This window comes from Lactuca sativa, chromosome 5, assembly GCF_002870075.4.
Source record: "Lactuca sativa cultivar Salinas chromosome 5, Lsat_Salinas_v11, whole genome shotgun sequence".
NCBI classification, from domain to species: domain Eukaryota; kingdom Viridiplantae; phylum Streptophyta; class Magnoliopsida; order Asterales; family Asteraceae; genus Lactuca; species Lactuca sativa.
Window position 1 is genome coordinate 81,580,977 of NC_056627.2, and position 72,089 is coordinate 81,653,065.

Genomic DNA, 72,089 nt, shown 5'->3' on the forward strand with positions numbered 1-72,089 from the left:
TCACGGCTATTCCCGAGGTACCATTGATCAGACCTTATTTATCAAACATGTCATTCTGGATCAAATTCTTGTTCAAATATATGTGGACAACATTATATTCGGGTCGACAAGCAAACACCTTTTCAAAGAATTTGAAGACGTGATGAAGAAGCGATTCGAGATGAGTTCGCTTGGGGACATGACCACATTTTTGGGGCTTCACGTCAAACAATCTTCAACCGGAATCCTTATTCACCAAGCAAAGTATGTGGATGATATGCTGGAGAAGTTCGGGTTCCAAGACGCGAAACCTGCTCTTACACCCATGGCGGAGAGACCATTACTGGCTCTTGATCTTGAAGGAGACTCTATAGATCAGACGTACTATCGATCAATGATCGGATCGCTCATGTATCTGACTGCTAGTCGCCCAGATTTAATGTTTGCGGTCTGTCAATGCGCACACTAACAGGCTAATCCTAAACTCTCTCATCTTATTGTTGTTAAACGGATTTTTTGGTACCTCACAAGTTGCCCAAAATTGGGTCTTTGGTATCCGAAAAATATTGAATTTGACCTTTATGCTTTTGGAGACAGCAACTATGGTGGGTGAGAGCTTGATAGAAAATCAACTTCATGAGGATGCCAATTTCTGGGAGATAGTCTGGTCTCATGGAAGTGCAAGAAGCAACATACCGTCTCAACCTCAACAGAAGAAGCGGAGTATGTCGTTGCGTCTGCTTGTTGTTCTCAAGTTATATGGATCCAACATCAACTGTTGGACTATGGTTTGAATTTTCAAGAAACCCATATATTTTGTGATAATGAGGCTGCGATTCAAATAAGCTAAAAATCTGGTCCAACATTCAAAGACCAATCGCATCGATATCAAAGTCCATTTTATCCGAGATTGTTATGAGCGCTCGCTCATTCGGCTAGAACAGGTCCCCACTGCTAATAATGTGGCGGACATGTTTACCAAACCATTCAACAAAGCTCGATTCGATGTGCTGGTCAATTTTTTGAAAATGATTTGCTTCGAGGATTAATTTTGTTTAGGATAATTTAAATTTGCGCATTTTAATTTCATTCTCACCCATGCACAAATTTAGGGGGAGAAATAAAAAAAATTAATTAAAAATATTTAAAAAAAATTAGAAAAACAAAAAAAATTTAAAAAATATATGTCTATGTAATGATGTGTTGGGAAGTGATATTTGTTGGATTAGTGTCTAAGTCCATAACTATTTTGGTATGTACTTGACCCGATGGTGCATGGTCCTTTTGGGTTGCCTTCACCAAAGCAACTTGATATGATGAATTATGGAGAGAAAGGATTAATTATGATTTATTAATATATTATGAGAATAATATATTAAAGGAGAAATCATATTGTTTAATTAATATTAGTCAAGAATTAATAAGAATTAAGTTTGTGACTAAAAGAGATTAATTAAACTTAAGGGACTGGAATTGTAATTATAAGATAATTGCAATTGGGCTATGGATTACCTTATTTTATAAGGTTGGACGAATTCTATGGGGATACCCATTAGAAATCGTCCAAGGCCTTAAGGAAAGGAATCCATGGACTGCTTAGGGCTTAAGTAGTCAGATTAGGGTTTCCTAGTTTAAATCCCTAATAGCCTACATGTATATATAGGACCCTTAAGCCCCAAAAATGTGGACAAGCTTCCTTCTAGGGTTTTGGGCGATTTTGGGAAGCCTCCTTCGCTTCTCCTTTTCATCCTCTTGCTCTTGGTGTTTGTGAACCATTAGAAGAGTGACATTTGTGACTCTAAGCTTTCTAAAGTCATTACAAGAAGGAATTGTGATTGTTATTGCTACATAACAATCAAGGTAATATCTTAAACCCATTATTATGTTAATATCGATTATCATATGCTAGAATTAGGGTTTATAGTATTGGATGAATTGCATGTACAATAGAGAAACCTAGATCCAAGCATTAGGGTTTGTATGAGCACATAGGATGTTCTTATGACTAAAATCCATCAATATTAACAAGTGATTACGGGCAATCTGAGTCCGTGTAAAGTACCAAAGCTAAATTGTCTAGGCTCCATGTTCGATGCGCTGGTAGGCATGAAGGATTTAAATGGAATTGACTAGGTAAAGATGAACTTAAGAAATCAAATGACTTGACAAATCTTGACGTAGATAGATCCGTTTAGCCTGCCAATACGACGCTCGGATAGGTTGAGCAGGGAGATATACATGAGAATCCACCACTCACACTAAAGAACCCGTATCTAGAACTGTGGTTTAACTTTTCCTCGATGTACGGATTCTGTCTTTAATTCCTGTATTGATAGGGCGACTGGGGATTTCCGATAAAGTAGGTCTGTAGAAAATTATTTTCATTCTTTCTTACTGTTAGTCATATGTTTCCTGCTCTACGTGATTGGAAGAGATCCGACATGGACTGCAACATATGTAAATCTATTTCTCAGCATATTATATCTATGAAATTCTTCTTATCTGTTAGCTATATGTTGTCTCCTTTGTGGGATTAACAATCCGACCAGGTACACAACATATGCAACCTTCAACTTCTCAACATATGCAACCTTCAACTTCTCAATCTCTCTATGAATAATAGTCTGCTCACCTAAAGTAAGGAGTATCTCGGAAGTTCTTGATTATTAGGGTATATCAGGAAGCGGGAAACACGTTCTAGTACATTTAAAATTGAACAATTCAAGATTGTCTGTAGAACTCGCTGTTCAATTTAGGTGGACAACAATATCCTTAGTTGTCGTCAGATGAATGGTCCTTAGGAAATTTTATCTAGGAATATAGGATCATCTTGTCTTGTCACTTATAGCATGTCCAAAATTTGTCACAATTTTTCGTGTTTAAGTGGACCACAATACTGGTGATCGACCAAATCTATTCATGAAAGGAGAGGTACTGATAAATGGCAAATGATTGTCTAACAACTATGATCCCAAAATCACGAAAAATATTAATCTTAGTTAAAGACTTAATTTTAGGTTTGAATTAAAATTTTAGCATTTAAAATTTTATTTCAATTTTTATTTTATTTTTTAATTCTTTTAGGATTTATAAATCTTAGGAAATTTTATTTCATTTTATTTTTCTGAATTAATCCTCAAAGAGTGTTATTTTTAATAAAAATGTTGGGTATTGGAGCATTTTTAGATTAAAATTGTTACAACACATTAAGATTTGGAAATCGGGTTTGGGATCCGGGTTTGGACCAAAATTTTGAACCGGGTATTTAATGAACAAAATGAAATCATTTTCGGTTCCCATTCTCTCTCAAGAAAACCGAAAACATCTCTTTCCTCTCTAAAATCTCGAAAAACTTGCTGTGTTCTTTTGTTCAATCGACTTCAAATCCTCAAAGGTAGTGTTATTCCTATCACTGCTATGTATTTTTCCTTCAAAATCGACCGTAAAATCAATGGGAAATCGAGAATATATGATATGTCGGCGTTTTCGGTCCGGACGGCTTTCGGTTCAAGCCAAGTCGTTTTCGGTCAAGCCGGCTCAGACGGCTTTCGGTCCAGCCAAGAATTGCTCTTCTTGGCTTTCGGTCTAGCTTATTTTCGGTGTGATATCAGGCTTTCGGTCTTGACTTGTGTGTTGGTCCTTAGGTTTTTGGTTTGACTTTCTTGACCGAGAACCTAATCTTTGAGTTATAAAATTAATTAAATTGGCCAAACTAAAGGAATTAAATTGAGAAATAAAATCAATGCATTTTAATCAAATGATTTCTCATCTGGTCTGTTTTATGCAGATAAAATGGCAAGTTTCAAGATTGCAGAAAGTCACAATGTTTCCATTTTGCTTGATGATCCTCCCATGGCACACATTGAATTCAAGTCAATGATGTTCACGTTGCGTGAATGCTACATTGTCTCAGCACTGACATGGAACCCCATAATCTACTTGGATTTAATCAATGAGTTCTGGAGTTCAGCTAACATCAGAAATGAAAGCAACGGAGCGCAGACAATCGAAGCAACTGTCAAAGGATGTAAAATTGTCATCACTGAGCAGTTTATCAGAGACACATTGAAGACTGATGACAAGTCTACTTATCCTACCGACATTGATCTGCGAGTTGTTGATGAGTACCTTGAAAAAATGGGATATGAAGGCGTTTTCCCACTGACCCTCAAGAAGCTGCTACCTCCATATTGGAGATTTCTGGCACATGTGTTTGTTAATTGTATTTCAGGGCGTAAGGGTGGAGCAGATGAGATATCTTCAAGGAATACTCAAGCTATTATTGCATTGGCAGCAGGAATTGACTTCAACTTCTCAAGATTTATCTTAGAAGAAATGGTCACTAATCGCAAAAAGAAGGAGAAGGACCAATTCCTGCTTTACCCTCGGTTCATCCAAATCTTTCTCAACTGCCTTTTTCCATACATTGCCAAGATAGGAGAGACTCTTGATATGAAGGATTTTGGACCAAACACAATCAGTCTGATGAAGCAAAATCGAAAAGGGAAAATAATGTTCCAAGGAAAGTACCCTTTAGAGAAATTTGGAAAATTTGCTGAGCTGACCGACTCTTCTGGATCCCATGGGTCACCTGAGCAGACTTCAACTGATCATGGATCATCAGATCATACAAAGATAAATGATGATGTAATCGACGTTTAAGACCATGAGGAAGAAGTTGCTGCTACTCTAACTGACATTGTGGCTGAGGAGCATATTTTTACAAATGTGACAGTTCAAAGTGATTTTGATGGAGGCTCCACAGAAGAATTCATAGAAACAGAGGAAGGAGAAGAGATTGAAAGAGTTGATCTGTCTGACTATGACAGAGATGATATTGCTGAACAATTTGTTGGACCCGAATACACCTTGTCAAATGAAGATCTTGATGACATCCTCAATGATATCAATGATGGTGCCAATCCAACACCGGAGATAAGGACAAATGTTGTCACACCCCAAAACCAAGAACGGCAGAAATGTTCTGGGGCGGAGAACGTCATGTATAGTATCAACAACAATGCAAAGTAGTAAACAAGCAACAACATCATCCATTGCATTAATAAAATAATTATTATACAATTGTATTCTGTCAAATTTTGATAAACACTAAAGCATAAATCAAAATGAAAGATAAGTCTTGAATAAGCTTCATCTTCCTTTCTCCTTGCATCGGTACCTGTCTATGATGACCTGAGGATACAAGTAATTTTGAAAGCGAGTATCAGCTATAAAGCTGGTGAGATCATAAGTATTAATGTGTCTTAATTTGTGAAAACTTATAATTTCTAAGACTTGACATTGCTTTGAAAGAAAGCTAGTTTAAGTATGAAAATGTTTGTAACTCAACTAAAAATGTTTGAAAATCCCTAGAAATCCCTATGATTCCTATTAGTAACAAAAGGAGTCTTCTACCAAGACTTAACTGTTCTGTATGTAGTCTTCTACCAAGACCCAACTGTTCTGAATGTAGTCTTCTACCAAGACCCAACTGTTCTGAATGTAGTCTTCTACCAAGACCCAACTGTGTTACTATTATTATCATTATAAGAAATTGTATCCTTTAGTACTAGGATACCTAAATATAATTCACCTCCTTGGCCATGTGAATGAGTCACAAAATAAAGGTAATAATATAACTAAACTGAATATTACCCTTTGGTACTAGGGTAACTATCATTGTTAACTTTAAGCCATCCGTAGATGTACTCTTACCTCTGTTGCTAACAGCTGGGTATAGGAATAGTCAATCCCTTAATTGCGTACCTGTAATGGTACCAACCGTTTGACATCCGTGGATGTACTTTTACCTCTGTAGCTAACAGAGATTCTAGGAATGGTCAATCCCTCAATATGTATCCTTTGGTACTAGGATAATAATCCATTCTATCTCGTCGATTATGTGGTTTTATCACAAGGTAAAGATAAGAACACGGATTTGATAACAGAGTCGATACATATAAAATGTAATAGGACTCCTACTGATATATCTATGCACAAGTACTCCTATAAGTATAATAATATAAATATTATAGTAGAGTACGGTAAGGTTCTACGTGTGCTAGCTAGAATGTGTGTTCTCCCTATCTAGCAAGTATAGTAATGTAAACGTTCTAGTATGGATGTATATGTTCTCGTCCTAGTATAATTGTACATGTAATGTATAGCAATGTTCTAGAAAGTATTGACTCATGAATGAACTGACTCATTGTATGATATCGCGTTCTAGTAAAGGTTCTAGTATCTTCCTGAACTACCCCTATGGTAGCTTACTAGTAATCTAAGTGGTACGTATGGACGTGGATGTATACCCTTACTACCCAAGGGCATAGAATGAACTGGAAAGACCCTTTATGACTATATATGTACACATGATATATAACAAATCTTTAAACGACCTTCGGACGAATACCCAATGTCCCACCAGACCACATCTCAAGGCGCGAAAAGGAAATAGGGTGGATAGTCTTCCTAAGTCTTTTAAACATTCCTTATATAACTATACATATAGAGGCATGCAATTTATAATAAAATAAAAACATAAGTAAGTTTTGTAAAACATTTGAAATAGGAATATTATTTTAAGGGAAGATCGACTTGATGTCAATCCATAAAGCGATTTGAAGGAATAAGTATAATAAAACAGTTTTGAGTATAAAGAACATTTGTTTGATGAAACAGTATAAGTACAAAGAACATTTGTTTGAAAACACAGTTGTAAATGAGTTTGAAATATGATGACAGAGTAAGAAGTACAGTGTAATAAGTAGTTGAAAACATATAAAATGTTTATAAAAATCTTTTGAAGGAAAACTATTTGGTAAAACGGCTAATGAGTAGCCAAATCTTTTGAATGCTGTATATTAATCACATGTGATTGATGTAATAAGTAATATAATCCAACTTACTAATCACATGTGATTGACATAATAAATAGCATGATTCTACTTGTATCCCCCCCATAAAACATTTGAAATAGTTTAAAACATTAGTTAAGGGGTATGAACTCACCTGTAGTATGTGACTGGAAATGAACGGGCTGTTATCGTACGGAAGGATCGGACAAGTGCTTGGTGTCAAGTGATGACTTAGGCACACACAATGATCCTAATTACATATGAAGACATATGTATATAAATAATTAGTGATTATAACACTAATTATACAAGTAATAACATTTAAGCGCGAGGACAACACTTTTGGTCAAGTGCTAGGAGGCAAATGGGTTGCAATAAAGGAGTGCAATGCCCCTAATGGAAGTTTAAGGTCAAAAGACCATAATCATTAGAGTTTACGGCCCAGGGGAGTAGGCTCCTGGCCGTAAACTCTCAAACAAGGCTTGGAATGGTACTTTGAATTACTACAACTCTAGTGGGAATTGTTTCAAGGCCTATACAAGTGTTTGGGCACCACATTGACTCCTTTGGGGAGTTTACGGCCCAAAGACCCTTTTCCCTTGGAGTTTACGGCCGTAAACTCCCTTGGGAGGGTTCTTATTGTCCTTTCAAGTGTCTAACAATTCTAGGAACAAGTCTAGGCTTCAACCATTTGGTTAGGGAAGGTTTAAGGCACTAAATGGGACCATTTGATGGAGTTTACGGCCATAGAACTCTTTGGGCCGTAAACTCCCTCACACATGAGGTCCTAAGAATTTTAACTAGTCCATATCTCCTCTAAGTACTTGCCCTAAAAGTTTCTTGGCCTAAGGAAGTGTTTAGGGTGTCCTTTGACCCCATTAAAGGAGTTTACGGCCCAAGAAATACTCTTGGCCGTAAACTCTCCAACACTTTAGCTTTTCATGATTTTCCTTGGTCCTAAACCCATTAAGGTGCTTGCTAAAAATGAAGACTAAGCCCTAGGAAGAGTTTGAAGGGGTTTTGGCCCTAAACCTTGGAGTTTACGGCCTAAGGAGCATCTTGGCCGTAAACTCCCTTCCAAAGTGGGTTTCTAATTGTTTTGTTAGTCTAGAACACTTGCTTAAGGCTTCTAGGTTCTTGTTCTAAGGCTAAAGGATCACTAGGCACTCATTTGTGCCCTTTATTTGGAGTTTACGGCCCAAGAGGTGGTTCCTTGGCCGTAAACTCCTCAAACTACATGGTTTTGATTTGTTTCTAGCCTCCAATGATCATACACTAGGTCCTTAGTTAGTTGCCTAACACGGAAATGGGACTATGTGGCCTTTAGGCTTGATTTTGGAGTTTACTCCCCAAGAACGTTCTTGGGCGGTAAACTCCCGGATCTTGTGTTTTGGACATGTAAACAACGTTATAAAGCATATAACAAGTATTAAAACACATTTAGGGAAGTAGACTCACAATCTGGGATGAAAACCCGAAGATCCGTGAGAGAGTATTTGGCTTTTCTCTAAATGGAAATCAAATAATGAACCAATTTGGTTCAGAATTCTATTTATAGTCCAGAGATTTTTGGCAGAAAATATTTCTATTCTCGCAATGGATTCTAATGACTTATAGTAATGGATTTACAGTGTTGCACAAAATCCTAGTGCAACCACTCTCCTAATAACTCCTTAGGGGTAAAACCCTAAAACTGCCAAACTTATTCCAAAAGTTTGTATTCTCACTGAAACTGCTCTACTTCTATTGGATTGATGTGGTTTGATTTGAATGGAAAATTTCGGGTTGTCACATCATCCCCCTGTTAAAGGGAATTTCGTCCCGAAATTAGAATTTAGGCAAGGAAGTATGCACGAATGATAGAGACGTGAGAAGGAAACTTCCTAATCGATTGATTCTAGCGCACTTAAGTGAAATCGGGCTCTCGGTTGGTATCCCAACGAACCTTCACTAATTGGCGACGGCGTTGATTCGTCCACTTGACCTCTCGGTCGAGGGTCACTACGGTTCTAATACGAAGGCGAGGATCTCGACGAGTGGACTTGCAAGAGTCCTAACGGAAAGGTATGGTTTCATGATCGAGTTGCGAAGAGTAGAAAGTACGCTACTAAGTTCGCGGAGTAGGTCTAGTTTGAGCGAGGCACAGGACAGATTCTGATAAGAATCTCAGAGGTCCTGTCAAATATGGATTTAGCTTTTCACGCTTTACGAAGCGTATTAAGCCATTCTCAGAGTGAGTTATCCTAAAGAACTTGGTCACTCACTCGGAATCTCAAAGGTTCCTTTTCTTGTGTAACTTCCCAGTCAAAGGCCACCCCTCGCTGGGTCTAAGTCGTACTAGTATCTGAAGCTTGCGAGGAGTTCTTAATGAACTAAGGCGGTAGGTCGGTAAGACCTAACATTTGGCGAAAGCTGTCGGCTTCTCTGGTGTCGATGAATACTCAATGTTTTTGGCAAACTGAAAGAGTACCCAAAATTTCTCACATTACTAACAGTGTGTCCTAGAAATTTGACTCTTCAATTTCAAAACTCAAGCCTATAGAACTTCGCTAAAAGTTCCACTGTAGGAAATGTTTTCATCGGTTCTCTTCTTACTACGAGGGTAGATAAGTAAGTCATTTCATGGAGAGACGACGAATCGATCCTAAGTAAGAAAGACGTAACCCTATTCATTTAGCTCATGAAAACCATGGGTGTACTGGTCCTATCCGAAAGGTATCACTACGGACTCGAGGCGTCCGCATCGAATTCGGAAGATAGTCTCCCAGACATCTTTCCCTAACACATCGAACGGGTGATATTCGGATCTTAGGTCCATTTCTGGAAGTAGTTCTTTCCTTACGTGTGCTCAACCATTTTGTCTATGTGAGGCAGAGATAACGATTTCTATAAAAATCTTGACGGATTCCTCGATAACCGAGGCACATACGATGCGATCCATCGATCTCTGGAAGAATCTGACCGGGGTTCTCTAGGGTGAGAAACCTAGTCGTCTAATTCTATTTCTGTGTGGTTCGCCAAGTTGTTCGTATTGTTCTTGCATCTCCGTGGGTGTTTAAACTATAGGGTGATCTGTTTTCGGGAGTTGTACTGGGTTCTAAGTTTATTCACATGACGATGTGATTACTCGTATACTTAGGCAGTTTCTTCGTCCTGAAGTCCATTTTAGAATTCATACAGGGCTTCATGATCACAATTTCGTGTATACGAGTCGTATATAATTAAGATTGAAAAGATCGTCGAATAACTGATTCTTCCTTACCCTCACATCCCAAGGAGGAAATGAGTTAAGGCGGAATCATCAATTCTAAACCTGTAGAACCTTGATTATATAACACTCTTATGTATACCTTCCTCAGTGATAGATCATCCGCATGAATCCCTGTATTGAACTTTGACGTACTGCACGAGTGGCACTTCGGGGATTTCTTCGGAAAGAAATTAACTAAGAGGTACTCCGGGAATGAGTACTTCGGGGATTTCTTCGGAAAGAAATTAACTAAGAGGTACTCCGGGAATGAGTACTTCGGCGTTCTGTTATGACGGCTTCGTTGGAAAAGTGATCTAGAAGATAGGGACGTACGTATGAAGCTGTTTTCGTGAGGATCAAATTTTAAATCGAGTCGTATGATAATGTCGGAATCATACAGAAACTTTTAAAGACATTAGAATAAACATAAGGCGGTTACAGACAAAACACAACTATGCAACCATGAACAGAGTTACAGTACTTTAGATTTACCACCAGACTATTGCTGCGAATAAGATATACTACAAAAGACAAGTATACGCAGCACGAGAATTCCTATACAGATAGGATCTCGCAAAAGGTAAGACTCCAGTTGCACTAGTTCTAGATAGTTTATAAGTCTGTCACAACGAAACGCCTTAAATATATTAACGTGGTTCCTGAGCAGGCTCTCCTGCAGCTGTGATCCTGAGAATCTTCCCATCTGCGCCATAATTCTGCGTTATCGGGCAATCTTTCTTGAAGTGACCTGTCTCACCACATTGGTAACATGACTGGCTAGTACTAGCTTTGGTGACGGGATTTCGGTGCTTAGCTAGTGTTATGTGGACACGAGTGCCTTCCTCGTTACTCCACCTCGAAAATTGCTTCTTGAATTGTTCTGCGCTATAACTCAACTTGTGCGCAGGGTTCGTCTCGATGAAAGGGACTTGAGTGACAGGTCGTTTCGGTGCTCCACAGTCACGAGCATGATGCCCTATATTCAGGCAATTGCAACATTGCATCTCATGGCAAGTCCCATGATGATGGAAACCACACTTCTCACACTTCGGGAGTTTTCCCTCATATGACCTGCGCGGTATGGGAGCGGCAGGGGTTTCCACTTGATGTTGTGGTATAGCCAGCTTTTGGGCTCTCTTGCGTTCCTTTCGGGCTCGACGCTTTCGTTTCTTGTTCTCTGCTTTCTGACTTTGCGAGCCCGGAACTGTTACTGCTGGGTGACTTCCTGGATGGATATCACCATTGGGAACTTCATTCCCGTCAGCAGCATTGACCGTGTTGATAGCGCTACGGTGCGTCATGACCGCGGTTACTGCAGCCACTACGGCAGCTGTAAATACCGTTTGAAAGGTAGCGGCGTCCATCGGAAAAGTAGAGGTCTCGTTGCTTGGCTGGTTGTTTCCGGATGACGACATGATTCTGTAACACGAAAGAGTAAAGATTTGTGAGCGATTCTGGTTGACCCTGATGTACTTAGATTGTTCATGAAAAGAGTAAGAGTATGATCTCGAAAGTTCAACCTACATCCCTATGATGCAGTCCTGGTTAAAGAATGAATGTATGTTCGTAGAATGATCTCAAGACGTTTGTCGTTCGAGCTGAGGTATCGTGGGTTGGTGAATAACAAGATCCAACCATTGAAAGAGACTTGGAAGTGTCTCTTGGAATAACTCATCACAGTCCAATGACTTGACTAAGGTATGATTCAGGTAGGCTCCAATGAAAGTAAGATAAAAGTACTTGAATGAAGAATGACACAAAAGTTAGCCGGCTGTCAATACCTTGGATATTCACGATGTAAAGATTCAAGAAAATGACCTTGTAAAGGTCTTACATCATATCCACAGAAGATAGTTCCCGACAGCATAAAGACCTAACTAAAGTACTTACGGAACAAGATAATTTCATAGAAAATGCCACATCTGGCATAGACAGAGAAAAAAAAAACATGATTTCCTTTTATAAGGGAAAATAAAGTAAAGCGTCTATTACGGCGACGGTCATCCCTCTGGTGAACTCTTAGTTCAACCAATTGACGTTCCACGTCAAGTAGGTGTCTTTCGCACACCATCTGGCGTACTTGGAGCTCTTAGCCTTTGGCTCGTGATTCAGCCAGCGTTTGCAACAGGATTTCATGGTTTCTCTCTGATCTCTCGTGAGCATCCTCTAGATGAATGGTGTGGAGGGTATGCATCCTAGCATAGGCGACTTCTTCTGAAATCTGATGTAGGGCCGTCCTGCCGTGAATCTCATTTCTGGCCTCTCTACGGACCAAGATTGGCAAGACTATATCTGCTAAGCCCTCGTTGCTGAAGTCGTAGAAACTTCGGTCGCCGTCAAATAGCATAAACTGATCTTGTCATTGGCTACTTGTTTCTAAGCATTCCACTCACTCAGGGTCAGGCCATTAAAAGCCGGAAGAGGGTTAGGAATTGAAACGGGAGCTACTCGGGGTAGATTCTCAACCTCTGGCTCGGGGTTAGTATCATACGAAAGGTCTTCGTCATGGTGATCATCCAAGGGGATAGAATGATCATTCTCTGGTTCTTCTCCAAACCAACCAATTATGACTTCATTCGGAAGATACTGGTTGTCAAGGGGATGGAGTCCAGTTATGATTCCTATGCGAGAATTTAGGGTAAGAAGATAATTATTAGACGAACCATCTACATAATTATTTTAGAAAACCTTCATTAGTTACATCGCTATTTGTGAAGTGCATACCAGCTATGTGTAATCTAAACAGGATAGACCTTCGAATAAGTGACCTTAACTCCTTATTCACACAGAATAGGGGTAAGGCAAAATTATCACAGATTCTGAGTCTATGACATCCTAATTACATGTAGCCTCAGTGTATCCACTTAGCAACTATTAACTTAGTAATGAAGATCCCTTTTTAATTCTCAAGTATATAGTACTTATAGTAATACCAAAATACACCTATAGTATTTTAAATTCATTGTTATGTTCTATTGTTCTCATTGTGGTAGGGTTGGTAAGATTTTAGCATTGTTGCAACCACACACTTAAACTTAGGCACATGCTAGTCAACCCTCGGATAATATAGGTGATCAGGCTATATCTTCCCAGTTTTGACCATATGTCTCTAAGCCCACTTGTGTTGCCCAACAATCGAAATTCTTTTGTACTGTCCTAATGACATTGATTTTAGTATGAATGCAACACGTATACTTACTTAAATATTTTACTATTTAAAGTATAAACTCTTGGTCAGAGTATTTTTAATCCCTTATGTATTTATAGTTAGTATATCTTTTATGGGTTGATATACTTAATTCACTGTAAACAATGCTCTGATACCAATCTGTCACACCCCAAAACCAAGAACGGCGGAAACGTTCTGGGGCGGAGGACGTCATGTATAGTATCAACAACAATGCAAAGTAGTAAACAAGCAACAACATCATCCATTGCATTAATAAAATAATTATTATACAATTGTATTCTGTCAAATTTTGATAAACACTAAAGCATAAATCAAAATGAAAGATAAGTCTTGAATAAGCTTCATCTTCCTTTCTCCTTGCATCGGTACCTGTCTATGATGACCTGATGATACAAGTAATTTTGAAAGCGAGTATCAGCTATAAAGCTGGTGAGATCATAAGTATTAATGTGTCTTAATTTGTGAAAACTTATAATTTCTAAGACTTGACATTGCTTTGAAAGAAAGCTAGTTTAAGTATGAAAATGTTTGTAACTCAACTAAAAATGTTTGAAAATCCCTAGAAATCCCTATGATTCCTATTAGTAACAAAAAGGAGTCTTCTACCAAGACTTAACTGTTCTGTATGTAGTCTTCTACCAAGACCCAACTGTTCTGAATGTAGTCTTCTACCAAGACCCAACTATTCTGAATGTAGTCTTCTACCAAGACCCAACTGTTCTGAATGTAGTCTTCTACCAAGACCCAACTGTGTTACTATTATTATCATTATAAGAAGTTGTATCCTTTAGTACTAGGATACCTAAATATAATTCACCTCCTTGGCCATGTGAATGAGTCACAAAATAAAGGTAATAATATAACTAAACTGAATATTACCCTTTGGTACTAGGGTAACTATCATTGTTAACTTTAAGCCATCCGTAGATGTACTCTTACCTTTGTTGCTAACAGCTGGGTATAGGAATAGTCAATCCCTTAATTGCGTACCTGTAATGGTACCAACCGTTTGACATCCGTGGATGTACTTTTACCTCTGTAGCTAACAGAGATTCTAGGAATGGTCAATCCCTCAATACGTATCCTTTGGTACTAGGATAATAATCCATTCTATCTCGTCGATTATGTGATTTTATCACAAGGTACAGATAAGAACACGGATTTGATAACAGAGTCGATACATATAAAATGTAATAGGACTCCTACTGATATATCTATGCACAAGTACTCCTATAAGTATAATAATATAAATATTATAGTAGAGTATGGTAAGGTTCTACGTGTGCTAGCTAGAATGTGTGTTCTCCCTATCTAGCAAGTATAGTAATGTAAACGTTCTAGTATGGATGTATATGTTCTCGTCCTAGTATAATTGTACATGTAATGTATAGCAATGTTCTAGAAAGTATTGACTCATGAATGAACTGACTCATTGTATGATATCGCGTTCTAGTAAAGGTTCTAGTATCTTCCTGAACTACCCCTATGGTAGCTTATTAGTAATCTAAGTGGTACGTATGGACGTGGATGTATACCCTTACTACCCAAGGGCATAGAATGAACTGGAAAGACCCTTTATGACTATATATGTACACATGATATATAACAAATCTTTAAACGACCTTCGGACGAATACCCAATGTCCCACCAGACCACATCTCAAGGCGCGAAAAGGAAATAGGGTGGATAGTCTTCCTAAGTCTTTTAAACATTCCTTATATAACTATACATATAGAGGCATGCAATTTATAATAAAATAAAAACATAAGTAAGTTTTGTAAAACATTTGAAACAGGAATATTATTTTAAGGGAAGATCGACTTGATGTCAATCCATAAAGCGATTTGAAGGAATAAGTATAATAAACCAGTTTTGAGTATAAAGAACATTTGTTTGATGAAACAGTATAAGTACAAAGAACATTTGTTTGAAAACACAGTTGTAAATGAGTTTGAAATATGATGACAGAGTAAGAAGTACAGTGTAATAAGTAGTTGAAAACATATAAAATGTTTATAAAAATCTTTTGAAGGAAAACTATTTGGTAAAACGGCTAATGAGTAGCCAAATCTTTTGAATGCTGTATATTAATCACATGTGATTGATGTAATAAGTAATATAATCCAACTTACTAATCACATGTGATTGACATAATAAATAGCATGATTCTACTTGTATCCCCCCCCCATAAAACATTTGAAATAGTTTAAAACATTAGTTAAGGGGTATGAACTCACCTGTAGTATGTGACTGGAAATGAACGGGCTGTTATCGTACGGAAGGATCGGACAAGTGCTTGGTGTCAAGTGATGACTTAGGCACACACAATGATCCTAATTACATATGAAGACATATGTATATAAATAATTAGTGATTATAACACTAATTATACAAGTAATAACATTTAAGCGCGAGGACAACACTTTTGGTCAAGTGCTAGGAGGCAAATGGGTTGCAATAAAGGAGTGCAATGCCCCTAATGGAAGTTTAAGGTCAAAAGACCATAATCATTAGAGTTTACAGCCCAGGGGAGTAGGCTCCTGGCCGTAAACTCTCAAACAAGGCTTGGAATGGTACTTTGAATTACTACAACTCTAGTGGGAATTGTTTCAAGGCCTATACAAGTGTTTGGGCACCACATTGACTCCTTTGGGGAGTTTACGGCCCAAAGACCCTTTTCCCTTGGAGTTTACGGCCGTAAACTCCCTTGGGAGGGTTCTTATTGTCCTTTCAAGTGTCTAACAATTCTAGGAACAAGTCTAGGCTTCAACCATTTGGTTAGGGAAGGTTTAAGGCACTAAATGGGACCATTTGATGGAGTTTACGGCCATAGAACTCTTTGGGCCGTAAACTCCCTCACACATGAGGTCCTAAGAATTTTAACTAGTCCATATCTCCTCTAAGTACTTGCCCTAAAAGTTTCTTGGCCTAAGGAAGTGTTTAGGGTGTCCTTTGACCCCATTAAAGGAGTTTACGGCCCAAGAAATACTCTTGGCCGTAAACTCTCCAACACTTTAGCTTTTCATGATTTTCCTTGGTCCTAAACCCATTAAGGTGCTTGCTAAAAATGAAGACTAAGCCCTAGGAAGAGTTTGAAGGGGTTTTGGCCCTAAACCTTGGAGTTTACGGCCTAAGGAGCATCTTGGCCGTAAACTCCCTTCCAAAGTGGGTTTCTAATTGTTTTGTTAGTCTAGAACACTTGCTTAAGGCTTCTAGGTTCTTGTTCTAAGGCTAAAGGATCACTAGGCACTCATTTGTGCCCTTTATTTGGAGTTTACGGCCCAAGAGGTGGTTCCTTGGCCGTAAACTCCTCAAACTACATGGTTTTGATTTGTTTCTAGCCTCCAATGATCATACACTAGGTCCTTAGTTAGTTGCCTAACACGGAAATGGGACTATGTGGCCTTTAGGCTTGATTTTGGAGTTTACTCCCCAAGAACGTTCTTGGGCGGTAAACTCCCGGATCTTGTGTTTTGGACATGTAAACAACGTTATAAAGCATATAACAAGTATTAAAACACATTTAGGGAAGTAGACTCACAATCTGGGATGAAAACCCGAAGATCCGTGAGAGAGTATTTGGCTTTTCTCTAAATGGAAATCAAATAATGAACCAATTTGGTTCAGATTTCTATTTATAGTCCAGAGATTTTTGGCAGAAAATATTTCTATTCTCGGAATGGATTCTAATGACTTAGAGTAATGGATTTACAGTGTTGCACAAAATCCTAGTGCAACCACTCTCCTAATAACTCCTTAGGGGTAAAACCCTAAAACTGCCAAACTTATTCCAAAAGTTTGTATTCTCACTGAAACTGCTCTACTTCTATTGGATTGATGTGGTTTGATTTGAATGGAAAATTTCGGGTTGTCACAAATGTTGACAACCAAGAAATTTAGTTTCTTGTTCCTGTTCAAGCGGATGATTCTTCAATTCAAATGGACACCTCTTCAGGGATTCCTCCCCTTGAAAAGGTTATTCCTACAGCTGAGCCAAATGTGAGTGAAGTACAGACAGACCTGACCTCCCAGCCCCCGATGAAAAGACGAAGAACCGATCCAAGGGTGGGAGTTATTTTTCCTAACCTAATTTAAACCACAAAGACTCCTCCATTAATAACTACTGCCCCTTCTTCATCTGTGCCCATTCAGGAAGGCCCCAACTTGATTCATGAAATATGTGGCTCATCTGCTGCTTGAGTTCGTCTCCTCCAAGGCCTTATCATGACGTTGCCTTTGAGAAACTAGCTATTCATTTGGCCCAGTCATTAAGTCCAACTCACTCTTCACGCGGAAAAGGAATATCCATAGAGGAAGGTATATCTGGAGATGATGACGCCTCAGTGCCTGAACTGAGAAAGGAGATCAGTGTGCTAAACCAGAAAAATATCGAGCTTGATATCAAGGTTGTAGACCTTCTAACTGAGAATTCCAAGCTCAATATTCAAGTTGTTGATCTTCTTGAAGATAAAGCTCAGAAAACGAAGCAGATCACCAATCTTCAAATGCATTTTGGTTTGTTGACCGCCAGTTATTATGAATTGAAAAAGAAGTTGGAAGAAGAATTTGGTGACAAATTCAAATCATCTGTCATTGAGCCCATAATTTGTCTTCCAAATCAAGACCCTTCCATTATTCCAACTCTTACAAGTTCAAACAGAGTTGTCGATCGTTTTGACAATGAACTAGTGCAGGCTCCAAATGTCGTGGCTTTGAAACGTGCTAGACAAGCCAAGTCTACTGAGAAGGGTCAACTTATGTTAAAGAAGAACTTGAATCAATATGCTCCCGTGAATCAACCAAAGATCACCGTTACGGACCTTGGAGAAAATCGCTTTAGAACCAACTTATGGTGATAGGTCTGGGATCATTTCATGGGGTTACCATGACCCTTTGAAAATGTGGATCGTAAGAAGGAAGAGTGGAAATACTTAATTGTATAAAGATGCTCACGACTTAAATTCTTGGACCAAGGTTGATCTTACGGAATTGTTTAAAGCCCCATTTTCAAATCCAACAAATGAATCCAAGGCAACACAATTCAGGTTGTTTTTAGAAGGTCAAGTGGAAAAGGGCTTTCCCTCAATGAAGACAACATCATCTATCATCAAGATTTACCCCAATGTCATTGATCCCAAACCAATCAACCTCTTCGATCTGTGATGTGGACCGCGACAAATCAAGTAAAGCAGATCCCTATCCTTCAGAACCATCCAGATGGATCTCTTTAATCTATGGAATACTGGGTGTTTGATGAAACCACAGCTGCCGCTGTCATCAAACTCAAGCATGGGTGTATTCATCTTTATGACAAGAGGGATCTACTATAGTTTGGAAGGAGGGACATCCATGAGCTTTCTATTCATCAGATCAAGGTGGTTGAGGATATTTTTGAGCCTGCTGCTAAGGATTACACTTTAATGGTGGCATTCATTATTGAGAAGGAGATATGGATTGGAGCAATGGGACAATCAGATGTGCTGGTGGTCGATAAAGACTGATTCATGCTAGCCCCAAACCAAGGGGGAGATTGAAGGGCCAATATATTTGGTTTGGGCTAGGCATTAATGCATGGATGGTTTAGGGTTGTTTTTAATGTGTTTTTGACATTTCTTGTGTTTATTTATGTTCTAGGTCTAGGAAGGTTTTCGGTCAGGCTTTGACCGAAAACCTGTTTTCGGTCTGTTGTGTGTTGCTATAAAATGTTGTCAGGTTGTCAGAAGCTAGTTTAGTCGTTCTAGCTGGTTTTCGGTCTGTCCAAGTTGTATCCGACATTTCATGATTGAATTGCATGCAAGCTTGGTTGTTTAATATTCTTCTTCTTCATTTCTATTGCAATTGATAAATCATTAGAGAGATCCCACAGATTTGGGACCTAACAAAGTTTGTATAAACAATGTTCGTTATTATAATGAGAAACAAAGTTCATTGCTATAATGAGAAACAAAGTTCATTGCTATAATGAAAAACAAAGTTCATTGCTATAATGAGAAAAAAAGTTCATTGCTATAATGAGAAACAAAGTTCATTGCTATAATGAAAAAAAAATTCATTGTTATAATTAATAAACAAGTTTGTATATGTATGAGCAAACAACGAGTTCTCAACCAAGCCTAGGACTGATGCCCTATCAAGATCTATGGTTATCATTCCATAGATTATATGGTATCATGCACTCCAACAATCGGGCGAGTGAGGAGTTGTGAATTCCTAATAGCGCTATCCATAATGACCATTGGCTCAATGAGTTAATGGTTGGAGTAAAGTATAAGGAAAGGGACCTAAGACGACAAGTTCTCATGTTTCGTGTTGCATAGACATACATTGCAGAATATAGCAAATTATAGCAGAATAAAGCAATCAAGTTTAATACAATTCAATTTAAATACAATGAATAAAAAATAGCTTTTCGGACATACTTTTCCACGAAAAAACATAAAAACCGAAAATAGGGGGAGTCGTGAATACTCAATATGCATTGAGATAATGCAAATAGTATCTTGAACTACGCTCCACTCGTACCACTATCGTTTTCCTACAATGTTATTACACGCTAGTGAGTCTCTAATTATAATCTAATACTAGTATATTTACTACTATAATAGAATTATGCCAATAATGTGTCAAAATTTAATATTGTTAAGTTAGAAACATTCTTCTGAAATGGTGAAATTTTATAACTCATGTGTTTAAGATAATTTTGGATATCATTTTTCATATTTTTGTAATATTAATTGAGAGTACTTCAATATATTTAAAGGTGTTTTAAACTCCTAAAAATCCAAAAATATTATCAAACAGTTTCAAAAATTCATCAAATTTTGCAATTTTGTTCCAAATACAGTAGACGTCTTCTTGAAATTTTCTCTTGAAGTTTTGATGTGATTAACTATTTTTCCAGGTTTTTATTCCTTCATAACAATATAAATTCGTGAAAAATAGAATCCTGATGATAAAAATTCCCAAACTTTTTATAATACTACTATTAGACATACTTAAGCTGGAAAAAATATAAAAATGGATTTCCAAACTGTTTAACCAAATTTTATGATTTTTGAGCATTTATTCTAATAAAAAATAAAATAAATAGAAAACAGTTTCCAAAATTGCCCAAACATTTTGAAATTACTGTTATTAAACATTCTTAGGCTAATAAAAATGGATTTCTAAACTGTTTAACATAATTTTATGTTTTTTGTGCATTTATTCTAATAAAAATTGAAATAAATAGAAAACAATTTCCAAAATTTCCCAAAATTTTTGTAACACTGTTATTACATATATAGAAGCTGTGAAAAATATAAAAGATATTTTTCAATTATTGTTGCTATTTTTCTTTGTTTAATCCTCTTAAATAATCATTAATTGAAGAATAATGAATAAACAGTAAATATAAATTACCAAAATTTTTGTAAAGTTCATTTACAGTGTAAATAATCTGGGAAAACCCCAAAGGTGATTTTATCTACTGGAATCCGATTTTGTGGATTTAAGTGTATTTAACCTTAGAAAATAAGAGAAAAATAGTATACTCACAAGAAAAATCTTCAAAATTTTTATTTAGAGTTCTAATATATTTTAAGGTCTCCTGGTAAATTTTCATGAATTTTGGATGAGTACAAATATTTTTCCCATTATTAGTCCATTATAAATACAAAAATCGGGGAAAAATAGGAATGCATTATGAAAAATTCTAAAAATATTTTTCTGAGTCTTACACATAGGGTAGGAGCTGTGAAAATTATTAGAGACCCTTTTCAAATTGTCTAAAGTGGTTTCATGATTTATTGGGGCTAAAGAAAAAGAAAATTCAAAAACCATGCTAAAACGTAACAAAAATCGATGAAACTTAATGAGAAGTCATTATTTAGCATAAGGGTCATCCAAGAATTTACCTAGAATTGAGGGAGTGTGAGAGAGAAAGTGAAGTATGGAGAAATGGAGTGTGGAGGGGAATTGGTTGAGTGTGTTGGGAAGAGGAGAGAGAGGAGAGAGAGAGGAATCCAACTTTTGAATGGAGAGAGGGTCTCCCTCTTTTAAATTTTATAAAATATAACTTTATTTTATAAAAATATCAAGTTTTTATAAAATATGCACTTTATCATAATTTTCATTCACAAAACCTTGATTTTTTGGCTTAAAAAAATAAAGTTAAATAGTAATGACTTAAATTTTATTTCTCTTTGGTTATTTTTTACTAATTTGAGTTATTTTAAATTGATATTATAAAGTCCATACCAAATTTTATGGATTTTTAGGTGTTAGAGTTTATAAATTTGAGTTTTTAGGGTCTTGAGATTTAATAAATATTTAGATATCAAAATGAATTGAATTATTTGAGATTTCAATTTATGTTAGAGTTTCATAACTCTTGTCTAGTTAAAAATAATGTTTGTAATTTATTTTTATTGATTTATTGGCATTTTATGTAGTGGTTTCGAGATTCAAGCGAAATCGAGGAATCGAGTATACTAGTCCTAGTCTTCAACTTTGACTTTAGTTTCTATAAGACTTTGATCTAATTTCTACTTTTAAGTCAAGTGCATAATGTGTGTATATGATTCATGAAAAGGTTTTCGAGTCAAAGAGTGAACCGAATATGGATAGTCTCTATAGTTAAATAGTTGCAGAACTCACATAACCATGTGAAATCTAAGTACACTATCCTTCGATTCTACTTGTTTCCAAGTTTCTAGTAGGTTATAACTTAGCTTCTAGTTACTAAGTCTAGTATGTGCCGTGCCTATACGTGCAACTAAGTTTAGTCAAATCTAGAACCGACTCAAATTTTGACAGTTTTCACAATCTCCCCCGGTTGAAATAATTTCTCCCCGAAAATCAGTTCGTGACGTATTTTATTAGAAATTAGCCAAACATAATTGTATAGTTGGAGAGGTGGCGACTTGAAGTGTTCTCTGATTAGTTTGGGTTTATTTCCTCAAAGGAATAGCCCAATTCTATAGCTATAGTCAAATTAGTGTTTCCTTAATTCAAGTTCTTTCGTCTAGATTATGGAAAATTTGGGTCATGGAATCATGATCCAACCATAGCGACCTAGTTGAAAAAGATCATCTAGTTAGATATTATCTGAATTAAGAGAGCCATATAAGTTTTGCTTAAGCACCAACAACACTGAGTGTTAAATCCGCATTGATGCTTAAGTTGCGTTCTAAATCGGCACTAAGTGATAATTTGTCGCCTAATAAAGAAGAGATTTGGAACAATTTGTTCACTTCCGAGTTGGCTACTAAATTTGGAAAATATATATTTCGAAATAAGAAGGGGTAGCACAAATGAAAGGGAAACGATCAAGGGTATGTTCCTAAAACTACGTACTAAGGGTAGGCAACGAAGTTTTGATACATTTTAAATGTAAAGGCTATTTAAGTGTCGTCTACCAAATAAATTATGAAATGATTGAGGATCTCCGAGGCTATAATTACTACTACGGTTACTATTACAATAATAGAGCTATATTCGAAGAGTATATATAATTAGAGAGTCATTGTTTCTAATTGTGTAGATAACGTTTTAATTGTTTAGAAGTGATAAAAATCTTACTGTTATCAAAATGTGTAATAATTCCAAGAGAATGTAGATACATGAGTGATGATCAAACAAAATAGTAAAATAATTACTTAACGTTAAAGGTTTAAGCCGTCATTAAGGGAATTCGTATAGAAATGTTGGTATTACACTTTTTGAAAAAATTGTTCAATTATTTAAGTCAGGACAAATTCAAGATTACTAGGAGCTAGAATACTTATGAAAACAAGTTTGAGAGTTTAGAAACTAATTGGAAATTTAAAAGTATAATGTTATTTTAAGAAGTGAGTAAGAATATCGATCATCGAAAATAGTGCATTTTCAATTCAGTGATTGTACCAAAAACAATCATTTGAAGGATAGATAGTCGTGATATTAAAAAAAAACATTTATCTTTTAAAAAAGAAGAAACATAAGAAAATTTATCCTTCACGTACATTTTCCGGATTTTGAAAAATGATAAGAACAAGGGTATTTATCTTGTGCATTAATTGTAAGGAAAGAAATACAATGAAAATTGCATTTTAAATCAAGTTTTCGAATTTAAAACGAAAGAACAAATGTAAATAAGGATCAGTTTTTTATAGTAGATTTGAAAATAAAAATAAGATGTATATGATAAAAGACATAATTGAATATATCAACATTGACTAAATCAAAAGTATGCCTCATGACTATACACATATTAATCGCTCACAACGAAAGGGTAGACTTCTAGTCTTTATGTATACAAACAAGATATCAGGAGAAGCAAAATAGACAGAAACAAAGTTAGACAATATATTATGTTACTATTATGGGCGTGCGAGATCTAAAATTAGAAAGAGAGCGAGAAATCATGTTCGGGGAAAGAAAAAGGATGGTAGTGGCGGTAATGATGTTATTCTTAAAATTTTAAGATCGATACATATAGGTAAATTTTAAAACTAGGTTGAGATACATTTCGTACTTCGCTCTTTGATGTATGTTGATGGTTACATAGAAATGAAGAAGTTTTAAAGTGGTTGCTAAATTTTTTTGAGTTATCTATTAAATTAAACTCCATTTGTGAAAAAGAAGAAGCGGTACAAATGGAAATTGAAAATTTGACAATTTTGACTTTTTAGACTGAAGTCCAACAATGATAAAATGGATAAGGTAAAGACTCAATATATTTAGATGAATAATTTTGAATTGTCGAAAGTGCATCACTAGAAATTTAAAAGTGAACACTAAGTTTTGCAATGCTATAAACTTTAAACAACATTATAGATTATAAATCTATATTGAAGCAAAGTACACAAATTAGGCATGTTTTGAAATACAAGTATTAGAGATGTATTATAAATATGGTTGATGTAGAAATTTTCATAAATATCATGTTGGGTTTCGAGAAAACACATTAAAGTAAATTACAATGTCTAAATGAGAAAGCTGTTAACAATGTCTAAACAAAAGTGTTTTGAAGATTCGGTGAATTTTTTTTCACATAATATGAACTTTAGTGTCACATGTTTAAATTTTATAGCATAGAGTTTAAACACTTTCATGTTTCTACGTTTTTCTAAAACGTGTCAAAATGGTAAGCAATGTTTAAAAAGGTTTATATGCCCTTAAAAGCACATCTATCCATTGAAATGGATTTGAAATGAAATTTTAATAGCAAGATTAAAAACAATATTTGTTAAATTGAGTTTTGAAGAAAAGTGCAAAGTTAAAGCTAGTTGTCAAAAGATTTTTAGCGAGAATATGGCGTACATTGTTAGGAAAGATCTAGTAAGTTATATGATGTGTCTATAAAATATTTTGTCGATGATAAATAAAACCGATAAAGCGAAATAACTTTTCGATGGAAGATTAAGAAGTAATGAATAAGTATGTTAGTGTAGATAATCGTACCTAAATACTAAGGCAAGTACAAGGTGAGTATTGATGTTTTTTCCCTAAGATAAAGGACAAGAAAAATTGTTTGAAAGACGTTTTAAAGTGTCAATGCAATTTCTGACCTTTTATAGAGGTCAAAGGGATATCCTATGTTAAATTTTAAGCTCAAGGTGGAAACAACCTAAAGCTAAATTCGTAGCATAGTAGAGAAGTCTCATGTATAGGTTAAACCTCTGTGTCTCCTTGTGAGTCGAATCTAGAATGCCCGCCAATTGTATCCAAGTGATTACTTAGTGGCGACTCATCTACCTCCTTACGTGATGCTCCAGTTATCATTCGTGTCGGTATCGAAACACTTTTTCGTAGTTGTAACTCTAATACGAAGGCGATGAAGAGGTATTGAGGAATAATTGGAATAGGTTTCGACTTAAGACTATTACTTGTGTATATGTAGCTACTAACCTTACATATAAAGTCAACAGCTACCGTGCAATACTCATTCTTAGTACTATGTGCATTGCTCTTAGAGTGGCTAGTGATATAACATAAGTGGTTAAACTAACACTTGATAAGGGGTAAGAATATTTCTAAATAAAGGCATTGTTATAAAAGTGCACTTAGTTTCTAAGTGTATCTAGATGAATGCCTATAATATGCAATGTCCGTACGTAGAACGAAACATTTTGGTTTTCAAAAGTTTATGTTGAAAATTGTTTTGAACATAATTCTAGTATAACCTTTTCCAACCTCACATTAATTTTTTTTTTAATTAAGCATACTTGGTCAGGCTATACTTAATTAAAGTCCAATAATGTGTACTTAAATTAGTTATATAAATAGCATGTTCAATATTTTAAAAATGTTTAGAAGATTTTTGGCTATAGTTGTGGTTCTCCAAAGGAAAACCAATATTCTCTATAACCTTCAGCTCTGATACCATTTTTCTGTCACACCCCGCTAAAGCGGAAACACATGGCGTGACAGTACAAAGGGTCTCAAAACAAAAGTTAAAAGACAACACCAACTATAGTATTAAAAATCATTATAAATTTACAATGTGTTTTAACAAAATTTTAAATGAAATTATAATGTGAATTGAAATACAGCACATGCTAATATCAGTAAATAAGTTTGTATAAACAAAGTTCGTTATTATAATGAGAAACAAAGTTCATTGCTATAATGAGAAACAAAGTTCATTGCTATAATGAAAAACAAAGTTCGTTGCTATAATGAGAAACAAAGTTCATTGCTATAATGAAAAACAAAGTTCGTTGCTATAATGAGAAACAAAGTTCATTGCTATAATGAGAAACAAAGTTCAATGCTATAATGAAAAATAAAGTTCATTGTTATAATTAATAAACAAGTTTGTATGTGTATGGGCAAACAATGAGTTCCCAACCAAGCCTATGACTGATGCCCTATCAAAATCTATGCTTATCGTTCCATAGATTATATGGTATCATGCACTCTAGCAGTCAGACGAGTGATGAGTTGTCAATTCCTAATAGCGCTATCCACAATGACCATTGGTTCAAAGAGTTAATGGTTGGAGTAAAGTATAAGGAAAGGGAATTAAGATGACAAGTTCTCATGTTTCTTGTTGCATAGCCATACATAGCAGAATATAGCAAATTATAGCAGAATATAGCAATCAAGTTTTATACAATTCAATTTAAATACAATGAATAATAAATAGCTTTTCGGATATGCTTTTCCACCCCAAAACATAAAAAACGAAAATAGGGGGAGTAGTGAGTACTCACTATGCATTGAGATGATGCAAATGATGTCTTGAACTACGCTCCACTCGTACCACTATCATTTTCCAACAACGACGTTACACACAAATGAGTCTCTAATTAAAATCTAATACTAATATATTTACTACTACAATAGAATTATGCCAATAATGTGTCAAAATTTAAGATTGTTAAGTTACGAACATTCTTCTGAAATGGTGAAATTTTATAACTCATGTGTTTAAGATAATTTTGGATATCATCTTTGCCACACCCCAAAGTCGGAACGGTGGAAACGTTCTGGGGTGGATGACGTCATGTCAAGTATCACAACATATGCAGTATAGTAGTCAAAGTACAACAACCAATGCATCAATAGTAATAGTTTTAGATGGTTTACATAGGATTACAACATCAAAGTAATAGAAGTAATGATATAGATGCAGCTTGGTACTAAATTGTCATCGTCCAAAAGCTCCTGGAATGTACCTGTCTAAAGCTGACCTGAGAATACAAGTTATTTGAAAAGCAAGTATCAGCATTTTTACAAATGTTGGTGAGTTCATAAGTATTTAGTGTCATTTCATCCAAATAACTTTATATAAGTAGTAGTTTTAAAGTATACAGTGAATTAGAGTCCTTTCCAGAAAATCCTATATTTTCTAATTAAATGCAGTCTTCTAACAAAACTGGACAGAGTTATGTGGTAAAAAGTAATTTTTCCTTAACACTATCAATATCAAAAAGTGGTATTGATTTTGAAAGAAAGTAGGAGAATATCAGGGAAAATAACATATGCCTCAGCAGTGAAGACTGCTGACTAAGGCAAAAGAAATCATAGACTCCAGGGAAGTATCGAAATAACGGTACTCCTGGCTCAGTATAACAAAAAGGGAGTCGCAGACCCTAGATAGTATCAAATGAAAGATACGTCTAGCAAGGTCTAAAAACAGTGAAAACAGACCCCAGACAGTATCAAATGAATGATACATCTAGCAAGGTCTAAAAACAGTGAACACAGACCCCAGACAGTATCAAATGAATGATACGTCTAACAAGGTCTAAATACAGTGAATACAGTGTTAAAAATCGTTACCTTAAGGCCATGAATTATAAGGTAACCCCAAGATACTCGCAACCATACTAATAGACACTAGAGAACTTGACGACCTGCAAGCGTCGGTAATAATGTGACCTATGTCACCCTTTGGGCTTGGTAGGGCGGGGACTGTAGCTAGCACTCAGGGTGTGGGGGTGTCACTCCCGTATAGATCTATACACATAATGCCTGCTCTCCCTACAAGAGACTCTGGTTACTATCCTGACAACGGAGAAGGGCGTGTACTGAAGATGTATCTCGTGTAGTGAGATCTGATGTGAAATACTGGACTAATGATAGAGACTCACAACTGAACTGACTAATTTAAATCTATATGTCTATGCTTGTATACATAATGTATAACTAATGATCAAACGACCTTCGGATGGGCATTCGATCCCACCAGACCACATCTCAACGAAGAAAAGGAAATAGGGCGAACTAGCCTTCCTAAGTCCTTTAAATATTATTTATATAACTATACAAGCATAGGCATACATTTAACTAAGTTTACGTGTTTAACGAAGTAGGAGCGTTTCACAAGGTATAAGAGTTAACGAATAGGGGCGTATCGTGAAGTAGAAGCGTATCGTGGCGTATAAGCATATCGCGAAGTATAAGTGAATCGTGAAGTAGAAGTGTATCGTGAAGTATAAGTGAATCGTGAAGTAGAAGTGTATCATGAAGTATAAGCGTATCGTTAAGTATAAGTGAATATAAGCGTATCGTGAAGTATAAGTGAATCGTGAAGTATAAGTGAATCGTGAAGTAAAAGCGTATCGTGAAGTATAAGTTAATCGTGAAGTATAAGCGTATTGTGAAGTATAAGTGAATCGTGAAGTAGAAGTGTATCGTGAAGTATAAGTGAATCGTGAAGTAGAAGCGTATCGTGAAGTATAAGCGTATCGAGAAGTATAAGTGAATCGTGAAGTATAAGTGAATTGTGAAGTAAAAGCGTATCGTGAAGTATAAGCGTATCATGAAGTATAATCGTATCGTGAAGTATAAGTGAATCGTGAAGTATAAGTGAATCGTGAAGTAAAAGCGTATCGTGAAGCAAAAGTGTATCACGAAGTAAAATTGTTAACAAAGTAATAGTAACTACGAGGAAGTATAACGAAGCGGTAGTATCTAACAAAGTGGGAGTATAAAACATGGAAGAAAACTTTGATGAAATATTTGGAAAACCTTTATACTTTAAGAAAATCATTCATAAACAAGTTTTGATTGTAACCTTGATAAAGTAGAGAAAACCTTTGTTTAAAATGCTGTTGTAGTAGAGTTTGAAATAAAACATACAGCACAAGTGGTAATTTTAGAAAAGCTTTGGACACATAAAGACGTTTTTTTGGAAACCATTTATAATATCATACATGGTAAAACAGTTAATAGTGTAATGAATCCTTGTGCATGCGGGTTATCAATCACGTGTGATTGATATGATAACTGGCATGTTTAACTCGTATTCCACCCCTAAAAGCATGTAAAAACATTTAAAAGGTTAATTCAGGGGTATGAACTCACCTGATGTAAGTGGATCCAACAAAGGTGCCGGTTGGGTGCTCGGTGTCAAGTAAAGACTTGAACACACTTAGTGACCTATTAAACATATGATAGCATATGTTTACATACAATTAGCAAATATAATACTAATTAAAATATGTATACGCATCCTAAAGTGCGGAAAACACTTTGGTTAAGTGTTTGGAGTGTCTCGGGTAAGTTTTAAGGGTGTGTATGGCTTAGATAGGGAGTTTACTCTTCAAGAGTAAACTCTTTATAGAGTTCACGGCCCTAAGACCATGTACCCATGAGTTTACGACCGTAAACTCATGGTGGGAGTGTTATAGGATGCTAAATGGCCTTATATCATTCATAGAATTAGGCTAGGTCCAAATATAATGCGTATGAAGGGGTTTAAGGCTTTTAAGGGACCATTTAAGGAGTTCACGGCCATAAACAAGGAGTTTACGGCTGTAAACTCTCACTTGGTCATTTCTTTCATAGTTCTAAGCCTTAAGTGATAGAGTATAAAGTTCTAAGCATTATTCCAAGCCAAATGGGGGTGTTAGGGCACCATTTGGGAATTTAATGGGAGTTTACGGCCCATGGACCAATTCTATGGGGGTTTACGGCCGTAAACTCCTATATCCATGGTTTCTTAAATGTTTAAAGCCTTTACTTCAATGGGGGTTGCTTCTAAAAATTTTCCAAGGCCATAGGAGGTGTTTGAGGGTATTTCTAACACCTTAAAAGGTGTTCACGGCTTATAAAGAGGGGTTTACGGTCCAAGAATGTTCTTGGGCCATAAAATCATGTTTACTCTCCATATCACAAGGTTTTGGTGTTCTAAACTCGAAGGTGTAAGTCCACAAGTCATATCTAAGCCTTAGGGGCAATTTGGAGGGGTTTTGGGGCTTAAAAATCCCATTTAGGTGTGTTCATGGTCCAAGAGTGTTCTTGGGCCGCAAACACATAACTTGGCCCCTAATTGATGTATTAAACATGAATTTGCATGTTAGTTAACCTATACAACAAGTTAGGGTAGATTGCTTACTTGTTTGGGGCTCGAAATGGACGTTTTTGGCTCAAAAGCAAATTGTAGAGAGAGAGAGAGAGAGAGTGGAGAGAGAATGAAAAAGTCTCTAATGGACTCCACTCACCATTATATAGGGGTTTGAGTTGGGGCTCAGTGGGAATCTACCCGATACTGCCGTTAAACGGGGCTTTTGGTCGCACCCGATTTAGCAGTCGTATTATGACTTGGTTGAAACTAAAATTTTTCAAAGCAAAAATTTGGGGTGTTTCTAATTTATTTCAACCTTCTTAAAGTCATTCAAAAAGTCCCAATTTAATTAACCAGTCCAAAAGTTAACGGACAGTTAAATAAAACGAGGCTTATTAACGGAAGAAGGGGTTAAAAATAACGGAATAAATTTCGGGTTGTCAAATCATCCCCCCGTTAGATGGAATTTCATCCCGAAATTCAGGTTTAGGCAAGGAAGTAGGTATGAATGACCGAGTAAAGGTAGGAGGGTACTTCCTATTCGGTTTGCCTTGCACTCCCAATTGATCTCTGGCCTGTGTCTGTCATTCCTACAAACCTTCACCTATGGGATGCGGATTCCGTCTCGTGTAGTTAGCGATTTCCTACAGGTTCGTCTACGAAGTTAGGGTTCTCAGTGGTTTCTATCAAGATGTGTGGGATACGAATAGTGACATCGGGCAAGCACTTATCAAGTCAATGAAGTGGATTGATCTAGGATGAAGCTTGTGGAATATCCGAAAGTAGTAGTGGTCTGATGAGGGTTGGACTAATCTCCGTAAAGGATCTCGGATGGTCCAAAGTTCTCGGGAAGGTAGAGCTTTTCAGTACTTTAGAACATAGTGTACTTCTATGGCAAGATCATCACTGGTGTGATCGCCATTCCGAAGTTCCTAATGTTCTCTCCCATACTGGAAGTGTAGTCTTTCAGGTTGGTTCTAGATCATCGGATGGATTGCGTGTCTATGGGTACTTGTTTGTTGTAGAGTGTCTATCTCAATCTTGTGCAAAATGAACCTGCACTTTTGATTCTAGAGATATTTCCAATGGAAACCCTCAGGGTCGGGGAGATAGGGTTTCACCAGACGAGTGTTGGACTATTTCAGGAGGTGGTTCTACTATTTCTGCGCAAGATAGTATTCGTGGAACACCTAGTAGTACAATGAATCTCTAATACGTTTGTTTATTTCAGTGCGGAAAGTGGTTGCTCTTGTATAACCTATCGACTAACACCTAGACTGGTGTCAAGTCTATAATCTCTTCGGGATCTGGGTTATGAGGCTTAACGTGACTACTTTCGCGCTTTGATCAAGTATTCTTGGCTGCGAAGGTTATCCTGTGGTTCTCGGTATTCTAGTGTTTGCTTCGGAGAATGCAGTCCATCGCCTACCAGGCGGCGGTGACTTCCTCCATGCGAGGGGGTGGAGGATCCTAGGCACTACTTGTCTGTAACGGGGTGGACAAAGTGCCTAGGTAGTGCGAACACCTTCTGCAACTACTCTTTTGAAGGTTCTGAGTTTTCTCAGTCTAGGTCAAACCTAGTGTGTTGTGACAACCCGAAGTTGTCCATCCCCGAAACCCATTTCGTCCGAAGAACCCGTCTATAGCGATTCGTTCCGATTTCCGTTTTTGGGCCAAGTTATTTAAACTTATAAGTTTTTTTTTAATCTTATAACTGCTCAAATCCTTTAGAAACTCATGAAAATGGCCCAAAATCATTTAATTGAAAATTTCTAAATTCTATCCCGCCGGATTACGATAGCTTAATCGGGTGCGACCAAAAGCCCCCGTTTAACGTCGGTATCGGGTAGAATTCCACCGTGTCCTGAACTTAGGACCTATTTAAGGCTCAAAATACTTCATTTGAAGCCTTTCCTATCTCTCACTACTCTCTTTCTAACCTCTTTACTCTAACTCAAGATTAAGGTCCAAAAACACCAAATTCAAGCCCCAAATCTTCAAGGTAACCTCCCTAACTCCTAGTATAACATCTTAGACCTTCAAATTCGAGTTCAAAACATAGAATCGGACCATAATCATGTGTTTACGACCATGGAACACCCTTGGGCCGTGAACACATATAAAATGGGTTTTTATGCCTTTAAACCCTTCCAAACCAACTTTGGGACTTAGATATGACTATATGACTTACCAATTCGGACTTAGAACACCTTAATCATGGTTTTTGAGGAGTAAACATGAGTTTACTACCCAAGAACAAGCTTGGGCCGTAAACTCCTCATTCATGGAGAGTAAACTCAAAACCAAGTGTTTAAAAGCCATTTAAACACACCATTAGCCTTGGAATAAATCCTAGAATCAAACACAACCAGTTTGGAGGCCTTAAACATGATGAAATCCCCTCATTTGAGAGTTTACGACCATAACCCCCAAGGAAAGGTTCCAGGGTCGTAAACTCATTTAGATGAGTCAAATGGTGCCTAAAATTCATCTCAAGGCTTGGGAAAATAGTTTGAATCACATGTGATTGTCCTAGCATCACCAAATAAATTAAGGATTGAGCATGGGGGAGTTTACGGCCGTAAACTCCATGTTTACTGCCGTAAACTCCAATAAATGGTACTTAAGTGAATTCAATCCATTCCAAGGCCCTAGAATTAAACCTAGCTAATTTTCCCAAGTGTTAGCAAGCCATTTTGCACCATAAAACACCCCACCATGAGTTTACGGCCGTAAACTCATGGGGAATGGGACTTAGGGCCGAAAACTCTAGTATGAGTTTACTCTTGAAGAGTAAACTCCATATCCAAGCCATATGTGTCCTTAAATGCCACCCGGGTCCCTCCAAACGCTTTGTAATGGAGTGTTTTCGCGATTAAAAGTGTTTGTCCTTAACAAATAAATTATTCAAGTCCTAATTACTTACAAATGTGTACCTTTTCATAATACATAGGACTCTTGTGCGTTTGCAAACCAAGAACTGACGTTTAGGATCCCAACCGACGCGTTCCTCAACCGGTGAGTTCATACCCTTACCCTTTTTCAAATGTTTTCATGTGGGGAATACAAGCAAAAGTACAAGGAAATATTGTACTTAAACTTATTAATTTTTGTTCAAATGTTTCATATTTTGTATACTTTCAGTACCAAAAATCATACTAACGATTTGTTCAAATTGTAGAGTGAATTTGTCAAACTAAATATAGATTCCTTTACTATATGTTATAACCTAAGTTTCATATTATGTTTTGTATAAGGAATCATACTAATCATAAACGAAGTTCAATACTAATAGAATATAATGAATACGAATACGAATACGAATACGAATAAGATTAGAATAGATATACAAATACGAATACGAATACTAATATAACTAACAGAATATAACGAATACGAATACGAATACAAATAGGATTAGAATAGATATACAAATACGAATATGAATACTAATATAACTAATAGGATAGAACGAATATGAATACGAATACAAATACGAATATAACTAATAGGATAGAATGAATACGAATACAAATACGAATATGAATACGAATACGAATACGAATACGAATAGCATAGATATACGAATACGAATGCGAATACAAATACGAATACGAATAGGATTAGGAATAGGACTAGGAATACGAATACGAATACGAATGAACGCCTTTGGATGACACCAAGACTTCGAATATACTACTAGTGTACCCCTTGGGTGTCACCAGAGTTTCGAAATTTATTTGACAGCACGCCTCTGGACATCGACTGTCGACAGAGCTTCGAAAATACGTCTAAGGTACCCTTTTGGAAATCACCAAAACTTCGAAAACACTATTAATGTACGCTTCTGAGTGAATCCAAATATTCAAAAATACCTCTAAGCATATCAGATAATCAACAATCAAATGTAGGATAACTAATATATCAGATTACCTAACTAATACTATAAGTAAGGTAATTACTAGCACACTAAAATCTAAACTACGAATTAAGTATAAAAAGGACAGCTAAACACTTAGGAAAATATGGGATTTTCCTGGAATAACGTAACAACTCGTAAACGAATTAAGTAACAAAATGAAAACTAAACTGTTTTTACATAAGAAAATATGGGATTTTCTTGGATATCAACTTTTTCAGAAACCAAAAAGGGAACTCATTCTTTTCAAAACAAAACCGCTTATGAACTCACCAACTTTATGCTGATTTTCAAACTGCTTGTATTCTTAGGTCAGCATTAGATAGGTACACCGCAACCTTTTAGAGAAGACGGAGCGTTAGAAGACTCGTCTTTGTTTTTGTTCATAAGACATATGTATATAACAGTTGTATAACTTTTCTTTCAAACTGATGTAAACAATTCTATTTAATATAATGTTTTGTGTTACTGTGTTACTATGTACATTGGATTTGATACTCAACCTGGAGTCCGCCCCTGAAATGTTTCCGCCTTCGGTTTTCAGGGTGTGACAGATTGGTATCAGAGCCCTTGTTTATAGTGAACTAGTATACCAAAGCTTGCATGGTATAAGACTATAAACATTAAGGGGCCTAAGTGCTCTGAACTAAAATTATGCTTCAAAGTATAAGCATTTTCAAAAGTATACAAGTATACCTAACCGTCGAGATCCGTAACTACAAATAGAACAAAACATAAGTAAATGGGTGTTGTATGCTACGGTTAAACCTGGGCAGTTATGTAGTCATGTCTAGGATCAATATATCCTGGCCAACTATATTCATTCGAGACACGACCGACATGGGCTTGGGAGTGACTGTGGTGTGCGACATGCCTAAAACTGACTCAATACCCAAACAATGAGCCATCGTTGCAGCGAGACAAGAAATACTATGGGAGTATTTCTCGAGCCAAATTCGTTATAGAAGTCCTCATTTCAGCATTGCTCTTCAGTCATTTCTTAAGCGATAATTTATCTGTTTTGATAATTCTTTCCTGCTTTATCGCTTAATAGAATTCTATGCTTGTCATAAAGAGATATCCCTTGTTTCATATCTCTTGATTCAATTCGGAGGACTTACCATCCTCTCTTTCATGATCTTATTAGATCAAGATGCCTCCAAGAAAGAGACCCAGCTCCAAGACCAACAACAACCCTCCTCCGCCATCACCTTCTCTTCAAATCGATCTGGTAACCCTTTAGACAGTTTTTACTACTGCAGTGGCAGCAACCATATCGCAAACGAACCCTGGTAGTTCAGGAGGTGGTACCAGCCTCAAAACCAGGAAGGTAGCCAGGGACACCGAAAGGGGTATTACTATAAAGACTTTATGAACGCAAAACCCACATTCTTCGATGGTACAGGAGGTGTCATTGCTCTAACTCGGTGGTTAGAGAAGATCGAATCTATCTTCGAAATCTGTGCTTATTCAGAATCCGACAAGGTGAAGTTTACCGCCTGCACTCTCACCAATAAAGCTCTGACTTGGTGGAACGGTCGAGTCAAATCCCTAACTCTACCTGTAGCCAATGCTATGGGTTGGGAAGTTATGAAAGAACTTCTACACGCAGAGTATTGCCCTCGGCGTGAAATTCAGAAGCTGGAGCATGAACTCTGGAACCTGAAGATGAAGGGTTCCGATATCGCCGCCTACACACCCAGATTTGATGATTTAGCGCTTCTCTGTCCGGGATTGGTTACCCCGGAGAGTAAAAAGATTGAGAGGTTTATCTGGGGATTAACCCAGCCAACCAAATGGAACGTTATAGCTGCGAAGCCGGATACCTATGATAGTGCCAAATGCCTAGCACAAATCCTGATCGACCATAATGACGAACAAGAAGAAGCAGCCACCACTCCTGAGCCAACAGAGAAGAGTGGTGAGAAAAGAAATTTTTGGAAGAAGAAGAGGAGTCAGTCTTCCCCAGAGCCCTCGAAGAAACAGCAGATAATGGCAGTCCCCGCTGCCACTACCCATGTTGCTGTTTCTGCTGTCGGTTCCTCAGCCCAAGGACCTATCACTGGGTACGCCGGTATCCTCCCATGGTGTAACCAGTGCAGTTACCACCATCGTATCCCTGGCCCTTGTCGTGCAAAGTTTTGTAAAAGCTGTGGCCAGGAAGGTGACCTCGCGCGAAGTTACTGAGCACCAACCCAATCAACTAGTCAAGATTTTGGAGCTAGTGTCGGTCGGACCTGTTACAGTTGTGGAGAAGTTGGACATTATAAATGAAACTACTCTAAGGCAGTAACAACTGGCAACACCGGGAGAACTTAGCTCACTATAAACAATGATCTGATACCAATCTGTCACACCCCAAAACCGGAACGGCGGAAACATTCTAGGGTGGATGACGTCATGTCAAGTATCACAACATATGCAGTATAGTAATCAAAGTACAACAACCATTGTATTAATAGTAATAGTTTTACATGGTTAACATTACTATACATAAAAATAATACAAGTAATAATATGTGTGCAGCTTGGTACTAAACTATCTTCATCAAATGCTCCGGGAATGTACCTGTCTAATGCTGACCGGAGAATACAAGTTATTTGAAAAGCGAGTATCAGCATTTTTACAAATGCTGGTGAGTTCATAAGTATTTAGTGTCATTTTATACAAAAACTTTATATAAGTAGTAGTTTTCAAGTATACAGTGAAATAGAGTCCTTTCCAGAAAATCCTATATTTTCTTTAATAAAAGTAGTCTTCTACCAAGACTGGACGGAGTTATGTGGTAAAATGTAGTTTTCCCTTAATCGCTATCATTATCAAAATACAGAATTTGATTATTAAAGAAAGCAAGAGAAATCAGGGAAATAACGTATGCCTCAGCAGTAAAGACTGCTGACTAAGGCAAAAGGAATTATAGACTCCAGGAGGGTATCGAATGAACGGTATGCCTGGCTCAGTCTAACAAAAGGAGACACAGACCCCAGACTGTATCAAATGATGTTGGATAAGGTGTCTAAGTCCATAACTTATTTGGTATATACTTGACCGGACCCGGCATGGTCCATTTGGGTTGCACTTCATCCAAACTATTTATGGATAATTTTATGAGAGTTATACACATATGATTAATATATTATAAGTTATAATATATTAATATGAAGTCATGTTATTTAATTAGTCTTAGTCTTAAATTAATTATGAATTAATTTAGAGATTAAAAGGAAGACTAATTAGATTGTGGGCTATTGGTTTTATATGGTGATGGCTAACACTCATTTGTTAATGGGTTAGGCTTGTATGGAAGTCCGTGGATGATCCATGGAGCTTTTAACCCATGGATCCTTGGAAAAGGAAAGGTCATGGGTTATTAGGGTTTCACCCTAATCATGTACACTATATAAGCATGCTTATGTTGCATGAAATAGCCACTAGTGTGACTAGTGTCACTAGTGTGTGTGCTTGTGTGTGGCCGATTTTATAGTGTGTATACACTCTCTCAAAGTTCTCCAAGAGTTTGTGGTGATTTGTGATTCCATTTGAGGCATTCACACTATTGGTGCTTGGCCCTCAAACTCCTTAAGAATCAAACTCATCAAAAAGGTATGTAATCTCATCTAATTCTTTTATGTTTAAAAGTACCCCATGCCAAGTTAGATAGGTTATGAACCTTGGAAAATTATTATTTTGCATGTATTTAGACAAACATTGATCCAAGGTTTATAAGGGTTGCATGCACACTTAGGAAGTGTTAGATTGCTCAAAACCCAACAGTGGTATCAGAGCCAGGTTTGCTTGTTTGATACTTGATGCAAAATAGTGAAAAAAGTCGAAATTTTTTGCTGTCTGCATGATGGACTCGCCGAGTCCATGGGGGGACTCGCCGAGTCCAAGGAAAAATTCATCCTACTCACCGAGTAGGTTCGTGCACTCGGCGAGTAGAATGATCAGAGTGCAGAATTTTGACTTTTGCTGCTGGAAATGGACTAGAAACATTACCCTAAACTGTTTTGGTGTTTTAAAACTTGTTTTAGTTGGTGTAATGGTTGTTCTAATCCATTTACAATAGCATATATCAAAATTCATGTTTTTTATGTGTTCATATAATTCTTGAAATTTTGATGATCATGTTCGTGTTCTTATGAATTTAGAAGATGATAGGAATTATTTGTTGAATTGTTTAGAATTAATTCTTGATCATTTATGTGTTTTAATGGAGTCCATAATTTGTCCTCAAGTTATGGATATCCAAAGGTCACTTTTCTTTAACACACACTTAAACACATAAGTTACATGAAAATGAAGAGTCTTCATTCTTATGAACCTTTAATTCATAAGTTATGAAATGAAAAGTTTTGAAGAGTTACAAAACTTGCCCTCAAGTTTTGGAATTTAGAAAAGTTTCACACACTTTAATAAACTTTAATTCCAACACTTAGAATTTTAAAAGTTAAAATTCAACACTTATACTATTTATAACATTAATGGTTAATTATTATATATATGTATAAGAACAAGTCGTTTTACCGTTAGTAGGCCTCATTCATGAAGCCGGTCTATAAGGTGGGTATAAGGTTGTTACCTATAAAACGGCAACTTAATGGGTGTCCACTCTCACCCACCGCTTGCTTGATCGGTGGAGGGTCGTTAGCCGAACGGGTAGGACAATGACTTTAAATTCTCATTAAAAGTATAATGAATATTATAAAGTAACTAAATTTTTATTTAATTCCCAATCTTAGTTACTTTAGGAAAAATGTGAATTTGGTGCTAGCCCATGGAATTCACACTTTGTACCTTACCAAGTCGTTGGTGGAGCGTGTGTGGTTAACCGGCACACTAACTTGGACTAGTAAGGATCACGAAGGGTGACTTAATGTTTTTCATAGATCAATGGAGCGTGTGTGGTTAACCGGCACATTGATTGGGTGATAATATTAAGGGTACCGAGTGAATTGGTATGGTTATTCACACCTTGTTTTGTGATCCTCGGCATCCCAGTCACAAAATTTGAGAGGGCACACTCGAGATTGAAACATGCCATTGAAAAGTTCAATGAATCTCAAAAGATCTACGAATTTCAAATCCAATTAAAACCTAATAAATTATTTCGTTTTTCATGGTGGAAATTGGTGAATCATCATTCGCCTACCTTCAAATATTTTATAGCTTGGATTACGGCATCCCTCTTCCAAATTATAAAATATTGTGTTGGGTCCTAGCCTTATTATTTCATATTGGGTGTTATATTAAGGACTTTGAATCAACTAACTTGATTTTCTCCCATTATAGATGTCCGGTTCAGACAACTATGATCTTCCCAAATCTCTTGAAGATGGTGTCCCTCAACATCATGCTTCACTTCCTCCACCTCCTCCAATTATTCTCCCTCACCCACAAGTTCTTGAAAAGTTTAAAGTCACTCAATCCCTATTGGCAAGCATAGTCAATGTGTGCTCACATCTTGGAGATAAAGTCACATCTTTGGGACTACTATGAGACAGACTATGACATGACCCTTAATGATCTTATCTATTTGCTTGGTGTTGTGGAATCAGCAATGATTTGGAACACCAGTAAAGCAAATTTGATTAAAAGAATAACTTCCCAAGTCTTAAATGGACATTGACAATGGTAGCATTGGATATCTAGAAAAAGATTTCTCCTCCCAATGGAAAGGGATCGGCCATAGTCAACTCGGTTGACCAAATGGTAAAGAGAAAGGCTAAGTCTGAGATAGTCTCATGTGCCATTACCAAAGGGTCCATGTGTTTTGTTGCCAAAGGGAGGGACACTGATTGCGAAGCTGCCCTATTCACCTGAAAGGTCATAAGATTGATCAAGTCAAAAAGTTTGACTCTACTTCAGTTAAAGTCCACTGACTAACTCTATTAAGTTCCTATTTGGAGATTCTTATTACATAATGTGAATGGGTCACATGTTGATGTTTTTAGGAATCAAAAGAAAATATAGGAAGCTTAAAGTAAGTATATGTTGATTCTGATTGCGAAGGTGGGTTTCGATCGCATGGTTCGGTAATCAGAATTTTGAGCTGTTGCTTAAGAGTTATAATATATTGCTTATGAATAGATAACAACAAGGTTTTCATGTGGATTGTAAGGATAAGTTTTTCCGCAAAGTTTTAAAAAAAAAGGGTTTTAATTTTATTTATTTTATATATATATATATATATATATATATATATATATATATATATATATATATATATATCCTTACAATGGCATCTATGGAAAATTGTTGCTTATATGTTTCCAGTAATAGCAATATTGGAAAGTGGATTTGATTCTTTCATTTGTGGTAGTGTCTGAATTTACCAAATGAAGAAAGTTTTTCATCACCCAAGTTTCAATTGGACAGAAACTTGGAATCATACAAGTTGTATTGTATGATGAATGAGAATTTTCATCTTTGAAAATTAAGACTAATTCTTTGATCACATGTATATGTGAGTCAATTGAAGGACTAAGGAATTAGGTACACTGAGTATGCGCTGGTCAAGGTCCACCACAAAGATTGATTTGTCATGATTTACTAAAGATTGGTAAATATGATTATACTTATGAGGTTAAGTATAATTCTGTAACATTGGAAATGTTACAATGTATGACAAAACAAATGAGAAGAATCAAATTAGGCAGAAAGATAAAAGTTTCTCAAATCTGAAAGGATGGGAGAGTACTTTAGTATCGTATTTCATGATCATCTTAATGATTATGAAACCATATCACAAATTCATACTCTAAGGACGTCTTAGTGCATTGTTATGGCTAAGAAGAGAGGTCATGAATTGTTGGATTGGTTAAAATCAAGAAGATGAGTCATACTTCGTTCCAAAACAATTCTTAGAGTCATACTCCAAGATTGTAACTTTGAGTGACATAAAGGAAGATTTATTAACACTAGTCAAATGTAAGAGTAGAATGTTTTCTACCCTTGTACATTTGAGATTGGTAAGTTGTGATGTCTTGGATGAGACAAAGACCAACTAAGACCAATTGTTTGAAGTGTTAGTCTTGATAAGAATCCGCACTATCCCTTGAATATTTGTTTTGTCAAGGAATGGTTCTTGACTGGGGAAACTTATATGTCAAGGGGACAGTGGGAGCCTTAAATATCCTGAAAGAGTTTCAAGATTTAATCAAGAATAAAACCTGTAATTTATCACTAGCACACGACTTAAGGTTTGCAACCTATCGTGTTGACATAATTCTTATTTCTGTACCTACTTCAAATAAGTTGAATTTGCATGTAAGTTATCAGAGTTCAACTTGGAAGTATTGGTGGGCCTTGTGCTACCAAGGTGACAAGAAACTAAGATTGAACAAGTTTAATCCATGTAAGGCTGAATTTGTCACTAACCTTATCTTGTGATTATGGTTTTGACAAATTCACATGGATAGGAACTCATACACTATAAAATCTAAGTGTCATAAGGTTTCTCTCCGATTCATGAAAATGATGGTGAGGAAACGCTTTCATTAAGTAGATTTTACGTAGATATTAATTGTGTTATTTGCATTTTCAAAAGTCGTTAGTGGAGCGTGTGTGGTTAACCGGCACACTAACATGGACTTGTGAGAAATGGAAAATGCCTGAGCAATTGAGACTATGATTACGACATCCCTTTTCATAGTTCTGAAAATTGTTTAGACACACATGTAAGCTATCTAAGAAAGGGTGTATGAATCTAAATTTCAGAAGTCCAGCAGATTTCTGGAAATATGTCAGAGCAAGTGGGAGCATAAGTGTTATGCTAATAATCATCATGTTAGTGGGAGCATGATAATTGTGATTACTATTATTGCAAGCTAGCAATGTTAATTATAGAAAACAAAGTTTCAATTCGTGAAGTTGCAGGAGTTGAAAAGTTGTTTTGCTATAATTAAGGGAGAGGAAATTATACTTCATTTCAATTCTAAAGCTTAGATTGAGATTTTAATCATCTTTAGGTAAGAATATATGTATGAATTTTATGTCTGAATGGTTCGACTTAAGGAAATTCTATATATATTGCGTTCTCAAAATTCAATTATGACTACGACATCCCTCTTCATAATTAAATTTTGAAAACATGGCAAATAAAAAATATTGTAGCAAAAGACTTGTCTAGTATCATGTTTTTATGCCAAACATCATGAATCGTGTCCCATATGCTTCGGATATAGGATCGATTGCATGTGCTATAATATTCATCTTTTCTAAATTTTCCAAATGCTTAAGGCATTGAGAAGGGAAAAGTCTAGAACTGGATATGACTAAAGTGATTAAGCAATTGTCGAGGACAAATCTGAGGTTCGCCAAAGATTGGTTGCTCTGGGAACGTTGGAAGTATGATGTAAGTTGTCGGAAAGGACCATATTGACATGTTTTGAAAAGAAGTAACTCTTGTTCGGAAGTGATAGTCAAAATGGGACTATGGAAAAGTCTCCATAGGTGGAAGTTATTCAATCCGTGTAAGATTAGAAAACCTTAATGCAAGAAGGATGTTCAAAGCAATATACTTTGAATATGAGAATTCCGTTCCATAGAGGTTGACCTTCTTTGGAATACTCTGTAATGACTGGTGACAAGGTTTTGGTGACTTTGTGCATAATCATTACAAGAGGAACAATGCATAAAAGTTTAAAATCTAACAGATTTTTTGGTAAATGATAGGAATCGGGGATTCTCACATTTACAATAAGGATTTGGGATTGTGAAATGAGTATCAATGGAATCATGTTCAATTGATCTACATCACAATGTAAGGATCATAGACAAACATAGTGTGCATACTTGGAGTATGGCATAACTATTGTTTAGAAAACAAAGTGTACATGCTAGGAGCATGGGACGACTGTTGTTTTTATTCAAGTCTTAAGTTGATTGTTTGAAACATTATACAATGAATAATGTGTAATCAATATGGTGATAAATATAAGGTGGTTTTATTTATATTCAAAAGGGTTATGAGACCATATTGGATTTGAATATTATTGTGTTTCACTTTGCATGTTTTGACTTCAAAAATAGCTAAGTTATTCTTTCCGAATGACTAAGTTATTTAAACACTCCACAGTCGTTCATATGTTGGAAGTAGGTATGAATCAAGACTGTCATGAATCGAGTTTGTAGATGGCTAAATGGGTTTAGTCATAGCAATGGTTGCTACAACATTCATGAGTGCTCATAAGTTATGAGTATTGGAATAAACCCACGCTCACTTGTATCACTTCATGGAATTTATCTCGAGTGATCGTGAGACGGTAATATCGTATAAATCTTCAAACCTAGAGATATGAGTTGTTACCTATCAGTTGGTTGTGCATTTATTTCACGTAAACGCATCAGTAACTTGATGTTATAAAACTTGCCTTTGTGTACAATTCAACAAGTAGTAGAACAAGCATAAGAGTCGAAGTTTATCTGTTCCTTCTAGAAATAGAAGCGATATCTGGGCCCCTCGATGATTTTGTGGTGACCTATGTACCGGCCGGTCAGAACTAAATTGATGTGTTCGATTAAGTTCTTTGTCAAACAAATCGGAAATCGAGAAACAACTGCCATACAATAAGTAAGACATTGTTCCATGTATTTGTCTGGCTGATATCATGAGAACAGAGGATTATATGATCACTTATCTAAAATGGCGCTTCATAGTTCAACAGAGTTTTCGAGAGCTACGATTGCTAGTTGGTTCCTGAAGTAACATACACAAATATAGTTATTAGACTTATCCAAGTGGGAGCCTGTTGGATAACGTGTCTAAGTCCATAACTTATTTGGTATATATACTTGACCCGACCCGACATGGTCCATTTGGGTTGCACTTCATCCAAAATATTTATGGATAATTTTATGAGAGTTATACACATATGATTATTAATATATTGTAAGTTATAATATATTAATATGAATTCATGTTATTTAATTAGTCTTAGTCTTAAATTAATTATGAATTAATTTAGAGATTAAAAGGAAGACTAATTAGATTGTGGGCTATTGGTTTTATATGGTGTGGGCTAACACTCATTTGTTAATGGGTTAGGCTTGTATGGAAGTCCGTGGATGATCCATGGAGCTTTTAACCCATGGATCCTTGGAAAAGGAAAGGTCATGGGTTATTAGGGTTTCACCCTAATCATGTACACTATATAAGCATGCTTATGTTGCATGAAATAGCCACTAGTGTGACTAGTGTCACTAGTGTGTGTGCTTGTGTGTGGCCGATTTTATAGTGTGTATACACTCTCTCAAAGTTCTCCAAGAGTTTGTGGTGATTTGTGATTCCATTTGAGGCATTCACACTATTGGTGCTTGGCCCTCAAACTCCTTAAGAATCAAACTCATCAAAAAGGTATGTAATCTCATCTAATTCTTTTATGTTTAAAAGTACCCCATGCCAAGTTAGATAGGTTATGAACCTTGGAAAATTATTATTTTGCATGTATTTAGACAAACATTGATCCAAGGTTTATAAGGGTTGCATGCACACTTAGGAAGTGTTAGATTGCTCAAAACCCAACAAATGAAAGATACAGCTAGTAAGGTCTAAAACAGAGAATACAGACCCCAGATAGTATCAAATGAAAGATACAGCTAGCAAGGTCTAAACTATGAGACAGACCCTAGACAATATCAAATGAAAGATACAGCTAGTAAGGTCCTATACCGTGAACACAGTGTATACAGTGAAATACTGTGTATAAAACCCGTTACCTTAAAGCCATGAATTATAAGGTAACCCCGATATGCTCGTAACCATACTGATTGACACTAGAGAATCTTGACGCCCTGCAAGCATCTATAAAATGTGACATTTGTCACCCTGTGGCTTGGTAGGCCGTGGACTGTAGCTAGCAGTCAGGGTGCGGGGGTGTCAATCCCGTATAGATCTATACACACAATGTCCGCTCTCCGTACAAGAGACTCTGGTTACCAACTCGACAACGGAGAAGGCCGTGTACTGAGGATGTATCTCGTATAGTGAGATCTAATGTAAAAATATTGAACTAGTGATAGAGACTCATAACTGAATTGACTAATGTAAACCCATATGACCATGCTTGTATACATAATATATAATTGATGGTCAAACGACCTTCGGACGGACATTCAATCGCACCAGACCACATCTCAACGAAGAAAAGGAAATAGGGCGAACAAACCTTCCTAAGTCCTTCAACCATTATTTACATGCAGCTATACAAGCATAAACATACATCTAACAAACCGAAGTGCTTAACGAAGTAGGAGTGTTTAACGAGTGAGTAAGAGCGTCTAACGAGTGAAGGAACGTCTAACAAGTATGAGCGTGTAACAAGTGAGTAGGAGCGTCTAACAAGTATGAGCGTATAACGAGTGAGTAGGAGCATCTAACAAGTATGAGCGTATAACGAGTGAGTAGGAGCGTCTAACAAGTGAAGGAGCGTCTAACAAGTATAAGTGTATAACGAGTGAGTAGGAGCATCTAACAAGTATAAGTGTTTAACTATGCAGAAGTATAACGAAACAGTAGTATCTAACAAATAAGAGTAATAAAACATGGAAGAAACCTTAATGAAAACTTTAGAAAACCTTTATACTTTAAGAAATCACAACTTGGTATTCTTTATAAAATAAGTTTGAAAACACTTAGAAATTCTTTGGAAACCTTTCATAAACCAGTTTAAAATGAAACTTTGATAAAATAGTATAAGTAAGAGTTTTGAACAAGTGAAAACATTTTAGAAAACCATTTATAGTATCCTACTTGGTAAAACAGTTTACAGTGTGGTAAATCCTTGTGCATGCGAGTTATCAATCACATATGATTGATATGATAACTGGCATGTTTAACTTGTATTCCCCCTATAAAACATGTAAAAACATTTAAAAGGTTCATTCAGGGGTATGAACTCACCTGATGTAAGTGGATCCGACGGAGGTGCCGGTTGGGTGCTCGGTGTCAAGTAAAGACTTGGACACACTTAGAGACCTATTTAACATATGATAACATATGTTCACATACAATTAGTACATTTAATACTAATTAAACAAGTATGCGCACTCTAAGGTGCGGAAAACACTTTGGTTAAGTGTTTGGGGTGTCCCGGGTAACATTTAAGGTTGTGAATGGCTTAGGAATGGAGTTTACTCTCCAAGAGTAAACTCTATACATAGTGTTTACGGCCCTGGGACTATTCCCATGAGTTTATGGCCGTAAACTCATGGTGAGGGGGTTCTAGGATGTTTAAAGGTCTCATATCAATGGTGGAATCTTGCTAAGCCCAAATGTAAAGTGTATGGATGGATTTGAGGCACCTTTATGGACCAAATGGGAGTTTATGGCCCCAAGCAAGGGAGTTTACAGCCATAAGCTCCCAAGGACATCTTTCTTGGATGTTTTAATGGCTTAAGTGATTGAGAATAATTCCTATGTATTTTTCCAAGTCAAATGGGGAGTTTAGGGCACCATTTGGGCACTTAATGGGAGTTTACGACCCATGAACCACCTCTATTGGAGTTCACGGCCGTGAAATCCTATCCCTTTGGTTTTATTAAAGTTTAAGGCCCTTATAACAATGGTATTGCATTCAAGCTATTTTTCCAAGGCCATAGGGGGTGTTTAGGGCATTTCTAACACATGGAATGGAGTTTACTCCCCATGAAGGGGAGTTTACGGCCCAAGCAAGTTCTTGGGCAGTAAACTCAAGTTTACTCTCCAAAAACTCGTTCCAAGGTGTTTTAAGTCCGAATATGTAAGCCTAAAAGCCATATCTAAGCCTTAGGGGCAATTTGGAGGGGTTTTGGGGCTTAAAACCCCCATTATATGTTGTTTACGGTCCAAGAGTGTTCTTGGGCCGTAAACACATCAATTTTGCCCATATTTTATGTTTTGAACTCTAATTTGTAGGCTATATAAGCTATATAACAAGTTAGGATAGGTGGCTTACTCGTTTAGGGCTCGAAACGGACGATTTTTGGCTCGAAACTAAGTTGTAGAGAGAGAGTATAGAGAGAGAGTGAAAAAGGGTGAAATGAAGATTACTCTCCCTTATATAGGGGTTGGAGTTAGGGCTCAGTGGAAATCTACCCGATACTGCCGTTAAACGGGGCTTTTTGGTCGCACCCGATTAAACGGTCAAATTTTGACTTGGTTGTAACTAGACATTTTTAAGGGCATTGTGTGGGTGTTTCTAATTTGTTTCAACCCTTAACAAGTAATTATAAAAGTCCCCATATAATTAACCTCTTCCAAAAGGTTAATGGACAGTTAAATAAAACGAAGCTTTTAACGGAAAAAGGTTAAAACTGACAGAATAGATTTCGGGTTGTCACATCATCCTCCCGTTAGAGGGAATTTCATCCCGAAATTCAGATTTAGTCAAGGAAGTAGGTATGAATAACCGTGTAGAGGCAGGAGGGTACTTCCTATTTGGCCTGTGTCTGTCATTCCAACAAACCTTCACCTACGGGATGCGGATTTCGTCTCGTGTAGTTAGCGAGCTCCGACTGGTGTATCTACGAGGTTAGGGTTCTCAATGGTTTCTATCACGATGAGTGGGATACAAAGAGTGACGTAGGGAAAACACATATCAAGTCTAAGAAGTGGATTGATCTGGTGTGAAACTTGTGGAATATCCAAAAGTAGTAGTGGTCTGACGAGGGTTGGACCAAATCTCAGTAAAGGATCTCGGACGGTCCTAAGCTCTCGGAAGGTTAGAGCTTTTCAGCACTTAGAACATAGTGTACTTCTCTGGCAAGATCATCACTGGCGTGATCGCCATTTCGAAGTTCCTAGCGTTCTCTCTCATACTGGAAGTGTAGTCCTTCAGGTTGGTTCTTAGGAAGCTCAGGTTGTCCTTGGGTTCGTGTTTCCTGTCAATTGGCTTTTAGAGACTTTCTAGATCATCGAATGGGTTGCGTGACTACGGTTATCTGCTTGCTATAGAGTGTCTATCTCAAGCTCATGCAAAATGAACCTGCACTTTTGATTCTTGAGATATTTCTAAAGGAAACCCTCAGGGTCGGGGAGATAGGGTTTCACTAGACGAACGTTGGACTATCTCTGGGGGTGATTCTACTATCTCTGCGTGAGATAGTATTCATGGAACACCTGATAGTCCAATGAATCTTGGGAGACATGCCCAAATTTCCAAGGCGTTGGTTTATTTGAGTGCGGAAAGTGTGCTCTTGTATAACCCATCGACTAACACCTAGACTGGTGTCGAGTCTGTAATCTCTTCGGGATCTGGGTTATAAGACTTAACGCAACTACTTTCGTACTTTGATAAGGTATTCTTGGCTGCGGAGGTTATCCTGTGGCTCTCGGTATTCTAGTGTTCACTTCGGAGAATGAAGTCTATCGTCTACAGGGCGACGACAACTTCCTCCATGCGAGAGGACGAAGGATCCTAGGCACTGCTCGTCAATAAAGGGATGAACGAAGTGCCTGAGTAGTGCGATCATCTACCGCAACAACTCTTCCGAAGGTTCTGAGTTTTCTCGTTCTAGGTCAAATCTAGTGGGTATAGGTTCCCATCACTCGGAACTTTAACCTCTTTACTAACTGAGGGTGTTGGTTACTATGTGGGCTTAACCGGTATGACCACAAATTTCGGATGTGTGGTCATTATAGTAGCTCAACCCGCAGTGGTTATCTTGACTCCAGCTCCTATTTTATGGAATAGGATGAAGGGCTTTGCTATGAGGTTCGTGGTAGAGATCATACTCAGCTTAACCACTAATACTTGGTGTATGCAAGCCGTATATAATTGAGGTCGGCAGGATGTTCAGTTGTACGACTCCACCCCAGACCCACAACCCGACGAGGAACAGGGATTAGGGAGGAAGCACACATCTTAAATCTTTTTGATCTCAACTATATACCACCTTTATGCATATACCTGGTTATAGTGGTCAGTATCATGTGTTCTGTCCTCTGGGTTCACGAACCTGATGTGCGAGGTGCTAAGGGTCTTTCTAGGGAATCTACAGAGTATGCTTCGGATGGTTATCGTCTTCTGGAGTATCTTACAATGTCTTTCGCTTCGGTTTCTATCTGTCTAAGAGGGGTTGGTCAACAGAACGCTACTGCGGAAGGTTTGAGATAAGAGGGACGACTGACGGATCGTATTAAGTTTCACTATTCTTATTTTGTTTAGGTTCGAAAGAACCTTTATTTGCCGAAAGGGATATGGAGAAAGTTCTTTTTCACAACACTAGGGGTTTACACATGGTTGTAATACGTCAAACCATGATCGATAGGGTCGTCGAAGTTGGCACACTTCGACATGATATAAGATGAGGATCGATAGAGTCGACGCGAAACTATAGAGAGTCCTAAGTGTTTCCGAATAGAGTACATTTTCATGAATGGATTCTCACGAGGCATTTCTATAATCGCCTAACATATACTAGTCATGTATAATTAAAGTGGGGAGGACTGTTGACTGAGCGACTCCGCCCTAAATCCACAACCAAACGAGGAACAGGAAATGAGGCAGCATTCACTCACTCTAGGTCTAACCATCTTAACTATACATGGCCGTAACGTATACGTTTAGCCATTATAGTTTTACCTGAGGAATTTTAGATTTTATAATAGTGCTGTGACTTTCGCCTTAATGGGAAATATTTACATTTTGAATTAGTCTTTCAATGTTTTCGGTTTAGTTATCTGAGACTGAGAGACGTACCAAAAATCTACTGGGATCCTTGATGCTTCTCCCTAAGCATTAGAGTTAGACTCCTCCTATGTCCTTGTCTTTTCCTTCGGTTGGGCAGTCCCTTTTGAGGTGTCCAATCTCACCACATAGACGTCAAACTGGATTGGCCGCCAAATTGGTGGTTGATGTAATGAACTCAACCGAGGTTCTGCAAACGTGAGCAGTATGCCCCAACATGTGGCACCTAGCACAATAGAGTTCCCGGCATATACCATGATGATGGTAGCTGCACTTGCTGCAGTGGGGAAGGTTTCCTAGGTATGGTCTTTTTGAAGTAGGGATGGAAGAGTTGGCAGGGATATTGACTGTCTCAGCTCGTTGCCCTTTGGAAGGTCCCTGAGCCGAGGTATTTCCCTCCTCGATTTTGATCTTTCTCTTCAGTGGATTTGAGTGAGGTTCTTGGGTGGCTGGGTATGCAGAGGTTGGTTGCTGTTGTGCATTGCTAGGATCGGAAATCCCGATAGGGCCCTTGCTAACATTGGCATTGTTATCATTCTGGTGAGCCATGACAGCTACTACGGCTGCTGAGACTGCAGCTTGGAACGTAGTTTCGTCGAATAGGAGGGCAGGTTTCTTGCTTGCGGACTGGTTGCGCTTCTTCGGAGGCATGGTTTTTCCTACATGGAAAGGAACACAAGAAAATGAGAGACGATGGCTAACCCTGGACATATCTATCCTGACTGTATTAGGCATGATTTTTCCCATGCCTAGAGTACTGGTTGTCTGAGTGTCGACCTACATCCCTATGATGTAGTCCTGGTGTACAAGGTAAGAGTGTGAGTATTGGAAAAAGGCCATAAGATGTGAGTCGTTCCTACTAAGTTACCTTTATACTGGGAAAGGTTTCACTCTCCGACCTAGAGAGATTTGAGAACCGTTCGGAACGAAGACCGCAGGAAGAGAGGCTCATGAAGACTTATGACAAAACAACCTCAACAGAGGTGTGGGGATCCGCTCTAAACGTGCTACTGGCAATGGGAAAAGACGACTTACCTAACACATAGCGTGAGTAGTGTAACCACTAACTCACTAAATTGAATTATTTTATGGGTGTATTAGCGTGACGAACACGAGGAAAAGACACTTCTCGGGTTCCATGTATTGGCTCCCTCTGTCTACCTCGTATTCTTTACTGGGACCGGCGTTGGTTTCTTTCGGGTAGTTACCTAGGGTTCTCTCCTCGTATGCGCTTATTAAATTTCTACTTTGCCTTACTTTCGAATCCGACTCCGGGTGTCACCACTTCATGATAGACGATTTGGAGTATCAGAAGCTTAGGCGAATTTCTTCACCGGTGTCCCTAAAAGATATAAGCACTTGGTGAATTCAATAGTCTCGACCTAGTTCATTTATTTCCAAACCGGAAATCTTCTCAATGAACTTCTTCGGGGTCGGAATCAACTCTTCTGTCAAGCACTGAAGTGGGTAGGGTTTTCTATAGGGTTCGTGCGAGAATGGAAATGTCTAAAGAATCCTAAGAGATTATTAACATTTCGCTTAGTGATCCATATCGAGTCCTGCTACGATTGCATAAAGTATACAAATCATATATAACTTAGATCCGATAGGCCTTCGAATATGTGATACTGCTCTAGATCCACATCCCAATGAGGAAAAGGAAATAAGTCGAAACCACACATTCTTAGCCTATGGGATCCTTATTATATATAACCGTGGGAGTATACTCTCTGTAATTGTAGGTATATCAATGAGGATCTTTTTAGTTCTTCACACAAGGTTAGTTATGGATCCTAAAATACCCCTATGGTATTTTAATTCTTTTTTTGTTTCCTTATCTTCTTAATATGATTCTGGGATTAGTGTGAGTCTTTTAATGTTCCAAAATACTCCTATAGTATTTTAACTTTATGTTTGGCTCTAGCATTCCTAGTTGGTAAGTTTCAGACCTGTTGCAACACCACTATCACTCCCAAGCACACGTTCATCACATCTCGAATAAATGTAGTTGATCAGGTTACATTTATTCTAGCGTACAATTACATAACTGCCCAGGTTTGACTGTAGTGCTCAACATCTGAAGACTTTTATTCTTGTTCTTCTTGTGATACTTGTGTTCGAGTGTTTAGATTCTGGATGTTCTTATACTTTGGTAAAATATGGTTATATTTTAAAGTATAATTCTTGGTCAGAGTGTTTTATCCCTTTGTATTTATAGGCTGTATATCTTTTATGAATTGATATACTTAGGTCACTATAAACAATGATCTGATACCAATTTGTCACACCCCAAAACCGGAACGGCGGAAACGTTCTGGGGTGGATGACGTCATGTCAAGTATCACAACATATGCAGTATAGTAATCAAAGTACAACAACCATTGCATTAATAGTAATAGTTTTACATGGTTTACATTACTATACATCAAAATAATACAAGTAATAATATGTGTGCAGCTTGGTACTAAACTATCTTCATCAAATGCTCCGGGAATGTACCTGTCTAATGCTGACCTGAGAATACAAGTTATGTGAAAAGCGAGTATCAGCATTTTTACAAATGCTGGTGAGTTCATAAGTATTTAGTGTCATTTTATACAAAAAATTTATAGAAGTAGTAGTTTTCAAGTATACAGTGAAATAGAGTCCTTTCCAGAAAATCCTATATTTTCTTTAATAAAAGCAGTCTTCTACCAAGACTGGACGGAGTTATGTGGTAAAATGTAGTTTTCCCTTAATCGCTATCATTATCGAAATACAGAATTTGATTATTAAAGAAAGCAAGAGAAATCAGGGAAATAACGTATGCCTCAGCAGTGAAGACTGCTGACTAAGGCAAAAGGAATTTTAGACTCCAGGAGGGTATCGAATGAACGGTATGCCTGGCTCAGTCTAACAAAAGGAGACACAGACCCCAGACTATATCTTGACGCCCTACAAGCATCTATAAAATGTGACATTTGTCACCCCGTGGCTTGGTAGGCCGTGGACTGTAGCTAGCAGTCAGGGTGCGGGGGTGTCAATCCCATATAGATCTATACACGCAATGTCCGCTCTCCATACAAGAGACTCTGGTTACCAACTCGACAACAGAGAAGGCCGTGTACTGAGGATGTATCTCGTATAGTGAGATCTAATGTAAAAATACTGAACTAGTGATGGAGACTCATAACTGAATTGACTAATGTAAACCCATATGACCATGCTTGTATACATAATATATAATTAATGGTCAAACAACCTTCGGACGGACATTCGATCCCACCAGACCACATCTCAACGAAGAAAAGGAAATAGGGCGAACAAACCTTCCTAAGTCCTTCAACCATTATTTACATGCAGCTATACAAGCATAAGCATACATCTAACTAACCGAAGTGCTTAACGAAGTAGGAGTGTTTAACGAATGAGTAAGAGCGTCTAACGAGTGAAGGAGCGTCTAACAAGTATGAGCGTGTAACGAGTGAGTAGGAGCGTCTAACAAGTATGAGCGTATAACGAGTGAGTAGGAGCGTCTAACAAGTGAAGGAGCGTCTATCAAGTATAAGTGTATAATGAGTGAGTAGGAGCGTCTAACAAGTATAAGTGTTTAACTATGCAGAAGTATAACGAAACAGTAGTATCTAACAAATAAGAGTAATAAAACATGGAAGAAACCTTAATGAAAACTTTAGAAAACCTTTATACTTTAAGAAATCACAACTTGGTATTCTTCATAAAATAAGTTTGAAAACACTTAGAAATTCTTTGGAAACCTTTCATAAACCAATTTAAAATGAAACTTTGATAAAACAGTATAAGTAAGAGTTTTGAACAAGTGAAAACATTTTACAAAACCATTTATAGTATCCTACTTGTTAAAACAGTTTATAGTGTGGTAAATCCTTGTGCATGCGGGATATCAATCACATATGATTGATATGATAACTGGCATGTTTTACTTGTATTCCCCCCTATAAAACATGTAAAAACATTTAAAAGGTTCATTCAGGGGTATGAACTCACCTGATGTAAGTGGATCCGACGGAGGTGCCGGTTGGGTGCTCGGTGTTAAGTAAAGACTTGGACACACTTAGAGACCTATTTAACATATGATAACATATGTTCACATACAATTAGTACATTTAATACTAATTAAACAAGTATGCACACTCTAAGGAGCGGAAAACACTTTGGTTAAGTGTTTGGGGTGTCCCGGGTAACATTTAAGGGTGTGAATGGCTTAGGAATGGAGTTTACTCTCCAAGAGTAAACTCTATACATAGTGTTTATGGCCCTGGGACTACTCCCCATGAGTTTACGGCTGTAAACTTATGGTGAGGGGGTTCTAGGATGTTTAAAGGTCTCATATCAATGGTGGAATCTTGCTAAGCCCAAATGTAAAGTGTATGGATGGATTTGAGGCGCCTTTATGGACCAAATGCGAGTTTACGGCCCCAACCAAGGGAGTTTACGGCCGTAAGCTCCCAAGGACATCTTTCTTGGGTGTTTTAATGGCTTAAGTGATTGAGAATAATTCCTATGTATTTTTCCAAGTGAAATGGGGAGTTTAGGGCACCATTTGGGCACTTAATGGGAGTTTACGGCCCATGAACCACCTCTATGGCAGTTCAAGGCCGTGAACTCCTATCCCTTTGGTTTTATTGAAGTTTAAGGCCCTTATAACAATGGTATTGCATTCAAGCTATTTTTCCAAGGCCATAGGGGGTGTTTAGGGCATTTCTAAGACATTGAATGGAGTTTACTCCCCATGAAGGGGAGTTTACGGCCCAAGCAAGTTCTTGGGCAGTAAACTCAAGTTTACTCTCCAAAAACTCGTTCCAAGGTGTTCTAAGTCCGAATATGTAAGCCTAAGAGCCACATCTAAGCCTTAGGGGCAATTTTGAGGGGTTTTGGGGCTTAAAAACCCCATTATATGGTGTTTACGGTCCAAGAGTGTTCTTGGGCCGTAAACACATCAATTTTGTCCATATTTTATGTTTTAAACTCGAATTTGTTGGCTATATAAGCTATATAACAAGTTAGGATAGGTGGCTTACTCGTTTGGGGCTCGAGACGGACGATTTTTGGCTCGAAACTAAGTTGTAGAGAGAGAGTATAGAGAGAGAGTGAAAAAGGGTGAAATGAAGTTTACTCTCCCTTATATAGGGGTTGGAGTTGGGGCTCAGTGGAAATCTACCTGATACTGCCGTTAAACGGGGCTTTTTGGTCGCACCCGATTAAACGGTCAAATTTTGACTTGGTTGTAACTAGACATTTTTAAGGGCATCGTGTGGGTGTTTCTAATTTTTTTCAACCCTTACCAAGTCATTATAAAAGTCCCCATATAATTAACCTCTTCCAAAAGGTTAATGGACAGTTAAATAAAATGAAGCTTTTAACGGAAAAAGGTTAAAACTGACGGAATAGATTTCGGGTTGTTACATACAGACTTCGACTATCTCAAGGGCATAACAGTATCCATTCTGTCGCCCACGTCTCGAATCCTTAGAAACGCCTACCCAATGATACCATAGTAATCCATTTGATGAGACCAAAGTCAATGAAAGTTTGAGCCTCCACGGTAGAACAAGTTGAGATCATTGATGGAGAGATCAAATGTACGAAACAAAACGGCCTCCCGATAGTGAGGGTTCGCTGGAATGTCAAGCGGAGACCCGACTCCACTTGGGAGCGTGTAGACCCAAAACAGTAGATTCATCCACATCTCTTTTCATTTCATGTTCTGTATCCTAATCTTTGAATTTCAGGACGAAATTCCCTCTAAACGGGGGGATAATGTGACAACCCGAAGTTGTCCATCGCCGAAACCCATTTCGTCCGAAGAACCCGTCTATAGCGATTCGTTCCCATTTCCATTTTTAGGCCAAGTTATTTAAACTTATAAGTTTGTTTTAATCTTATAAGTTCTTAAATCCTTTAGAAACTCATGAAAATGGCCCAAAATCATTTAATTGAAAATTTCTAAATTCTATCCCGCCGGATTACGATAGCTTAATTGGGTGCGACCAAAAGCCCCGTTTAACGTCGGTATCGGGTAGAATTCCACCGTGTCCCGAACGTAGGACCTATTTAAGGCTCAAAAGACTTCATTTGAAGCCTTTCCTCTCTCTCACTACTCTCTCTCTAACCTCTCTCCTCTAACTCAAGATTAAGGTCCAAAAACACCAAATTCAAGCCCCAAATCTTCTAGGTAACCACCCTAACTCCTAGTATAGCATCTTAGACCTTCAAATTCGAGTTCAAAACATGGAATGGGACCATAATCATGTGTTTACGGCCCTGGAACCCCTTGGGCCGTGAACACATATAAAATGGGTTTTTATGCCTTTAAACCCTTCCAAACCAACTTTGGGACTTAGATATGACTATATGGCTTACCAATTCGGACTTAGAACACCTTAATCATGAGGAGTAATCATGAGTTTACCACCAAGAACAAGATTGGGCCGTAAACTCCTCATTCATGGAGAGTAAACTCAAAACCAAGTGTTTAAAAGCCATTTAAACACACCATTAGCCTTGGAATAAATCCTAGAATCAACCACAACCAGTTTGGACGCCTTAAACATGATAAAATCCCCTCATTTGATAGTTTACGGCCATAACCCCCCAAGGAAAGGTTCCAGGGCTGTAAACTCATTTAGATGAGTCAAATGGTGCCCAAAATTCATCCCGAGGCTTGGAAAAATAGTTTAAATCACATGTGATTGTCCTAGCATCACCAAATAAATTAAGGATTGAGCATGGGGGAGTTTACGGCCGTAAACTCCATGTTTACTGCTGTAAACTCCAATAAATGGTACTTAAGTGAATTCAATCCATTCCAAGGCCCTAGAATTAAACCTAGCTAATTTTACCAAGTGTTAGCAAGCCATTTTGCACCATAAAACACCCCACCATGAGTTTACGACCGTAAACTCATGGGGAATGGGACTTAGGGCCGAAAACTCTAGTATGAGTTTACTCTTGAAGAGTAAACTCCATATCCAAGCCATATGTGTCCTTAAATGCCACCCGGATCCCTCCAAACGCTTGTAATGGAGTGTTTTCGTGATTAGAAGTGTTTGTCCCTAACAAATAAATTATTCAAGTCCTAATTAGATACAAATGTGTATCTTTTCATAATACATAGGAATTGTGTGTTTGCAAACCCAGGACGGACGTTTAGGATCCAAACCGACGCGTTCCTCAACCAGTGAGTTCATACCCCTACCCTTTTTCAAATGTTTTTCAAATGTTTTCAGGGGGGGAATACAAGCAAAAGTACAAGGAAATATTGTACTTAAACTTATTACTTTTTATTCAAATGTTTCATATTTTGTATACTTTCAGTACCAAAAATCATACTAACCTTTTGTTTGAATTGCAGAGTGAATTTGTCAAACTAAATATAGATTCCTTTACTATATGTTATAACCTAAGTTTCATATTATGTTTTGTATAAGGAATCATACTAATCATAAACTAAGTTCAATACTAATAGAATATAACGAATACGAATACGAATACGAATAGGATTAGAATAGATATACAAACACGAATACGAATACTAATATAACTAACAGAATATAACGAATACGAATACGAATAGGATTAGAATAGATATACAAATACGAATACGAATACTTATATAACTAATAGGATAGAACGGGTATGAATATAACTAATAGGATAGAACGAATATGAATATGGATACGAATACGAATACGAATGCGAATACAAATACGAATACGAATAGGATTAGGAATAGGACTAGGAATACGAATACGAATACGAATGAATGCCTTTGGATGACGCCAAGACTTCGAATATACTACTAGTGTACCCCTTGGGTGTCACCAGAGTTTCGAAATTTGTTTGACAGCACGCCTCTGGACATCGACTGTCGACAGAGCTTCGAAAATACGTCTAAGGTACCCTTTTGGAAATCACCAGAACTTCAAATACACTGTTAATGTACGCTTCTGAGTGAATCCAAATATTCGAAAATACCTCTAAGCATATCAGATAATCAACAATCAAATGTAGGATAACTAATATATCAGATTACCTAATGGTATTTTCCTGGAATAACGTAACAACTCGTAAACGAATTAAGTAAAAAATGAAAACTAAACTGTTTTTACATAAGAAAATATGGGATTTTCTTGGATATCAACTTTTTCAGAAACCAAAAAGGGAACTCATTCTTTTCAAAACAAAACCGCTTATGAACTCACCAGCTTTATGCTGATTTTGAAACTGCTTGTATTCTCAGGTCAGCATTAGACAGGTACACCGCCACCTTTTGGAAAAGACGGAGCGTTAGAAGACTCGTCTTTGTTTTTGTTCATAGGACATATGTATATAACACTTGTATAACTTTTCTTTCAAACTGATGTAAACAAGTCTATGTAATGTAATGTTTTGTGTTACTGTGTTACTATGTACATTGGATTTGATACTCAACGTGGAGTCCGCCCCGGAAATGTTTCCGCCTTCGGTTTTCGGGGTGTGACATGTGTATAGGGTTCCATCACTCGACATTTTAATCTCCTCATCCACTCTTCTCAGAGTTTAACTTACCGCAGCTTTTGGATATCCGGGATACCCGTTGAGATGCTTAATTCGGGGGATTAAGCGTGAGTGGATGGTCATAGTCAATGTCCTTGACTCTTACGACTCAGATTTCTTTATCAACCGAGGGTGTTAGCTACTATGTTGGCTTAACCGGGATGACAACAAACTTTGGATTTGTGGTCATTATAGTAGCTCAATCCGTAGGGGTTCTCTTGGCTCTAGTTCCCGTTCCATCGGATAGGATGAAGGGTCTTTCTGAGGGATCTTCGAGGTATGCTTCGGGTGGTTATCGTCTCCGGGAATGCCTGCAGTGTCTATGCTTCGATTTCTTTTTGTCTAAGAAGGTTGGTTAACGGCGCGCGGTACCTTCTCCTGGGTCCTTCAGGAGGTTTTTAAATAAGAGTGACAACTGACGGATCGCATTAGTCTTTATTATTTTTATTTTGTTTAGGTACGGAAGAACCTTTGTTTGCCGAAATGGCTATGAAGAAAGTTCTTTTTACACAGCACTAAGGAGTTACACATGGCTGCACGAAGTCGAACCATGATTGATAGAGGTGCCGAAGTTGGCATACTTCAACATGATATAGAATGAGGGTCAATAGAGTCATGTGCCGAACGGGCACACAAGTTCTAGGCGTATTGGGTTTCGTCCCGTGTATCACTGTCGTGGATACTTGGACTGATAGAGTCGACGCGAAACTATAGAGGGTCCTGAGTGTTTCTGAGTAAAGTACCTTTTCATGAATGGATTCTCACGGGGTATTTCTATAATCGCCTAACATATACTAGTCATGTATAATTAAGGTGGGGAGGACTGTTGACTGAGCGACTCTGCCTTAAATCCACAACCAAACGAGGAGGAGGAAATGAGGCGACATTCACTCACTCTAGGTCTATCCATCTCAATTATACGTGGACGTAACGTATATGTTTAGCCATTATAGTTTTACCTGATGAAATTTTAAATTTTATGACAATGCTGCGACTTTTGCCTTAATGGGGAAGTAATTATATTTAGAGTTTGCCTTTTAGTGTTTTCGGTTTAACTATCTAAGATTGAGCGACGTACCAAAATCTACCAGGTTCCTTTATGCTTCTCCCCAAGCATTAGAATCAGACTCCTCCTGTGTCTTTGTTGTTTCCTTCCGTTTGGATAGTTCTTCTTGAAGTATCCATCCTTACCACATAAGCAGTAAACTGGGTTGTCTGCCATATTGGTGGTTGATGTAATAAACTCAACCAGGATTCTGCAGACGCGAGCAACATGGCCCTTCATATTGCACCTAGCACAAAAGAGTTCTCGAAAGCTATCACGATGGTGGTAATTTTACTTGCTGCAGCGGGGAAGGTTTCCTAGGTATAGTCTTGTAGGTGTTGGGATGGAAGGGTTGGCAGGGGTATTGACTGCCTCAGCCCGTTGCCCTTCGGAAGGTCCTTGAGCCGAAGTACTTCCCTCCTTGATCTTGATCTTTCTCTTCAGTGGATTTGAGTGAGGTTCTTGGGTGGTTGCGTACACAGGGGTTGGTTGCTGCTATCCACCACTAGGATCGGAATTCCCGATAGGGCTCTTGCTAACATTGGCGTTGTTAGCATTCAGCTGAGCCCTGACAACTGCAACGGTTGCCGAGACTGCAGCCTGGAGCGTAGCTTCATCGAGTAGGAGAGTAGGTTTCTTGCTAGTGGATTGGTTACGCTTGCTCGAAGGAATGGTTTTTCCCTATACGGAAAGGAACTCAAGTGGATGAGAGACGATGGTTAACCCTGGACATATTTGTCCATACTGTATTAGGCATAAATTTTTCCTGTGCCTCGGATATTGGTTGTCTGAGTGTCGACCTACATCCCTATGATGTAGTCCTGGTGTACAAGGTAGGAGTGTGAGTATTGGAAAAAGCCATAAGATGGAAATCGTTCCTACTAAGTTACCTTTATGCTGGGAAAGGTTTCACTCTCCGGCCTGGAAAGATTTGAGAACAGTTTGGAACGAAGTCCGCGGGAAGAAAAGCTCATGAAGACTTATGGCTAAATGTCCTCAATAGAGGTGTGGGGATCCGCTCTAAGTGTGTTACTTGCAATGGGAAAAGACGATTTACCTAACACATAGAGTGAGTAGTGTAACCACTAACTCACTAAATTGTATTATTTTATGGGTGTATTAGCGTGATGAACACGAGGAAAAGACACTTCTCGGGTTCCATATACTGGCTCCCTGTGTCTACCTCGTATTTTTGACTGGGACCGGCGTTGGTTTCTTTCGGGTAGTTACCTAGGGTTCTCTCCTCGTATGGACATATTGAATCTCTACTCTGCCTTACTTCCGAATCCGACTCTAGGTGTCATCGCTTCAGGATGGATGACTGAAAAATCTCGGAAGTTTAGGCGAATTTCTCACCGACGTCCCTACAAGAAATAGGCACTTGGTGATTTCAATAGTCTTGTCTTGGTTCATTTATTTCCTAAATGGAAATCCTCTCAATGAACCTTTTCTGGGTCTGCATCACCTCTTCTGCCGAGTACTGAAGTGGGTAGGGTTTTCTACAGGTTTCATGCGAGAATGGAAATGTCTAAAGAATCCTAAGAGATTATTAACATTTCACTGGGTGATCCATATCGAGTCCTGCTATGATTACATAGGGTATACAAATCATATATAACTTAAATCCGATAGGCCTTCGAATATGTGATACTACTCTATATCCACATCCCAACGAGGAAAAGGAAGTAGGGCGAAACCACACATTCTTAGCCTATGGGATCCTTATTATATATAACCTTGGGAGTATATCCTCTGTAGTTGTAAGTATATCAATAAGGATCTTTTTAGTTTTTCACACAAGGTTATCGATGGATCCTAAAATACCCCTATGGTATTTTAATTTCTTGTTTGTTTCTTATCTTCTGAATATGATTCTGGGATTAGTGTGAGTCTTTTAGTGTTCCAAAATACTCCTATAGTATTTTAAACATTATGTTTAGCTCTATCATTACTAGTTGGTAAGTTTCAGACCTGTTGCAACACCACTATCACTCCCAGGCACACGTTCATCGCATCTCGAATAAATGTAGTTGATTAGGTTACTTTTATTCCAGCTTACGATTACATAACTGCCCAAGTTTGACGGTAAGGCTCAACATCCAAAGACTTTTATTCTTGTTCTTCTTGTCATACTTGTGTTCGAGTGTTTAGATTCTGGATGTTCTTATACTTTGGTAAAATATGGTTATATTTTAAAGTATAATTCATGATCAGAGTGTTTTATCCCTATGCATTTATAGGTTGTATATCTTTTATGAATTGAAATACTTAGATCACTATAAACAATGCTCTGATACCAATCTGTCACACCCCAAAACCGGAACGGTGGAAATGTTCTGGGGTGGATGACGTCATGTCAAGTATCACAACATATCCAGTATAACAACCATTGCATTAATAGTAATAGTTTTACATGGTTTACATTACATTACAACATCAAAGTAATACAAGTAATGATATAGATGAAGCTTGGTACTAAACTGTCCTCGTACAAAAGCTCCTGGAATGTACCTGTCTAAAGCTGACCTAAGAATACAAGTTATTTGAAAAGCGAGTATCAGCATTTTTACAAATGCTGGTGAGTTCATAAGTACTTAGTGTCATTTCATCCAAATAACTTTATATAAGTAGTAGTTTTAAAGTATATAGTGAATTAGAGTCCTTTCCAGAAAATCCTATATTTTCTAATTAAATGCAGTCTTCTACCAAGACTGGACAGAGTTATGTGGTAAAAAGTAATTTTTCCTTAACACTATCATTATCAAAAAGTGGTATTGATTTTGAAAGAAAGTAGGAGAATATCAGGGAAAATAACATATGCCTCAGCAGTGAAGACTGCTGACTAAGGCAAAAGAAATCATAGACTCCAGGGAAGTATCGAATGAACGGTACACCTGGCTCAGTATAACAAAAAGGGAAACGCAGACCCTAGACAATATCAAATGAAAGATACGTCTAGCAAGGTCTAAAAACAGTGAACACAGACCCCAGACAGTATCAAATGAATGATACGTCTAGCAAGGTCTAAAAACAGTGAACACAGACCCCAGACAGTATCAAATGAATGATACGTCTAGCAAGGTCTAAATACAGTGAATACAGTGTTAAAACCCGTTACCTTAAGGCCATGAATTATAAGGTAACCCCGAGTACTCGCAACCATACTAATAGACACTAGAGAACTTGACGCCCTGCAAGCGTCGGTAATAATGTGACCTATGTCACCCTTTGGGCTTGGTTGGGCGGGGACTGTAGCTAGAAGTCAGGGTGCGGGGGTGTCAATCCCATATAGATCTATACACATAATGCCCGCTCTCCTTACAAGAGACTCTGGTTACTATCCTGACAACGGAGAAGGCCGTGTACTGAAGATGTATCTCGTGTAGTGAGATCTGATGTGAAATACTGGACTAATGATAGAGACTCACAACTGAACTGACTAATGTAAATCTATATGTCTATGCTTGTATACATAATGTATAACTAATGATCAAATGACCTTCGGATTGGCATTCGATCCCACCAGACCACATCTCAACGAAGAAAAGGAAATAGGGCGAACTAGCCTTCCTAAGTCCTTTAAACATTATTTATATAACTATACAAGCATAGGCATACATTTAACTAAGTTTAAGTGTTTAACGAAGTAGGAGTGTTTCACAAGGTATAAGAGCTAACGAATAGGGGCGTATCATGAAGTACAAGCGTATCGCGAAGTATAAGTGAATCGTGAAGTAGAAGTGTATCGTGAAGTATAAGTGAATCGTGAAGTAGAAGTGTATCGTGAAGTATAAGCGTATCGTGAAGTATAAGTGAATCGTGAGGTATAAGCGTATCGTGAAGTATAAGTGAATCGTGAAGTATAAGTGAATCGTGAAGTAAAAGCGTATCGTGAAGTATAAGTGAATCGTGAAGTATAAGCATATCGTGAAGTATAAATGAATCGTGAAGTAGAAGTGTATCGTGAAGTATAAGTGAATCGTGAAGTAGAAGTGTATCGTGAAGTATAAGCGTATCGTGAAGTATAAGTGAATCGTGAAGTATAAGTGAATCGTGAAGTAAAAGCGTATCGTGAGGTATAAGCGTATCGTGAAGTATAAGCGTATCGTGAAGTATAAGTGAATCGTGAAGTATAAGTGAATCGTGAAGTAAAAGCGTATCGTGAACCAAAAGTGTATCACGAAGTAAAAGTGTTAACAAAGTAATAGTATTAACTACGAGGAAGTATAACGAAGCGGTAGTATCTAACAAAGTGGGAGTATAAAACATGGAAGAAAACTTTGATGAAATCTTTGGAAAACCTTTATACTTTAAGAAAATCATTCATAAACAAGTTTTGATTGTAACCTTGATAAAGTAGAGAAAACCTTTGTTTAAAATGCTACTGTAGTAGAGTTTGAAATAAAACATACAGCACGAGTGGTAATTTGAGAAAAGCTTTGAACACATAAAGACGTTTTTTTGGAAACCGTTTACAATATCATACTTGGTAAAATAGTTAACAGTGTAATGAATCCTTGTGCATGTGGGTTATCAATCACATGTGATTGATATGATAACTGGCATGTTTAACTTGTATTCCCCCTAAAAGCATGTAAAAACATTTAAAAGGTTAATTCAGGGGTATGAACTCACCTAATGTAAGTGGATCCGACGAAGGTGCCAGTTGGGTGCTCAGTGTCAAGTAAAGACTTGAACACACTTAGTGACCTATTAAACATATGATAACGTATGTTTACATACAATTAGCAAATATAATACTAATTAAACACGTATACGCATCCTAAAGTGCGGAAAACACTTTGGTTAAGTGTTTGGAGTGTCCCGGGTAACTTTTAAGGGTGTGTATGGCTTATATAGGGAGTTTACTCTTCAAGAGTAAACTCTTTATAGAGTTCACGGCCCTAAGACCATCTCCCCTCGAGTTTACGGCCGTAAACTCATGGTGGGAGTGTTCTAGGATGCTAAATGCCCTTATATCATTCATAGAATTAGGCTAGGTCTAAATATAATGCATATGAAGGGGTTTAAGGCTTTTAAGGGACCATTTAAGGAGTTCACGACCATAAACAAGGAGTTTACGGCCGTAAACTCTCACTTGGTCATTTCTTTCATAGTTCTAAGCCTTAAATGATAGAGTATGAAGTTCTAAGCATTATTCCAAGCCAAATGGGGGTGTTAGGGCATCATTTGGGAATTTAATGGGAGTTTACGGCCCATGGACCAATTCTATGGGTGTTTACAGCCGTAAACTCCTATGTCCATGGTTTCTTAAATGTTTAAAGCCTTTACTTCAATGTGGGTTGCTTATAAACATTTTCCAAGGCCATAGGAGGTGTTTGAGGGTATTTCTAACACCTTAAAAGGTGTTCACGGCTTATGAAGAGGGGTTTATGGTCCAAGAGTGTTCTTGGGCCATAAAATCATGTTTACTCTCCATATCACAAGGTTTTGGTGTTCTAAACTCGAAGGTGTAAGTCCACAAGTCATATCTAAGCCTTAGGGGCAATTTGGAGGGGCTTTGGGGCTTAAAAACCCCATTTAGGGGTGTTCACGGTCCAAGAGTGTTCTTGGGCCGGAAACACATAACTTGGCCCCTAATTGATGTATTAAACACGAATTTGCATGTTAGTTAAGCTATACAACAAGTTAGGGTAGATTGTTTACTCGTTTGGGGCTCGAAACAGACGTTTTTGGCTCGAAAACAAATTGTAGAGAGAGAGAGTGGAGAGAGAGTGAAAAAGTCTCTAATTGACTCCACTCACCATTATATAGGGGTTTGAGTTGGGGCTCAGTGGGAATCTACCCGATACTGCCGTTAAACGGGGCTTTTGGTCGCACCCGATTTAGTAGTCGTATTATGACTTGATTGAAACTAAAATTTTTCAAAGGAAAAATTTGGGGTGTTTCTAATTTATTTCAACCTTCTTAAAGTCATTCAAAAAGTCCCAATTTAATTAACCAGTCCAAAAGTTAACGGACAATTAAATAAAACGAGTCTTATTATCAGACGAAGAGGTTAAAAATGACGAAATAAATTTCAGGTTGTCACAGTTTTCCATAGTTTTGTAATATTAATTGAGAGTATTTCAATACATTTAAAGGTGTTTTAAACTCCTAAAAATCCATAAATATTATCAAACAGATTCCAAAATTCATCAAATTTTGCATTTTTGTTCCAAATACAGTAGACGTCTTCCAGAAATTTTCTCTTGAAGTTTTGATGTGATTAACTATTTTTCCAAATTTTTATGTCTTCATCGCTATATAAATTCATGAAAAATAGAATCCAGCTGATAAAAATTCCCAAACTTTTTATAATATTGCTATTAGACATACTTAAGCTGGGAAAAATATAAAAATGGATTTCCAAACTATTTAACCCAATTTTATGATTTTTGAGCAGTTATTCTAATAAAGAATGAAATAAATAGAAAAAAGTTTCCAAAATTGCCCAAACTTTTTATAGTACTGTTATTAAACTTTTTTAAGCTTATAAAAATGGATTTCTAAACTGTTTAACCGAATTTTATGATTTTTGTGCATTTATTCTAATAAAAATTGAAACAAATAGAAAACAGTTTCCAAAATTACCCTAAGTTTTTGTAACAATGCTATTACATATATAGAAGTTGTGAAAAATATAAAAGATATTTTTCAATTAGTGTTGCTATTTTTCTTTGTTTAATCCTCGTAAATAATCATTAATTGAAGAATAATGAATAAATAGTTAAAGTAAATTACCAAAATTTTTGTAAAGTTCATTTACTATGTAAATAATCTGGGAAAAATCCCAAAGGTAGTTTTTTTCTACTTGAATCCAATTTTGTGGATTTAAGTGTATTTAACCTTAGAAATTAGGAGAAAATAGTATACTGAATAGAAAAATCTTTTAAATTTTTATTTAGAGTTCTAATATATTTGAAGGTCTCTTGGTAAATTGTCAAGAATTTTGGATGAGTGCAAATAGTTTTCACATTATTAGTCCAATATAAATACAAAAATCAAGGAAAAATAGGAATGCATTATGAATTTTTTTTTTTTTTTGAGTCTTACACATAGGGTAGGAGCTGCGAAAATTATTAGATACCTTTTTCAAATTGTCTAAAGTGGTTTCATGGTTTATTGGGGCTAAACAAAAACAAAAATTCAAAGCCATGCTAAAACGTAACAAAAATCGATGAAACTTAATCAAAAGTCATTATTTAGCATAAGGGTCATCCAAGAATTTACGTAGGATTAATAGACCTCAGAAAGTATTTTATATGATTTATTGCCCTATTTTATTGCAATAATTATAATAATTCGAGAAAAATGAATTATTTTTTGAAAATTTGTATAACATCTCATTTGTTGGTGGAATACAGGGAAAATCGGATTTGATCAGAAAAAGTTGTTTTAGATATTTATTTGGGAATAAATCCTTTATAAACCTTTTTAACAACAAACTTTGATGATCTAGCATCTAAGTTTGAAGATCATCACATTCATGTTTTTTTGAAGACCATTCATGAGTTTGAAATGTTCAAATTTGTTTTTGAAAGAAAACTTTGGATGCATGTGGTGTTTTTCCACCAAAGCATGTAGAAAAGTGCATTTCCTTGATTTTGACTTAGGTTTAGGTCATGGGACTTCACCATCTACAACATGTATGTTGTTTTTGGATGAAATCCTACCACCATCATCATCAAAACCGTGAGTAGGTGCAAGTGCTCATGATTTTACAATAGAATGGAGTAGAAGATGGAGAAAATCCATGAAAAACAAGTAAAACTTGAAGGAATAGTGAAGTAGAAATCGATTTTACCTTCAAGAACACCTCAAGATGATTAAGATTTAGAGTTCAAGGTGTGTTCTATGACCCATTTTTTGGAGAATTTGATGGTTAATGGACAGAGGAAGAGAGAATAGAGAGAAAATGATGTGAGGAGTGTGAGAGAGAAAGTGAAGTATGGAGAAATGGAGTGTGGAGGCGAATTGATTGAGTGTGTTGGGAAGAGGAGAGAGAGAGAGAGAGAGAGAGAGAGAGGAATCCGACTTTTGAATGGATAGAGGGTCTCCCTCTTTTAAATTTTATAAAATATAACTTTATTTTATAACAATATCAAGTTTTTATAAAATATGCACCTTATCCTAATTTTCATTCACAAAACCTTGGTTTTTTGTCTTAGAAAATAAAGTTAAATACTAATGACTTAAATTTTATTTCTCCTTGGTTATATTTTACTAATTTGAGTTATTTTAAATTGATATTATAAAGTCCATACCAAATTTTATGGATTTTTAGGTGTTAGAGTTTATAAATTTGAGTTTTTAGGGTATTGAGATTTAATAAATATTTGGATATCAAAATGAATTGAATTATTTGAGATTTCAATTTATGTTAGAGTTTCATAACTCTTTTCTAGTTAAAAATAATGTTTGTAATTTATTTTTATCAATTTATTGGCATTCTATGTAGTGGTTTCGAGATTCAAGCGAAATTGAGGAATCGAGTATACTAGTCCTAGTCTTCAACTTTGACTTTAGTTTCTATAAGACTTTGACCTAATTTCTACTTTTAAGTCAAGTGCATAATGTGTGTATATGATTCATGAAAAGGTGTTCGAATCAAAGAGTGACCCGAATATGGATAGTCTCTACAGTTAAGTAGTCTTAACTTCTAGAATTCACATAACCATGTGAAATCTAAGTACACTATCCTTCGATTCTACTTGTTTCCAAGTTTCTAGTAGGTTATAACTTAGCTTCTAGTTACTAAGTCTAGTATGTGTCGTGCCTATACGTGCAACTATGTTTAGTCAAATCTAGAACCGACTTGAATTTTGATGGTTGTCACAATTTTCCTTTTTAATTTAGTAACTATTATTTTAAAAGGTTTGCGAAGCGACTCAACAATTGATATTGAATCAACATATTTTTTTGATGTTACAACCACCATCTCACCTTTATTTTGCGTTTTTTTAATTAGTCATTTCGAAGTACATTTGTACTAAGGCATTTGTTTTTTTGAAAAAATTTACACCATTACTTTCTTTAAAAATGCTTATAATTTATACCAATTTTGTTTTTCACCCAACTTTCGTTAAAGAGTTTCGGCCAAGGCTTTAGCAATAAGTAGTGTTCCTTTATTAAAAGTTAAACCACTCAAATACTTAAAAGATTTGTATTTCAGATGTCTAGATTATCTGTTGTGTGACAACATAACTAATAATTGATCAGATTTTACATAACGTATTTACTTTTAGCATTTTTACATTTATTTTATTTATTTTTCTTATTAAAGCCTTTTTACCTTGAAAATCTAATGTTATGAGTGTTGGATTTTTAACATGGTTAAGCATATCAAGGGCTGCTGGTGTCACTTTTTCTTCCTATCGACAACTGCTTAACCCAGTATGAGCTCCTCACCATAAACACATACTCGCCAGACCATAAAATGGGGTAAAAACTAATATGATTTTTTGTATTTATTTCATTTCAGTAGATATGGAGACCAAATTTTGTAAAAGCTTCATTTTTTTTCCTTTTCAGCCGATATGAAAACAAAAGTTTGTACGAAGTAAACTTCTTTGTATTTTTTTTTTTCATTTCATCAGATCTACAAAGCATAACATACATAACATAAAATCAGATGTAATATTCAAAGAAAATAAAACAATAGGTAATACAAGTGATAACCTTATTCTTATCGCTTATCAGTTGCAAATTAGTTTTGCTTTTATTGTGTTTAACAGTTGTGTCTTTCTTCATACAGTGGGGACTATGGTGATGCAATGGATTTGAAATTCTTGAAGGGTTTTTACTGGATGAGAGTTCAGATTTTAGCTGAATCTGGTGCTGATCTGATTGCATTTCAAGCTGTGCCAAATAAGCTTGAAGCACAGGTATGGGGCACAATTTATATATTAAATAAGTTTATTCCATTTCTACCAAAACAACCTTGCACCATCCCTTAGATCCATTGAAGATATAATGAATGCCCATGTTAGGGATAACCACAACAAATATCAATGCACTTCCACTTATTTCAAGATTATGCATATGACATCAAAGGGGCTAAGAAACAGAAACAGTGAACAAAAAATGGAAATAAGAAAAACTCACCTGTCACTTGACTTATTTGTTTTTTTATTTCTATTTTTTGTTTTTTTTGAAACAGCAAATCTAACCTACTCCTAAACTACTCCTTAAATCCACCTATGTCCACGACGGGACTCGAACCCTCAACCTCAAGGAGGGAGGGCAACACCGGATACCGCTAGGCTTGAAGCCCTTTTGACTTATTATTTTTATTATTTTTTGTTAACTTATGGACATTCATTCTTCCCGAAGGTTTGTTCCGTGACTTCATTATCTTTAATATGTTCTTTTGCTCAGGGGTAAAAGTGTCAACATCCACGAGGGTACAATAGTAGAAACCAAAGCCAGCCCATCTGTGAGGGTATGCATATTCTCTGCTGTTTTTATATTTTTATTATATACAACAAATAGCAACGTATTCTCATTTCTTTCAGAATCATGGGATCCTACTTTTATTTCTTTCTACCACTGCATTGTAGTTTTTGTCAATATATATTGTATTGATAAGAAAAAGTTGAAATGTAGGATGCTATAACTAGAAAAGTAGGATGCTATTAAAGGATTAATTTATGGAAAGTAGGATGCCATTAAAATGGATTATAACGGTGTCCCGTCTACCATGTTCTATAGAAATAGGCTGGTCTTATGTAAGAAAAAAAAATCTTTTTTTCAATGCCTTTTGTTTTATGTTTTAAAGGAAATAGCAATGTAAAGCAACAACCAGGTCACAGGTACTAAATGAAGGTTCTCTAACAATAAAGAAGAGTAAAATATATATTTCTTTTGACATTTTTTGCCCTAAAGCATTTGTTTCCTACGAAGAGTGTTTAAAGTTGTCATTTTTAAAGATTATCAATTTCATGTTGATATGTTGGAATTGCTTGACTTTTAATTTTATATTTCCTAGAATGAGTGCATGTTTAGTTGACAATCTTATGGATTCCAATACAATTGGAATTGTGATTCCATTCCATGAGTAATTTAATTCCGTTGAAATCCTGTAAAACTCCACGAGTCATGAATTTCATTAATCATAATGTGAGGTTTGTACACTATGTATTTCTGGGAACACATTCTAACTCTAACACCCGCAAAGCGGGGATCTTCCCTAGTTATTATTAATGTTAAACTTTATTTGTAGATGACAAAAAATTTAAGAATTTTGGTATATTTAGTTTTTTTTGGATAAAACATAAACTTAAGTATTGAAAGCAACAACAAAAAGTGAGTTTTTTTAGAAAAAGAAAATTGCTTTTTGTATATCAATATCGATCTCGATCGAAGGAGGATAAAAGATTATGGGATTTGGTAAATTTGTTTTTTTTTCAATAAAGAAACATGGCAAAAAAATTAAAACAATGAGTTTTTTCTGGCATAATTCGATGCATGTGCGTTCAATATACAAATCTACAACCTTCCTTTGGCTATTGATCGTTATAATTTACGACGCTCAAGATTAGTTTATTGGTTTCGTTTTAATAACGGTACTTTTTTAAACTCCAATATATATATATATATATATATATATATATATATATATATATATCCGGTAAGAAATTTTTTTTCGACTTATTTTTTTTGGCAAAAAAAAAAAAAACAAATGAATGAATAATAACATGATTCTTAAAAAAAAAATCCTGAAAAAACATTTTGATGATTTCATTTTTATGATGATTTTGTTGATATTCACTAAAATTGTCATAAAATTGAATTTTTTTCTTGATTTACCTAAAATGAATCATGAAGGTGTTTTCTTCGGAATTTTTTCTTGTGAATCATTTTACTTTTGAATCATCTAATGATTCATTTCATTTTTTGCTAAAAAAATATGCATATAAAAAACTTTCTTACCTACCTACCAAAAATTTCCTTCTTATTTGATCTTGACTCTCTCTCTCTCTCTCTCTCTCTCTCTCTCTCTCTCTCTCTCTCTATATATATATATATATATATATATATATATATATATATATATATATATATATATATATATATATATATATATATATATATATATATATATATATATATATATGGGCATGGAGAATATGTGACTATTGTGTACCTAAGCTTATATATAGAACACTCCAAACTATGTAGTTTTGATCTACATATATCCAAACTAATCATGATATCTCGTTTACTATTCTTCCTTAATCAAGTGACTTACTAAATCGATCGAATTTATGTTATTTTTCTTCATTATGTTTAAGAACTTAAAGCATTAAAATCCATGACTGTGACAACCCGTAATTTATTCCGTCACTGTAACCCGTTTCCGTTAATAAAGTCGTTACGCTCCAAATTTTTCCGTTAGCTTTGTTTTAAATTAATTTATTTCGACTTCTATTTAGGTTTCATAAGTGTCGGGATACATTTTAAACATTAAAATATTTTCCATATTCGTTTGGAAAATATTTAGTTTCATCTAAGTCGTGATTACGGTAACTTAATCGGGTACGACCAAAAGCCCAGTTTAACGTTACAATTGGACCTAGAACCTTATATGCTTAACCTACAACCACTAAAACCCATGAATCATGGAAAAACATGAGTTAACGGGTGTAAGCTCATGTGTTTAAGGTAGTAAACTCCCAAGAACATCTTCATACACCGTAAACTCCTCTTACAAGGTCAATTCATGTCCCAATCACTTCCTAAGCCATGGAATCAACCCTAAAACCTTCCTATGTGCATTGTAATTGACATAGGACCACCAAAACACATTAAAACATGGAACAAAAGATTTTACGGCCGTAAACTCATAGTTTACTGCTGTAAAC